Source organism: Sorex fumeus, unplaced genomic scaffold, assembly GCF_029834395.1.
Source record: "Sorex fumeus unplaced genomic scaffold, SorFum_2.1 ptg000070l, whole genome shotgun sequence".
In the NCBI taxonomy this organism is placed as follows: Eukaryota; Metazoa; Chordata; class Mammalia; order Eulipotyphla; family Soricidae; genus Sorex; species Sorex fumeus.
In genome coordinates this window covers 13458820-13530908 of record NW_026606127.1, presented here as the reverse complement: position 1 = coordinate 13530908, position 72089 = coordinate 13458820, and the positions used below count along the sequence as shown (strand labels likewise).

General features: G+C 41.4%; 1 protein-coding gene across 1 annotated transcript; it reads left to right on the top strand.

The window, feature by feature from the left end:
* The first annotated feature begins 16050 nt into the window (after nt 1-16050).
* On the top strand, nt 16051-55392 carry VBP1 (VHL binding protein 1). Its single transcript, XM_056128867.1, is given in 8 exon segments — nt 16051-16438; nt 26849-26886; nt 26889-27008; nt 28997-29121; nt 44604-44670; nt 45610-45708; nt 51741-51879; nt 54362-55392. Coding segments are annotated over 8 exon segments (1047 nt in total). The 3' UTR covers nt 54433-55392.
* The last annotated feature ends 16697 nt before the right edge of the window (nt 55393-72089 follow it).

The window sequence follows — 72089 nt, the reverse complement described above, 5'->3', positions numbered from 1 at the left end:
GAATGAGGATTGAACCTGGTTTGTCATGTGCAAGGCAAGCACCATACCCACTATACTATCCAGCCCCTAAAGTTTGTTTGGTTTTTCTAATTTTTGTTCTTTCAGTTCAGGGGTTACTTGGTAATGCTCCTGGCTCTATATGCAGGAATTAACTTCTGGCAGTGCTCAGGGGACCATATGGGATGCCACAGATTAAATCTGGGTCAGATGTGTGCAAGGTAAATACTGTGACTGCTGTATTATCTCTCCAGCCCCCATAGAGTTTATTTTTAAAGTTAATAATTTTTAAACCACAAAGAGTCCTACGCATTTATTTGTAAAATGAAATAAAACAAGCTCCTCTGATTAAACAGAAAAGAAAATGCTTTCACTTTTGGGGGTGGGAGGGAAACTAGGGGCATTGGTGATGGGAAATGTACACTAGTGAAGGGATTGGTGTTGTATTCCAGAAACTCAATCAGGAAAAACTTTGTGTATCTCATGCTGTTTCAATTAAAAATTAAAATAAAATAAAATAAAATAGGTTAAGAAGAAAAGAGAATGCAATCACAGTTCTTTAAATAAATAATTACAAAAATAAAAGAGAATGCAAATGTTACAATGTGAGGAATAACAGAACCAACTTAACCAGGGATGTAGGAAATATCAAAATAAGTACAAGTGAGTATTGTTTGTTAGAGACATGTCTTTGAAAATGGATGATTTTCAAACAAAATACAAATAACGAAATTTTCATCCAGGAAAAAGCAGAAACATAATGTGTCGACCAATCACCATAGAAGTTTTTGAAAAAAAAAAAACAAAACTCAAGATCTTCCAGTGCAATTATACATTTAAGGCTGAGTTTTATTTAACTTATAAAAATAGATTATTTCACTTCTAGGCTATAGGAAAAAAGCAAAGGCCTAAAATTTAGTGTATGAAATTATTTAACTTTAATATCACGGTCACAGTCACGGTCCTCCCATTGTTCATCGATTCGCCCGAGCGGGCCCAGTAACGTCTCCATCGTGAGACTTGTTGTTACTGTGTTTGGCATATTGAATACGTCACGGGTAGCTTGCCAGGCTCTGCCCTGCGGGCGAGATACATCTTGGTAGCTTGCCCGGCTCTCTGAGAGGGGCGGAGAAATCGAACTAGGGTCAGCCATGTTGGCTGCTTGTAAGGCAAACACCCTACCGCTGTGCTATCGCTCCAGCCCAACTTTAATATCATAGTCCAATAAAGATAGAATAAAGCAAACTGTTCACTCACATCACTTTTTCATTATAGGGACCAGAAGTCATTATAGGTGTCAGAATTCTAAATAAAATAATCACAAATAAGCAGAAACATATTTTGAAATTTTATTACCCTTACAGACTGTTTATTTCTCTTGGAGTGTGCATATAAAAATGTCCATTGGGATTATATTAGTGGAAGTGATGCCATGAAAATTTGGATGCACCTAACACGTGGATAGAGTGGAGAGCACTTGCTCTCCAAGTAATAAGAGGACAAGAGATCAAGAGATGACTAAATTTGTTGACTTCAGCTAATACATGGATGGTGGTGATGGAAATATTGTGATGGAAAGAATGAAAGAATTTTAGTAAGTAAGCTGAATCATGAGTCCTGTTTTGACAGGTTATGGTTGAGGTAAAGCATGAGATATCCATGAAGGCCTGGAGATAAAAAATTTGTGAATTATCAATATTTTGGTTAAAGTCCTAAGACTTGACTCATTTTGATAAAGAATAAAGAAATTATCAAATGAACCCATTTTGATAAAGAATAAAGAGAAAAAAGATACAGTTGGTCTAGAATTGAACCTTGACAACATCCTACTATTTAGAAGTTGAATAGAGAAGGTTTAAGTGTTAGAAAATGAAAAAAAGGAAAGCACAAACAATGTCAGGAATACTTGTGACATCGGCCCTTCCAAAGACGATCAGAAGTTAGAACACAACACTTTGAACCTGTTAAAAATTCCTAGTGCAGAGTAGGCTGCAGGACAACTAGGTTCTCACCCAGGTTCACTTGGCTGTGACTGGAGAGTTAAGGAAAGCTGGGGGGCAAGGGAACCATGAGCCTCAAGAGGTAACTGTGCAACACATAATAATAGTCTACAGAGCACCAGAGACCAGTAAGAGTTCAGCAGTGGACTTCAAGGGTTGACTTTCATTAGAACCAAAGAAACCAGCATGAAGCTGGGACAAAACATTGAGGTAACTAAAACTATTCTCCTAAAGGATAAGCATCTATAATTTAATTTAAAATTTACTAGTGCAGGGACCACTGTGCCGAAGATAGTTGGAAATGATCACTCTGGACAAGAACTGAGTGCGAAAAGTAGGTTAAGGGACAAACACGATAACCTGTGAGTATCTGTGTTGCAAACCATAATTCCCAAACAGGATATGTGTGTGTGTGTTTGTGGGAAAGAGATAATGAACAAGAGAGAACAAGGAAAAGAGAACGAGAGAGAGAGAGAAGAAAAGTACCTACCATAGAGGTAGGATGTGGGGAGGGGGCAGGAGAGAAATTGGGGACATTGGTTGTGGGAAATGTACAACTGTGAAGGGACAATGATGGAACACTGTATGACTAAAACCTAATCATGAACAACCCTGTAACTGTATCTCACAGTGATTCAATTAAAAAGCTTACTAATGCAGTTTGTTCCCAATTGAAAATTCTGTACTAGAAAAAGTTCTTGAGAAATAAGTAGATCTTTTCAGATACCTCATATCTGAAAAAAAAGTTTATCTACTGCGTATCTTTTCTCAGAGAGTTCCAATAATGTATGCTTTCTAAAGCATGGAATAAACTAAGAAAAAGCACACAAGATTCAGGGCAGCAGAGATGTGCAGTGAGTTCCTATTATTCAAATGTTAGTTCTAGGATGACATCCGTGCAGCAAGCCTAAAGGGTAGCTAGGATAGCTGGAACTTAAGGATGTACACTGCAGGAAGTACCTCATGAAAGAATTGTAGATGACAGTTATCAAGTTGTTGAAGTAGGATTTTTTTGGGGGGGGGTCTATAGTCTACATTCAGCATAGCATTTTCTTTTCTTTTTTTAATGTTTAGTAGTGAAACACCATGAGGTACAGTTGTAGATTTACAAATTTTTGTGCTTCGGTTTCAATTATACAATGATCAAACACCCATCCCTCCACCAGTGCTCATTTTTCACTGCCATGGGTCCCAGTATCCCTCCCACCACCCATCCCCCCATCCCACCCTGCCTCTGTGGCAGAGCATTCCCTTTTGTTCTCTCTCTCCTTTTGGGTGTTGTGGTTTGCAAAAGAGGCATTGAGTGACAATCATGTTTGGTCTACAGTCTACTTTCAGCATGCTTCTCCCATCCTGGGAGGATCCTCCCAACTGAAGTAAGTTTTGAATCCTGGCAGTCTGGCTCAAAAGTTGGGGCTGATACATTTCAAATATGAGAGGAGCTGGTGGGGTACAGTGGAAAAGTGATAAATCTTCAAAAGGAACTCAATATATGGTGTCTAAAATATGTAAGTGTGGACATAGCAGTATAAATAATTATTTAGAACCAAATAAATACCATAAGGAAAAGATTGGATGCCTTGGGGAACAGGAAGCCACAACTGGTGTATTTTTAGGTCTTTTAGTAGGATTTGGCTTTTAAACTTTATCACCTATACAAAAATTAAATTTAACTATTCATTTTAGGGGCAATGGGCCACATCTGGCTGTACTCAAGAGTTCTTCGTGACTCTGTGCTCAGGAATGACCCTTGGTGATGCTCCAGGGACCATATGCATCCCCCAGAACCATATGCAGTTCCAAGGAGTCAAACCAGGATTTATCAGTCATATGCAGGACAAGTACCTTACTTCCTGTACTATGTCTCTGGTCACCTGTTTTTTAAATGATTTTTAAATTTAATTAAAGAATTGTGATTCACAGATTTCTGGACAGTTGAATTTTAGGCATATAATATTTCAACACCAATCCCACAACCAATGTCAACTTCCCTCTACCAGTGTTCCCATAAATCCGTCCTCCTGGATCCACCCTCTGCCTGCTACCTTGACAGGCACATTACAAAGTTTGGTGCTTGCAGCTTAGGTCTCATGTTTTCAGTGTTGTTGTTTAGTCTATGCTTTGGATATAGACCTATACCACTCTCATACCACCTGTATAACTGAAGTACCAATCCCTGTTATCCCATTACATCCCTTTCCAATTTTCTTCCTTCCCCCTTGATTTTTTTTCCATATCTTCCTTCCCTAAGCTCTGGGGTCAAGTATTCCCCCTTTGGTACATCATATATCCTCATCTCGTATTCAATATACCACAGAAAGTAAGATTATCCTGCATTTGTCTTTCTTCTTCTGGCTTTCTTCAGTTCTTGCAGCTGCGTAGTATTCCATGGTGTGTATATATATATATATATATATATATATATATATATATATATATATATACCACGTCTTCATGATTCCTTTGTCTGTCGTTGGACACCTTGCTTGATTCCATATCTTAGCTATTGTACTAAGTCCAGCAATGAATAGTGGTGTGAATATGTCATTTTTAATTTTTGTTTTTATGTCCTGGGAGTAGAAGTTCAAAAGTGGAATTGCTGGGTCATTTGGCAGCTCAATTCTAAGTTTACTGAGGACTCTCCGCTCTGTTTTCCACAGTGGTTGACTCAGACAACATTCACACCAGCAGTTGCTGAGAGTTCCTTTTTCACCACATCCCTGTCAGATTGTTCCTACTATTTTTTTAAAATTTTTTATTAGAGAATCACTGTGAGGTATAGCTACAGGCTTATAAACTTTTATGCTTGCATTTCAGTCATACAATGCTTGAGTACCCATCCCTCCACCAGTTCCCATTTTCCACAACCAAAGGTCCCAGCATCCCTCCCACCACCCCCACCCATCCCCTCCACCCCACCCCGCCTCTGTGGCAGGGCATTCCCTTTTGCTCTTTCTCTCCTTTTGGGTGTTGTGGTTTGCAGTAGAGGTACTACGTGGCCATCATGTTCAGTCTATAGTCTACTTTCAGCCCGCATCTCCCAACCCAAGTGGGCCCTTCTAGCACTCTTTACTTGGTTGTCCCTTCTCTATATGAGCTGCCTTTCCCCCTAGCATGTGAGGCCAGCTTCTAAGCTATGGAGGAATCCTCCTGGTAGTTATTTCTACTATTCTTGGGTGTTAGTCTCCCATTCTGTTACTTTATATTCCACAAATGAGTGCAGTCCTTCTATGTCTGTCCCTTTCTTTTTTAATCGTTTCACTTAGCATGATACTCTTTATGTTGATCCACTTATATGCAAATTTCATGACTTCATTTTTTCTAACAGCTGCATAGTATTCCATTGTGTAGATGTACCACAGTTTCTTTAACCAGTCATCTGTTCTCAGGCACTCAGTTTTTTCCAGATTCTGGCTATTATAAAAAGTGCTGCAATGAACATGTAAGCGCAGATTTCGTTTCTACTATACTTTTTTGCATCTCCGGGATATATTCCCAGAAGTGGTATTGCTGGGTCAAATGGGAGCCCAATTTCCAATTTTTGAGAAGTGTCCAAACTTTTTTCCAAAAGGGCTGAACCAGTTGGCATTCCCACCAGTAGTGAAGGAGAGTCCCTTTCTCCCGACATCTGCGCCAACATGGATTGCGTTTTTTCTTTTGGATGTGGGCCAGTCTCTATGGTGTGAGATGATATCTCATTGTTTTGATTTGCATCTCCCTGATGATTAGTGATGAGGAGCACTTTTTCATGTGTCTTTTGACCATTCGGATTTCTTCTTTGAGAAAGTTTCTGTTCATTTCATTGCCCCATTTTCTGATGGGGTTGGACGTTTTCTTCTTGTGGATTTCAACCGGTGCTTTGTAAATCCTTGATATCAACACCTTATCAGATGGGTATTGGGTGAATATCCTTTCCCATTTGTAGACTGTCTTTGTATTCTGGTCACTGTATATTCTGAGGTGCAGAAACTTCTCAGTTAGGTATTCCCATTTGATTATCTCTGTTTCCACTTGCTTGGCCAATGGTGTGTCACCTTTAAAGATACCTTTAGCTTCAATGTTATAAAGGGTTTTGCTGACCTTGTCTTCAATGTACCTGATGGACTCTGGTCTGATGTTGAGGTCATTAAACTGCCTTTTCTGTATGGTGTTAGGTAGAGGTCTGCGCCCATTTTGTTTTGCATGTAGCTGTCCAGTTTTGCCAGCACCATTTGTTAAAGAGGCTTTCGTTGCTCTGCTTCACATTTATTGCTCCCTTATCAAGTATTAGATGATCATATATTTGAGAGTGTGTCAGGACATTCAACCCTGTTCTATTGGTCTTTGGCTCTGCCTTTGTTCCAGTACCATGCTGTTTTGATTATTACTGCTTGTAGTAGAGTTTGAGATTGGGGAAGGTGATGCTTCCCATCTTCTTTTCCCCAAGAATTACTTTAGCTATTTGTGGGGGCTTATTGTTCCATATGAATCAGGAGTGTTTGCTCCATTTCTATGAAGAATGTCATGGGTATCCTTATCGGCATCTACATAGGGATACTTAAAGGGCCTACATAGATAACTTGACTTCACAGCTCAAGATATTAGAAAAGTGCCAACAGAAGGAGCCCAAACCAGGCATAAGGAAATAAATAACAAAACTTAGAGCAGAAATTAACAACATGGAAATCAATAAAACAATCCGAAACAACAATGAAGCCAAGATCTGGTTCTTTGATAAAATAACCAAGAGTGATAAACCACTAGCAAGGCTCACAAAGAAAGAGAGAAAACCCTGATAAACTGGATCAGAAATGAAAAGGGGGACATCACAACAGAAACCAAAGAAATTCAAAAGATCATCAGAGACTACTTTGAAAGTCTGTATGCCACGAAACAAGAGAATCTAGAAGAAATGGATAAATTACAGGATTCCTATAATCTCCCAAAGTAGAACCAAGAAGATCTAGAATACCTGAATAGATCTATTAATATTAAAGAAATTGAAACTGTAATCAAAAGTCTTCCCAAAAACAAAAGCCCAGGTCCAGATGGATTCCCTAGCGAATTCTTTACCAAACATTTAAAGAGGACCTATTGCCAGTTCTTCTCAAGCTTTTCCAGGAAATTAAAGAAACGGAAACTCTCACAGTTTCTTTGAGGCATATGTCTCTCTAATACCAAAAGCAAACAAAGACACCACAAAAAAGAAAATTACAGGCCAATATCCCTTATGAACATAGATGCAAAGATCCTCGACAAAATATCAGCAAATAGAATCCAACAACTCATCAAAAAGATCATACACCACAACCAAGTGGGATTCATCCCGGGGATGCAAGGATGATTTAAAATTTGGAAATCAATCAACATAATCCATCAAATCAACAAAAGAAAGATAAAACCATATAATCATATCAATAGATGCAGAGAAAGCATTTGACAAGATCAAGGATGAAAACTCAGCCAAAATGCGTATAGAAGGGACTTTCCGCAATATAGTCAAAGCCATCTACCACAAGCCTATGGCAAGTATCATCCTCAATGGGGAAAAACTAAGAGCCTTCCCTCTAGGATCAGGGAGGAGACAAGGACTCCCACTCTCACCACTTCTGTTCAATATAGTACTAGAAATACTTGCAATAGCAGTTAGGCAAAATCACTTAATCACTTAACTTCCCGCTAGTCGTCGATTTGCTTGAGCAGGAGCCAGTAATGTCTCCATTTGTCCCTGTCGCGTGCTAGTGTAGCCCAATGGCATCTGTTCGCTCTGGGAACATGAAGAGCCTCAAACCGATCGTTCATGATCTTGATGAAGAAGTCTGACCATCTGGTAGGTGGGCGGCCACGCGGTCTTTTGACATCCCGTGGGATCCAGTCGGTAACAGCTCTAGTCCAGCGGTCGTCTTTAAATCTCATTACGTGACCAGCCCATCTGATTTTTGACACCTTGGCAAACGAGACAGCGTCCCGGATTCTTGATCGTCGATGGATGTCAGAACTCCGGATTCTTTCTCTCATTTGAGTGAAACGTGATATTCCAAGCATAGCTATAAGAAGTTAGGCAAAAAAAAAAAAAAGATATTAAGGGCATTCAGGTAGGAAAGGAAGAAATCAAGCTCTTACTATTCACAGATGATATGATACTATATTTAGAGAACCCTAAAACCTCTATCAAGAAACTCCTAGGAACAATAGACTTGTATAGTAAAGTTGCAGGCTATAAAATCAATACCCAAAAGTCCATGGCTTTCCTCTATGCAAATAACAAGAGAAAAGAAAGTGACATGAAGAAAGCAATCCCGTTCACAATTATGCCTCAAAAAATCAAGTACCTCAGAATCAGTTTACCTAAGGTAAGCTGTACAAAGAAAACTACAAAATGCTACTTCACGAAATAAAAGAGGACACAAGGAAATGGAAAGATAATCCCTGCTCATGGATTAGGAGAATTAACATTGTCAAAATGGCAATACTCCCCAAAGCATTATACAAATTCAATGTGATCCCTACTATTTTTAACATATGCCATTTTCGCTGGTGTGAGATAATATCTCTTTGTCATCTTGATTTAGATTTCTCTAATGATAAATGATGCTGACAGTTTTTCATGTGCTTGTTGTCTTCCTCTGAGATGTGCCTATTCATTTCTTCTCCTCATTTTTGTAGGGGTTTTTTTTTGTTGTTGAACTTTGTGAATACTATATATATCCTGGAGATCAACCCTTTGATCTGTTGTGTTGATGTGTTGAATGTGAATACTTTTCGCCATTAAGTAAGCTGTCTTCTAATTTTATCCTGTGATTCTTTTGCCATGCAGAAGCTCTTTAACTTTATCTACTCCCATTTGCTTAATTTTGATTGTGTTACCTTTGTCAGTGGTAGCAGATCACTGAAGGCAGCTTTGAAGTCCAACTCTTAAAGTGTTCCTCCTATATTTTCCTCAATGCACTTTATAGTTTCTATTCGGATCTTAAGGTCTTTCATTCACTTTGAATTGGCTTTTGTGTGAGGGGTAAGATATGGATCCAGCTTTAGTGTCTTACATGCAATTATCCAATTTTCCCAGCACCATTTGTTAAAGAGGCTATCTTTAATCCATTTCATGCCTCTCAACTCCTTTATTGAAAATTGACTGTCCAAAAATGGCTATGCTTGTTTGATTATTGACTAGTTTTGTCTCTAAATAATGTTATTTCTTTAGCATATTATGTATATTTGTTCACAATAAACATAATTTAAGATTTTTTAAAAAAGAAAATTTACTGTCCACATATATAGGGTTTTGTCCTTGAGTATTTGATTCTGAAGCATCAGTGAGAGCTATCTTTATTCCAGTACTGTGCAGCTTTGATCACTATAGCTTTATAATACAGTTCCAAATTAGATAATTAGATAACTACCAATTTCTTATTTTTTCAGTATGGTTGAAAAAATGGCTATCCATGGTCTTTTCTGATTCCATATAACCTTTATTATTGACATTTCTAGATCCTGGAAATGTTTGTGATAAAAAGGAAAAGCATAAGATTTTTTTTTTTGCTTTTTGGGTCACACCCAGCGATGCTCAGGTTACTCCTGGCTCTGCACTCAGGAATTACTCCTGACAGTGCTCCGGGGACTATATGGGATGCTGGGAATCGAACCTGGGTTGGCCACGTGCAAGGCAAACGCCCTACCCACTGTGCTATCAATCCAACCCCAAGATTTTACAAATGTTTGCTATGGAACATAGTTAGAACAGCTGTTCTGTAAGAGTTTCCTTTTCTATTTTATTTTGAATACAAAATGTTTTATGTATAGTTTTATTTATTACCCTAGTAACTCCAATTCTATGGATAAAATATCTAAGGCATCGTTTATCTTCATCTTACAAATTAAGAAGTTAAATTACTTAACCAAGTTTACATAAATAGAGAATAACTCACGGGACTCAAATTTCAAGACTTCTGTTCTTATCCCATTGCCTTTTCAACCCATTATCTTAGGAAAATACTAGTTTATTCTCTGATAAAATATTAAGATATTTCAAGCAGAAATACATTTACACCAGTCATTTTATTTATCTAAAACAGTTACTATTGGGGGCTGGAGCAATAGCACAGCGGGTAGGGCATTTGCCTTGCACATGGCCGACCCGAGTTTGATTCCCAGTATCCCATATGGTCCCCTGAGCACTGCCAGGGGTAATTCCTGAGCACAGAGCCAGGAGTTATCCCTGTGCATCGCCGGGTGTGACCCTCCCCCCCAAAAAAAGCAAATAAATAAATAAATAAATAAATAAAACAGGTACTATTGAATTCTATGAATTATCAAACTTATTTGTGAGTTTTTATTTTTTGTAGAATACCAAAAATAGCACAGCAGGTAGGGCGTTTGCCTTGCACGTGGCCGACCAAGGCGACCCGGGTTCGATTCCTTAGCCCCTCTCGGAGAGCCCAGCAAGCTACGGAAAGTAACTCACCCGCACTGTAAAGCCTGGCAAGCTCTCGGTGACATGTTCAATACGCCAAACACAGTAACAACAAGTCTCACAATGGAGATGTTACTGGGCCCGCTCAAGCAAATCAATGAACAACGGGAGAACAGTGCTACAGTGCTATGATTTGTTGCCTACTGTCTGAACCCCATCAAATATGGTGTGGTAATTATGAAAAATGGGTAGAAAGTGTCTCATGATGTGCCGTGGCCAAGCGGTTGAGGAATACGTTCACTCAATGGTGAGGCTTGGCCCGAATGTGTGGAAAGCAGCCTGGAGCGTGGCGACGGTTGGGTAGTGGAGGTAGGCTGCTGGGGCTGGGTCTCTTGGGGCAGGGAGAGCTCTCATCCACCCCCACTCTGGGGCACCCTGAGTGAAAACAATCTGGTGCGCAAGTATGTAATAAGAGAGTATTAATAATTCCTTGTATGTGTAGTGAAGCTCTCTCATTTTGCATTGATTCTCTAATTTTCCTTCAAGGAATACATATTACTAGTAAAATTAAAGTCTGTTTCTAGAAACCACCCTGCAACACTTAGCTAGCATTGTTCATTTAAAATACACTTTAATCTCATTCATTCTTTTTGCATTAGAAACATTATCATTCCGGGTGTCTGAAAGAAGTTGTCTTTTTGACATGGTTGCACAAAAAATGGCAGATGCCCATATCTGTGTCCCGATGCCTGAATCCGAGACACAAGAATGAGAGACCATAGTGAAGCATCAACCATGAGTGTCTCTTGATTACCTGCTAATGGGGGAGCATTGCTTTGCTGTATTGAGTGCTAATAACATGTTCAGGATCATATAAAGGCTTAGGGAAGAGCATCAGGCAGGTAAAGAAGAAAAAACTCAAAGATTGGTCTTCCAAACAATATGGGCATTCCTTAAAATGATCCAGCAATACTGTTTCTGGGAATCCACAACTCCTAGGAGCCCAAAAACACAATGCAGGAAAGTCATCTCTGCCCTATGTTCATTGCAGCACTACCCAAGAACAGAGGCCTGGGTAAAGAAACTACAGTACATGTATGCAGTGGAATACTAGGCAGTAGCCAGGAAAAATGAAATCATGAGATTTGCTTATAAATGATGGACATGAAGAGTATCATGCTATCATGCTGAATTAAATAAGTGAGAGAGAGGGACATAGAATTATGACACTCATTTGCAGGATATAAAAAAACATAGTATAAAAATAATGTCAAAGACAATAGAAATGAGGGCCACAAGGTCCATGGTAGAAAGCTTGCACAAGTGTGTATATTCAAAAAATAAAATTTACGAAGGGCCGCACTTCTTCCCCCACCCGGGGGAGGTTGATGGTGATGGGCAGGACAAAGGAGGAAAGGAGGGTCAGGCTGGTGGTGTCAGTTGCAGTTTATTCCAATCTCCTCTCCCTTCTCCTCTTACTCTCCTGCTTCTCTCTCCCTTCTGGATCCTTTGTAATTCTTATTATCTTGTCCTTGTTAATAAGCATATACATTGTCTCAAAGGCTATATCCTAAATAGATGTTTAAATGGTAGATTTGACATTCCCCACATGGACTGATTTACAAATCCTGTTGTAGATCTGAAATGAATTGCCAACCTTCTGTGATGAGTGACTGGAGGAATGAACTGGCAGTTGACTCACTGCACACCAACCATCTGGAACCCCACTCCTCCTCCTCTTTCCCTCACATGCTAACAAATTTGCATTACTATTATCTTCATTGTAGTTCAGGTAACATGTTTATAATAATAATAAAATCTATGGTTTTGATATATTGTTACCATACTAACATCAAGATGCCCATGACCAATGTCCTAATGTTTATATTGCATGTATTCTCTCTTCCTACACCTCTTTTTAGTTTTAAATATAAGGCCAAGGATTTCTTGTTCCATACTATCTATTCCTTTGGATTGTTTCCATATCCTGGCTACTGAGCTAAGCACTACAAAGAACATAGTGGTGCATATAATTTTTTTAAAAAAATTAATGCTTCTGTGTTTTGGAGGTAGATGTCAAGAAGTGGAATTGCTGGGTACTGTGGAATTGCTGGGTACTCTATTTCTACTCCCACCCAACCACCAAAGTCTTCATGCGATTTTCCATAGAGGTTGAATCAGAAGGCATTCCCACCAAAAGTAAATGAGGATATCTTTTCACCACATCCTCTCCAACAATGTATTTTTAAAAAATTTTTATTAGTGAAACACCAACCAACAATGTAGTTTTTATTTGCATTTCCCTGATATAAGTGATGCTGAACACCTTTTTTCATATACTTAATGGCAATACATATGCCCTCTTCATGAAAGTGTCTCTTCATCTCCTCTCCCCATTTCTATGTAGTTATTAACTTTTATTATTGTTGACTTTTTGAGTTCTTTTTATATCTTGGTAGTTTAATTTTTGGTGAACATTTTTTGTTTGTTGTTTTGGGCTATGCCTTGCAGTGCTCGGGGTGCACTTTTGGTTCTGTACTTCTCACAATGCTTGGACGACTCTGTGAGGTGTTGGGGCTCCAGCTTTGATCAGCCATGTACAAGGCACGCACCTACACAGTTTCGATATATACATATAACAAAGAAATCTGTACTGAGGAATTAGGTAGAACAAGAATTTCCAAGAAATTACTGATTGATTAATTTTTTCACACCTTCCTATGCTGTTTTTATTGTTGTGATGACTAAGCGTTGTGCACTTCATTGTGGTGCTTGCCAGGGATCATACAGTTTACTTGTGTTTCTTGCACATATTCAGTGTAATGTACCAAAGATCACAGACTTTGCTGTGGCATCCTGATCACAGTTGGTAATGTAACTGGAATCACCTAGACATGTGAGATGGCTCCGGATATCTAACTTGTGGACGCATTTGCAAGGCAGGCACTCTACCACTGAGATATCCCTTGCCCCATAAAGTTTCTCTTTGTAGTCAATTTTAGTGTATTGTGCTAATATTTGTTGTAAAGATATAAAACTAATTTCCAAAAAGTGAGAATTTGGATATTAAACTTGTAAAGGTCTGTAGTTCTCTTCACATTATGCAATCTACATTTCTACTCTTTTCTCCAAATTTATCCAGCACCTATATTAAATTTCAGACACTGTGTAAAGAAATAAAGATACAAGAGCTATCAAGGTGGACAGACATGTCATAGTCACTGAATATTAAAAATGCTAAAATGGAATATTTCAACTTTCTAGGGATTTTTTGTTTTGGGGTCACACCCAATGTTGCTCTTGGACTACTCCCAGCTCAATGCACAGGGGACAGGCCTCTTGCATTCAAAGAATGTGCTGTAGCCCCTTTGACTATCTCCTCTCTTCCTTTCCTTTGTTATTGTTTCTATAATGACTGGGAGTGGATCTTACATTCTTGGTCATAGTGCTATCACACTTGACTATGGTTCTTACCAGGGGTTACAAACTTGGTTGTAGTACTCATGCACTTTTAGTTGTGGTGCGTATTGGGGAGTCACACACTTTGTATGTGCATCTTTTGTTGCAGTGCTAGTCAGATACTTCACAGTTTCTTGCAGGATTAATTGGAGATCATTCACTTTTTGTGGCACTGGGGATCTCAATCATCAGAACCACTGGGATCACTCTTACAGATGTGGAGTGCTGCTGAGGACCAAACTTGAGGCCTCACCAGCCTCACACTTGCCAAGCAAGTGCCCTACCAACGAACTTTCTCCAAACTCCTAAAGTGTTCGGAACTGTGTTGCTTAATTTCCTAATGAAGCTGAGCTTAACATGAGGTGAAAGAAGATGAGATGAATTTAAAGTCAGTGGTTAGCCAATAGCTGTTTTAGGCAGAGGAATTTATGTAAGTAAATGCAGGAAACTATGGACTATTCACAGAACTATAAGTAGTTTAACATGGTTATTACATATTTTATGACAGGAGCAACAAAACAGAACTGAACTAGATCTTGCAGGAACTTGTATAGGGGGTTGGACCATATCTTATAAACAGTGGGGAGCTATGGCATGATAGCAATTACATTTTGAAAGATTACTCCAAGAGAAATACATGAGATGGATAGTAGAGGGGCTGGAGCGATAGCACAGCGGGTAGGGCATTTGCCTTGCACACGTCCAACCTGGGTTCGATTCCCAGCATCCCATATGGTCCCCTGAGCACCATCAGGAGTAATTCCTGAGTGCATGAGCCAGGAGTAACCCCTGTGCATCGCCGGGCGTGACCCTAAAAGCAAAAAAAAAAGATGGATAGTAGGGAAGTGAGGTGCAGATGACAAAGTTAATTAGAAGTGCCTCAAGTCATCCAGGAAAGAGATCTAGAGAGGATTGATAAAATGCTAAAATGGTTGAAGTAGTTTGAAAAAAGGAAGACTTAAGAGACATATCTGAAGAATGATATAATGGGAGCTGATAATATTTTAAAAGTTGAAATATGAGTCTTCAATAAATTATCTGTTGGGGCTGGACTGAACCATCAGGGTGAGCCCGTGTAGGAACCCATGAAAATGGGCGAGATTTCTCGTGTGACCTGACTGGTTTGGATGAAGCTGAACATTTTTCACCCTTCTAACTGCTTTCAGTAAAAAATTTCATAAATTTCAGTTATCGAAAGAGTCCATTTTTCCTTTTCTCACAGAAGCCCAGCCTGATCTTTGACATGTAGATGCCGGGCTCTGGCCCAGCCTAGTTTTGGGGATGCAAATTTCAAATGCTTGCCCAGTTTGTAGATTTCAGGTGCTGGCCCAGTTTGTCTTTGGGATGCAAGCCCAGGAAAGGTTTTGGTTTGGGTTGTGTATTTCTTTCCTTAGGCCAAAATGCACTGGCCTGCGGATACAAGGAAACAATACATGTTTTGCTGCCTCAATGTTCTTTCTGTAACTTCTTTTGATGCTTTTGATGGTGTCACTGTATTGGGCCCTTTAGAGGTACCATGATTAATAAAAAGAGATTTCGGGGCTCCACCTTTGTCACAGGTCTGAGAGAACCTGTACCCTCCATGACATAAATTTCTTTTGAGTTCCTTGTCTCAGCGCCTCCGACTGAATGAATATTCATGCAACAATTATCTACAATTTTAAAGTTAAAAACATCTGGAGACTGCTCCTCCAGTCCATGTGAGGCTCACTTCAGGCTGGTAGCACAGCCTGTTGGAGGCAGAGCTCCATCTGGAGGAAGAGCCCCTTCTCGCAGGGTGGGGCCCAGTAGCCTCCACACCTGACCCGCATCATATTAAGGGACTACAATGCAACTCCTGAAGCACACAGCCATTTAGGATTAACAAATCACATATGCTGCTCCCAGTTATTCTTCCCGTCATTCTGTGAAAGGCAGAGAAGACAGAGAGCAACCTCTAGCTAACCCCTTACCACTTTCCCAGGGTGGGTAATGATGAAAACTTATCCCCAGCACAAGAAGAACAATGGTTGAAACAGGTAGAAACGCACTAAGCTCAGTGAGTGAAAATAGTAACATTAAAGACATAAACAATACCAAAAATTCGTATGCAGTGTCTTTAATGACACTATGATGAGAATGTTCAATGAGTTCAAAGAAACGATAGCACAAGTAATCAGCAACACACAAGTATGAGTCAAAGTGAAAAAACTACTACGGTCAGAGATGAAGAACATGGTACCTGATATAAAAGAGTTAATAGTAACTCTGAAAAGCAGAATAACAGAAGCTGAGCAAAAGATCAAGGAGCTACAAGATGAGAAGGAACCCACTAAGAAACAGCAGAAAGTGCAAAATTGTCTGAAAAGAAATCAACAGCATACTAGAGAACTGTGGGATGAGTTCAAGAGGAACAATGTAAGAATCATTGGAGTTCCTGAAGAACTGGAAGGCAAATGTGAAGAAACAATAATTAAAGAAATGATCCATAAGAACTTTCCAGAGTTGAGAATTACAGTCACCGAGATCCAAGAGGCCCGACGATTCCCTGTGAAAATAGACCTAATTGGAAAAACCCCAAGAAACATTATACTTAAAATGACAAAATTTAAAAGTAGAAACAAAATATTGAAGGCATTCAGATCAAAAAAGGAACTTACATACAATGGAAAGTGCATAAGATGTACAGCAGATCTTCAAATGAGACTCTACAAACCAGAAGAATATGGAAATATGTAGTACAAAAACTCATTTAACTGAACACCTTACCAAGAATACTCTATCTAGCTAGATTATCATTCAGAATTGAAAGAACTATACAGAACTTCATAGATAGGCAACAGTTCAGGAAATACATAGACTTGAAACCAGTTACGCAAGAAGTGTTTGAAGAGCTCCTTTAAAGGGCAGGAGAAACTTCCCTTCATGTGGTATTGAATATGGTCTCACTAAGGTGTATATGAGTATTCTTTACTAGATTAAGAAAGGTTAAAAACATGTAGCAGTTAATCATCACAAATTGTCTTTTATTGATTTATTATTAATAATTCTATTGCCATTCTTTTAAGTTTTATTCGACCAAGAAACAGGAAATAAATTTGTTATGTGCCCACCAACGGGGGGAAAAGGAGCTCATTTATGACTTGAAGCATATGATGATTTCCACAGTAAGATTCAAGTACAAAATAAAATTTATGCAATATGTTTTGAATGCCAGAGTTGAAAACTTATTTATGCAAATGAGAATAGGCAGTATGCTATTTTGTTTTAAATGATTTAAATTCTCTTATTTACATAAAGTTAAATTATATGGCAGTTAATCATTACAAATTGATTTTTGTATATTTATCATCTGATAATTCCATTTGCCATTTTTTAAGTCTTGTTGGAGCAAGGAACATGAAATAAATTTGTTATATGCTTCCAAAAAGCTGGGGATGATGAGAACCCTTGGAACACTGGTGGTGGGATTGGTGTTGCAAATTGAAGGCCTGAAACAATTCTATTATGAACAACTTTGTAAAGTTTTCATTAAAAATAAATAATTTGTTTTTTTAAAAAAATCCTGGAGAACAAGGCTTTGTTTTTGGTGAGTTTGCAGGAGACGTATGAACTATAATGAAACTCTTGTCACCACTTTTTTAGTATAAATATTCAGAGATGATTACATTTTGATACAGAAAAATTAATATTTTTGGTTAAAGGGTACTTTTCCAGATTTTCTGAGTATTACTTTGTTTCCTAAACTAATCTTTATGAAATGTAGGTATTCTGAATTCCAAAACATTCCCTGATCTACAGATTTAAAATCACTTAATCACTTAACTTCCCGTTAGTCGGCGATTTGCTCCAGCGGGCGCCAGTAACGTCTCCATTTGTCCCTGTCGAGTGCTAGTGTAGCCCAATGGTGTCTGTTCGCTCCAGGAACATGAAGAGCCTGATCGTTCATGATCTTGACGAAGAAGTCTGACCATCTGGTAGGTGGGCGGCCACGCAGTCTTTTGACATCCCGTGGAATACAGTTGGTAACAGCTCTAGTCCAGCGGTCGTCTTTAAATCTCATTACGTGACCAGCCCATCTGATTTTCGACACTTTGGCAAATGAGACAGCATCCCTGATTCTTGATCTTCGACGGATGTCAGAACTCCGGATTTTTTCTCTCATTTGAGTGAAACGTGATATTCCAAGCATAGCTCTTTCAATTCTTCTTTGGGAGACCTGAATAGCGTTCTCATCCTGTTTGCCTAGGGCCCAGGTCTCTGAGGCATATGTTAATGCAGGAAGAACAGTGGAATCAAAGAGATGTGCCCGGAGCTGGAGGTACTTCGTCCTCTTAGCTATTTCTTCGACGTTCTTGAAGGCGTTCCAAGCCGCTCTCTTCCTCCTGCGCAGCAGCTCGGGTGCCAGGTCATTTGTCATGTTGACCTCTCGACCTAGGTACACATAGCTGTTGCATTCGGAGATGGTCGTTCTGTTGAGAGCGAATGGGGCGTCAGGAACGAGGCTGTTTCTCATAAACATTGTCTTCGTAAGATTCAGCTGTAGTCCTACCTTTCCACGCTCACGGTCAAAGTCGGCCAGCATTTGTGCCGCTTGGCTGATGTTTGGTGTTATTAAAACAATGTCATCAGCAAAGCGGAGGTGGTGTAGTTGCCGACCATCTATCTTCACTCCCATTCCTTCCCATTCCAGTCGTCGCATGATGTTCTCGAGGGTGGCACTGAAGAAGGGTGCCGCACCCCTCTCTTGACGTCAACGATCACTTCTTTGTAGAATGGTGAGATCCTGGTAGTGAATCTGCAATACAGCTCACGGAGGATCCTGATGTATTGGGCTTGAATGCCCTGATTGACTAGGGCTTCAAATCTTCATTGGTAATATAACAAACTGCATATTAACTAATGAGTACATAGTAGCTTTATTCCCCTGATCTGTAGCTGAGTGCATTCTAGAAACTATCATTTTGATAGTATTTTGGAAGTGGTAAGAAGTAATTTTCTGTATTACTCTCAATGTGGGCTGGAGCGATAGCACAGCTGGTAGGGCATTTGCCTTGCACGCAGCCGACCCGGGTTCAATTCCTCTGCCCCTCTCAGAAAGACTGGCAAGCTACCGAGAGTATCCCACCCGCACGGCAAAGCTACCCGTGATATATTTGATATGCCAAAAACAGTAACAATAAGCCTCACAATGGAGACATTACTGGTGCCCGCTTGAGCAAATCGATGAAAAATGGGAGGACAGTGCTACAGTGCTACTCTCAATGTATTGATTTCCATTTTGTTGTTTGAGGGTTTTTTTGGCTTATTTTTGGGGTTACACCTGGAGATGCACAGGGGTTACTCCTGGCTCTGCACTCAGGAATTACCCCTGGCGGTGCTCAGAGGATGATATGGGATGCTGGGAATCGAACCTGGGTCGGCCGCTTGCAAGGTAAACGCCCTACCCACTGTACTATCGCTCCAGCCCTGTATTGATTTCTTTATTTCTTGTTGTTCTTTATTGTTTTGTTTGAATTATGTTGAGTTTGCTCTTAATCGTCCAGTTTCCTGAAACTGAAGCCTTGGTTATTGTTTTTGTTGTGCTTGTGTGAATCGCGAGTGAACAGAGAGAGAGACAGCTCAGGATAGGATAGTAAGTTTATTAGAAGCTCAGCGCTGAGGACCCCAAGTCAAATCAGAAGAGAAAGGAACTTGGAGCCCTGTTTGCTCAGAGTGTCTCTCTTTTAGCCTCTAAGAGTGGGCTATAATCTACATACCTTCTTATCAGTAAGACAGGAGAGATACAGAGATAATTGGTAAAAAGTTAAACAACCAAAGCATCTTTTCCCTATGGTATGGCCTTCAGGCCCCAAAAGGAAAAGAGTCAGTGACAGTATATCCTGCCCATTTAACTCCACCCTTAGGTGTAGTCTCCTGGCATTCCCATAAATTCCTCAGGCTCACTACACTGCTGGAAATCTGGTGGCCTGGCAGGGGTCATAAAAGGAATGCTTCTTCCTCCCTTCTGTTGTTTAACATAAAGTTCAGTTTTCTGTTTCCCAGTCCCCATTACATTTTTTCAGTTCACATTACAATTTCATAATTCTTATTACATGCAGTTTCTTACTAATCATTACAGTTTTGGTACTTTTCTTTTTTTCTAATAGGTATTTGATACCATGAAATGTCCTGCTGTAGATGTAAGCCGAACATCCCCCCCCTTTTTTACTGAATAACCAAGAGATACACAAGTTGTTCATGATTGGGTTTCAGTCATACAATACTCCAACACCCGTCCCTTCACAGTGAACAGTACCATCACCAATGCCCCCAATTTCTCTACCATGCCCCACTCCCCAGCTTGCTTCTATGGCAGAAACTTCTCATTCTCTTTTTCCTTTTAGGCACTAAAGTTTGCAATACAGGTACTAAAAGGTTATTATGTTTATCCCTTTACCTCCTTTCAGCACTCAGTTCTTGTCCAGTAAGATCATTTCCAACTATTATTTTCATAATGGTCCCTTCTCTGTCCTAACTGTACTCCCCCAAACTGTGGCAAGCTTCCTACCTTGGAAGGGTCCTCCTGACCCTCATTTCTACTGTTTTTGTCTATTAGTCTCATACTGTTTTAAAAATATCCTACAAAAGAGTTCAATCATTCTATGCCTCTCCCTCTCCCTCCTGTGTGTTCAATAAATAATTGTGTGTGGATGCTCTCACCATGTGTGTTCAGTGGCCATAAGCAGCTTCCCCACCCAGGTCTGCAGTCTCCACCAACAGACACAGGAAGGAGGGAGCAGGGCCACCAAGCTGGTTGGTGATCAGTCTCCGTTTCTTCCAATCTCCATTCGGCCCTTTATTCCATTCTCCTCGCACACCTATTCCAACCTCACTGAGTGCCCCTCACTCCCATCTCCTGCTTTCCCCCACGCTAGTCTCCCCACACCCAGTCTCACAGCCTTAGTCCAGAGCCCAATCTCCCAGGTTCAGGGTAGTAAGTACACAGAGGTCAGGTAGCACAATCAACATATGAAAGCCCTTCCTTCTGGGGAAGCTCTTCTAAGACAAAGATCTCCTGCCAGGAGATCCAATCAAGCGTGAAATACCATCTAAGGGCATATTTCTCCTTTCCTAAGTCCATATACATTTAAATGGTCATCTTAAATTTACTTCTTAATAATATTAGTCATTTTGTATGAACACAATCACTGTCACTGTCACTGTTCGCCCGTTGTTCATCGATTTTTCTCGAGCAGGCCCAGAGCGGGCCCAGTAACGACTCCATCGTGAGACTTGTTACTGTGTTTGGCATATCAAATACGTCAGGCTCTCCGAGGGGGGCGGAGGAATCAAACTCGGGTCGGCCATGTTGGCTGCATGCAAGACAAACGCCCTACTGCTGTGCTATTGCTCCAGCCCATGGACACAGTAAGAAATACATTAAGCTTAAAGGGTGGCTCTCCTGGGGACATCTCCCTATAGATCCCAGACTACAGTCCTCAGGCCAGATTAGCCCTTCCTAACCCCAGCAGGGTCCTTATCCAGTTGTTTCTCTTTGGATCATGACAGAATTTGTCTATGACCATGCTCTTAACTTGCTGCAAGTTTTATGGCACCTGGTCTGTCCCGTTCCAATGCCAGGGTAGCTCACAGTTGCCCTGGGTCCATCCAGGTCCCTTCATCTGGACCCTGCTTTTGAGGTGCTTGGAACTAAGGGCCACTGAGTCTTAAGTCAAGTAAGATAGATGCCCAGGAGTAAGTATTATTCAGAGTCAATGAACTCCCAAGTTACAAAAGCATAGCATTAACAGTCCTCCTGTGTCTATACAAAAAGGACATTCCTCTAAAGTAAACTATGCAAAGGACATAAGAGAGAAAGAAAAGCAGTGTTTCACTTACAAATACAAAATCCAGAGTTCCTCAGAAGGATCTGGCCTTACAAGTCACAGGGTCTGAATTGGGTAATAGATGTTTAACAGATGGAGAAGCAGGGCACAGAGGAGAAGTTAAAGATGAACACAGAGGAATGGGAGTGCTTCTGGGTAACTGTGATGGGTGTAACCCAATAAACCTAAGCTCCTTGCGGGAAGGGAGAATGGAAAAACCGATGGTATCCCACACCTCTAACTCATTTTCACTCAGCATGCTACTCTTCATGTCCATCCATTTATAAGCAATTTCCTAATGACTGTGTAGTATTCCATTGCATAAGATATATAGGCCTTTGATTCTGTTGAGACGGAAGCGGTCATTGAAGCCCTAGCCAATCAGGGCATTCAAGCCCAATACATCAGGATCCTCCGTGAGCTGTATTGCAGATTCACTACCAGGATCTCACCATTCTACAAAGAAGTGATCGTTGACGTCAAGAGAGGGGTGCGGCAGGGTGATACCATTTCACCAAAACTCTGCAGTGCCACCCTCGAGAACATCATTCGAAGACTGGAATGGGAAGGAATGGGAGTGAAGATAGATGGTCGGCAACTACACCACCTCCGCTTTGCTGATGACATTGTTTTAATAACACCAAACATCAGCCAAGCGGCACAAATGCTGGCCGACTTTGACCGTGAGCGTGGAAAGGTAGGACTACAGCTGAATCTTACGAAGACAATGTTTATGAGAAACAGCCTCGTTCCTGACGCCCCATTCGCTCTCAACAGAACGACCATCTCCGAATGCAACAGCTATGTGTACCTAGGTCGAGAGGTCAACATGACAAATGACCTGGCACCCGAGCTGCTGCGCAGGAGGAAGAGAGCGGCTTGGAACGCCTTCAAGAACGTCGAAGAAATAGCTAAGAGGACGAAGTACCTCCGGCTCTGGGCACATCTCTTTGATTCCACTGTTCTTCCTGCATTAACATATGCCTCAGAGACCTGGGCCCTACACAAACAGGATGAGAACGCTATTTGGGTCTCCCAAAGAGGAATTGAAAGAGCTATGCTTGGAATATCACGTTTCACTCAAATGAGAGAACGAATCCGGAGTTCTGACATCCGTCGACGATCAAGGATCAGGGACGCTGTCTCATTTGCCAAGGTGTCGAAAATCAGATGGGCTGGTCACATAATGAGATTTAAAGACGACCGCTGGACTAGAGCTGTTACCGACTGGATCCCACGGGATGTCAAAAGACTGTGTGGCCGCCCACCTACCAGATGGTCAGACTTCTTCATCAAGATCATGAATGATCGGTTTGAGGCTCTTCATGTTCCCAGAGCGAACAGATGCCATTGGGCTACACTAGCACGCGGCAGGGACAAATGGAGACGTTACTGGCGCCCGCTGGAGCAAATCGACGACTAACGGGAAGTTAAGTGATTAAGTGATTATCATTGTTTTTTTAAATCCAGTTTTCTGTCCCCTGACACCCTGATTATTTCCAGATTTTGGCTGTTGTTAATAGTACTTCAATGAACATAGGCGTGCAAATGGATTCTTTGCTGTGTGTTTATGTGTCCCTAGAGTATAGGCCAGGACTAGTATTGCTGGATCTTATGGAAGCCCATTTCCTAGTTTTTTGAGGAATCCCCATATTGTTTTCCAGACAGTTTGTACCAGTTGGCATTCCCACCCCTTGCTGATGTTTTTGCTGCTCCTTTCGGCAACATGGGAATAAAACCTGGAAGTTGGGGCATGAGGAATTGAAAAAAAAAAAAAGAAAGAAATACTGGTGAACTTTTCTGACATTTCCTGAGCATCAGGAGTTTTCTTTATCAGCCACCTGCCAGAACTAGAGAACTAGTGGATTTCTCTTGTCTGCACAACAGTGCTTACTTCAAGCTTTCAGGTTGCTTTAGTGATAAATTCACTTCTTTTGGGGAGGGAGGCCACAGCCAGTGGAGCTCAGGACTTACTCTGGGCTCTGTTCTCAGTGATCACTCATGTGGGGCTCGTGGTGTGCTGCCAGGGATTAAATCTGGGTTGGCCATATACAAGGGAAACATTCTAGCTATTGCGTATCCAGCCTGATAACTTCTTAATGTGATAACAGGTGTATTTGTTTAGTTTTGTTTTTGCTTTTTGGGTCACACCTGGTGATGCACACGGTTACTCCTGGCTCTGCACTCAGGAACTACTCCTGGTGGTGCTCGGGGGACCATATATAGAGAATGCTGGGAATTGAACCCTGGTCGGCCATGTGCAAGGCAAACGCCCTAGCCACTGTGCTATCGCTTCAGCTCCAACAGATAGATTTGTATAATAGAGTTCCCTCTCATTTTAGTCTCCCCTTCACTTTTTGCTGTTTTTAGTCATGACTGAATTTTTTTTAATCTTCCCTTTACTTTATTGCTGTTATCTTCAGAGTTTTTGCTATTCTATTGATGATATTCTGAGGAATCCTGTGAAATTCCCAAGCTTGTCTGGCCTACCAGCCCTTTTCAGAAAAAAATCACATAATGCCCGCCCCCCCCCAAGTCTATCTCCTTTAAACTAACAGAAAGGTTTGCCAGTTGCACCCAAGGCTACTACTACCCCACTGGATGGTCCCAACCCTGCCCCCACCCCCAGAGGGTGATATCTCCCACTTTGTTTCCTAGAGACTTAAAATATGGATAGTTAAATTACAAAAACCTAAAGGTAAATCAAAATTTGATTATGAAACCACTTATATGCGTCAGAAGACTTTAACCCTGAACATGGTCCCTGCTGACATGGCTGCTTAACTTCACCCTGATCATGCACCCTGCTGACTTAATGAGTGTTTTAAACAATATTTTATTAAATGTTTAAAACCCTTTATTATGATAAAATATATAAAACTCCCTATACTAATAATGTATTATTATTTGCTAAACCCATCTGTGCTCAGTGGCTACTTCAGCTCATTTTTGGTGGGGGGGGCAGCGTCTGGGGCCACGTGTTGACAGGGATTGTATCTCCTACAACCCACTGACCTATCTCTCTGCTTCACCAATCATTTACGTGTGTAATTCAGTGTCATTAAATACATTAAAATCTGGGTCCAGAGAGATAATACAGCAGAAAGGGTGCTTGCCTTGCTCACAGCTGATACGGGTTTAATCCCCAGCATCCTGTATGGTCCTCTGAGCATCCCATATGATCCATATGGTTCAATACACAGAATCTCATATGGTCCAGGAATAATTCTTGAATGAAGAACCAGGAGTGTCCCCTGAGATCGATGGGCATGATCCCTAAGCCAAGACAAATAAATGCAGTGAACAGTGAATGCATCCACTCTAGTGAATTTTTAGAACTTTTACTTCATTGCGAGCAGAAACTTTAACAATTAAAAATAATTCTCTTTCCACTCACACCCATACCATCATAGAGTGTTTTATATCCTTGGGGTAGATGCCCAAAAGTGGAATTGCTGGGTCATATGGCAGTACAGTTCTAAGTTAGCTGAGAACTCTCCACATTGTTTTCCACAGGGGTTATACCAATCAACATTCCCACCAGCAATAAATAGATGAGAGTTCCTTTTTACCGCATTCTGTCATCACAGATTATTCCTACTATTTTGGATATGTGCCATTCTCACTGGTATGAGATGTCATCTCAATGTCATCTTGATTTGGATTTCTCTAAATATAAGTGATGCTGAGCATTTTTCATGTGCCTACTGGCCATCGACCTGAGAAGTGTCTATTTATTTATAGTGTCTCCCCATTTGTTGATAAGGTTTTTGAATTTTTGTTGATCGTTGGGAGTACTTTATATATCCTGGATGTCAAACCCTTTTTTCTGATGTGCTGAATGCAAATATTCTCACCATTCAGTTTGCTGACTTTTAGTTTTAGCCCATGAGTTTTTGTGGGTTTTTTTTTTGCCATGCAGAAACTCTTTAACTTTATGTAGTCTCATTTATTTATTTTTGACTTTATTGCCTTTGCCACTGGTGTCAGATCATTGAAGGCACCTTTGAGATCCAAATCCTGGAGTGTCCTGCTTATATTTTCCTCAAAGTACTTTATAGTTTCTCAGATTGTGTTAAAAAATAAAGTTTGGACAAGAAAAAGAAAGATGACTCGGCTGATGTTTTGGTTGAAATTATGTGCAGCTGTATGGTTTTATGCACAAGTCCATTCAAATCTTTAAAACTTGGACAGGCAGGGAGTTTTCACTGTCTTTGTCATAGAAACATCTAGAGGACTGTAGTAAACTAGGGTTAACAGCAGTTCCTCTTTCACTGGGCTGAGTGGATTAAATAAGACTCAGTGACTGAAAAATAGTTTCAAAATAACTTTATCACATTTATTGTTACGAATGTGTCCTCATTAAGTAGGCAACTGACATGCCTTTGTTTATAAAGGGCTGCCTGATTCACTGAGGCCCTATGAAGCCAGACTATTGTGGGAAGCACTACAAGGCAAGCAGAGTCAGGGCCTAATAATAGTGGTTTGATGTCAGAAAAAAGGAGCGAAAAATACTAACTTGGTCTGAATGAGGCATCTGCTGTCCAGATGTGTGGACGATGTTGTGGAGGACTAGAAGCCTTGGAAGTGGTTCTATATACCATGAAGTTTAGGGAGTGTTCACCCTGAGGGAACCAGATTTTAATCAAAGGTCACTTTTGGGAAAGGGTGGTGCGCTGGGCTGTGTTTTTATTAACCGGTGTCTCCACTTTGAAATAGATGCACAAAACAAGTTCCCTTCAAGGGCGAGGGACCTCGCTGGCATGATGAGCCCGGAAAGTCACTGAGGCCCTATTTCCCTTCTGGGCTCTTGGCCCTCAAGCTCCAGGTTAGCGTGTATCCTTAGGGGGACTGCGAGAGCCTTCCAAGGCTCTACTGGCGGGTACTGCTTGCTAGTGCACGGTGTTGTGCTCCAGCTCGGCTCCGGTTTGCCGGCACAGGCCTGCCCACCTATCAAATCCCGGAAATCCCTTTTCCCGTCCCGCCCCAGGTGGCCGCAAGCAAAGATTTCACTCCAGAATCAACTACGAAGCCCTCCTACGGCTGTCTGTCACCTGAGTGCAGCCAATCAGCACCCAAAAGTTCGAGACACGCCTGAGAAAAGAGGCGGCCAATCACCGCGCAGACTCGCCACGGAGGGGCGGGCCCGCTGTGAGCCAGCCAATCTCGAGCCCCTGGGGGCGGCCGCTCCGGAGGGGGCAGTCCCGCGCTCGCTCCCCCAACATGGCGGTCGCGAAGGATGGTGGCGGTTTTGGCGGAGGAGCGGCAGGGAACGGGCGGCGGCTCCACCTAGGGATTCCGGAGGCCGTGTTCGTGGTAAGTTGCTCGCAGGCATCCGGCTTACTGGGCCGAAGCCGCGGACCGCCCCTTCCCGGGCCTCAGTTGTTCGGGAAAGCCGGTGGGGCCGCGACATGGGCCGTTGGCGCGCTGGACGCGCCCGGAGGCCACGCGGTCGGAGCAGGTCTCCGCACGGAAGGGGCGCGGGCTGCCTCGCGACGGGGAGCCAGGGAACCGCTCGACCGGGCCTGAACAGGCCGCCACAGCCACGGTGGCCGAGGCCCACGTCGTGCGGGACGCCCGGTCGGCTGAGGGCTGAGGGCTGCGGGCGGCAGGGGCCGAGCTGCTCTCCTGGCGGAGGCGAGTCGAGGCGCGCGGTGCCACGGAAGGGAGCGAAGGCTGCGGGGCCTCTTCGGACGGGGTTTCCGGCAGGGAGCGCGGGCCCGGGGGCACGCGTGGGATCTGGAGGGTTCCGAGAATGGGAACGCTCCAAACAAAGGGGCGCGACTAGACGCTTTCGCTTATTCTACAACTAGTACTCGAATCCTCGGAATACTGAGCCAGCCCTGTCCGACCCACCCATCGGGCCGGTGCCTTCAGCGGTTCTCTCTCTTCTTGAACTTTCTGGACTTTCTGGGTTCCGGCTGTCTTTATCTTTGTGGGAATCAACCTTTCTTACATCCTTCAAAAGACCCGGGTATCTAGACTATATAGATAGTCTATAGATAGTGTATAAAGCCCCTACACACTTGATGTGCCGTATTTGCATATATTGATTCTGCTTTGTAGTCGTATTTTTTTCCTGGTTATATTCTTTATTTTGGGCTGGAGGGATTGCACAGCGGTAGGGCATTTGGCCTGCGCACAGCCGGTCCGGCCGAGCCGGGTTCGATTCCTCCGCCCCTCTCGAAGAGCCGGCAAGCTCCCCGTGACGTAGTCAATATGCCAAACACAGTAAACAGCAAGTCTCACGGTGGAGAACGTTACTGGGCCCGCTCGAGCAAATCGATGAACAACGGGAGGACAGTGACAGCGATACTCTGTATTATGTATTTTCTCCCTTACACCTGCTATTTATTTCTCTCCCGACTCAGCGTAACAACATAAAATCTGTTGGGTACAGGAGACCCTTTCCTAATAATGCTTTTTACAACATTATTTTCTTCCCGTTAGAAGGTTCCTTATATTTACATCTAGTTTCTGGCCTTTATTTACCTCGTTAGTTACCTTTTCTTCTTTTTTTATTAGTTAGCTTTTCTTCAAGGACCACTTTGTAGTATATGTGAAAAAATCCTATTTGGTTTTACTGTGCCTTTTGCTTGATTTTTCCTCTCTTTCTTTTTTGCTTTTTGGGTCACACCTGTCCGTGCACAGGGGTTGTTCCTGGCTCTGCACTCAGGACTTACTCCTGGCGGTGCTCAGGGGACCATATAGGATGCTGGGAATGGAACAGGGGTCGGCCTCGTGCAAGGCAAACGCCATACCTGCTGTGCTATCACTCCAGCCCCATTAATTTTTCCTCTTGCAAAGACAATTCTCTTTGCCTTTTAGCTTTACTTTAGTTCAGCCATTTGATACTTAAAGAAGGTTTTTGTGGTTTGCCTTGGGGAGCTAATAACATTCAGCATGATCTCTGTGGCCATACTTGTTTAGCTAAAATTTTAAGTAATAAAATTTATATGGTTGGCATACAAACTCTTGGATTCTTTTGTGACTACAGCATTGGACCAGGCAATGAATTTAATTGCTGGAATTTCTATATTTACTATTAAGCCACATGGGGAATACATAAAGCAGGCAAGGTCATATTCTTTCTCCTATGAAGATAAAAAGAAGGTAAATGAAGAATAAAATAGGTGCATAGTATATATGTGCCATCTGACTTGGTTGGTTTTTAAACTTTCATAATTTTTTAGTTAAGAGGAACCTTTGGAGAATAAAACAAAACTGTGCTTTAAATATAAAGCTAATAGGTAAAAACATGAGATTAGAGGTACACTGAAATATGTATTATTTTTTATATAAAGGAGGATGTAGATAATTTCATGAAGCAACCTGGAAATGAGACTGCAGATGTCGTACTAAAGAAACTGGATGAACAATACCAGAAGTATAAGTTTATGGAACTCAATCTTGCCCAAAAGAAAAGGAGGTAGGTGTAGAAATTTTTGAAGTTTTTCTTTACTTGATCCTTTGTGGTGTGAACTTAAATAAACGGACATAATTTATATACAGTTCAATATCTAGCTGTTGAATATTCAATTTGATCAATTTTGCCTAATTACATTCGGTTCTGTAATTGTTGTGCAGACAAATATACAGATCATTCCTTTAACTGAGGAAATTCCTGCCTTCCCCTTTCCAGCAAACCCTGCCCTCTCTCAGAGCTATTAACTCTTATAAATTCAACCATAGTATAGTTCTGTCTGTTCTGTCTTTTTGGATATCATCTGTTTGGATATCATATAGTAACTACTACAATAACTACATAGTAGTTACTATGTCCAGTAGTAGCATATAGTAATTTAGAGCAGACCGAAGTGACAAATGATCGTTTGAGCATAAGATACCACTTATGCAAACTTACAAAAGCTTATTTTTTATGTAGGAGTACTGCTATTTATTCAGCCACTGATTAGCTGATTGAATTGGGCATGAACTCCACCTTACTTTTTTTTTCATAATTTTATTTATTTTTCTTCTTCACAATCACAGTCACGATCCTCCCATTGTTCATCGATTTGCTCGAGTGGGCCCAGTAACGTCTCCATCGTGAGACTTGTTGTTACTGTGTTTGGCATATCGAATATGTCACGGGGAGCTTGCCAGGCTCTGCCGTGCGGGCAAGATACTCTCGGCAGCTTGCCGGGCTCTCCGAGAGGGGCGGAGGAATCGAACTCGGGTCGGCCATGTTGGCCGCTTGTAAGGCAAACGCCCTACTGCTGTGCTATCGCTCCTTTATTTATTGTATCACTGTGGGAAAAGTTACCAAGCTTTCAGGTTTAAGTCTTGGTCATACAATGATCAAATACCTTTCCCTTCACCAGTACTCATTTTTCGCCACCAAGAACTCCAATATACCCTCCTCCCACCCCTCCCAATGCCTGTGAGGCAGATGATTTCCACTTAACTCTTCTCTACATTGATTACATTCATTATTTCGACAAAAGATGCACCATTATTGTTTAGAATTCCCCGCCTCCAACAATAAGAATTGCTGAAAAGGCATTGTGAAATACTTTGTTTTCTATTGCTGGTTATGAGAATCATATAATCTTGCATGGCCGCAATAGCGGCCTTTCGATTTTGGATTTCTGCAAAGAGCCAGATAATTACGAGGTTGGTTTCTGTGCTTCTGGTGTTATGGCTGTGCCAGAGAGCCGCTCGTGGGGGGCAACTCGTGACCTCGGTAGGGCGAGAAGGACAAGCCGGTACCGCCCCCCTTCCCATGAGACTGCAGTTGCCCCATCAATGCTGGCTCATACCTGGCTTTCCAAGAAGCTCTGAGGCAGCAGCCACCTTGTATGCGGTCCAGAGGCATTTCTGCAAAAAGCCGCTGGGTTTTGAGATTTGTTTCTGAGTCTCTTGAATCATGGCCGTTAATTAGCTTGATCAGGAGCCAGAGAGGCTGTTTGTAGGTGGCGACTCGGGGTCTCGCTGCGATGGGGAGGAAAGGGCTAGTTCTACTCCCATCTGGTGAGGCCCTGCATGTCTCATCCCTGCAGGCCAAAACCTGTACAGAAGCTTCTGGAGGATAGTGGTCACCAGGCCGCCAAGGGGAACAGGACAAGGCACGAAACTTATCCCCACCTGGATTGGCCCAGCGCCAGTAACCTACTGTAGGAACAGGACGCATTTCTGCCAAAAGCCTTTGGGTTCCAAGATTCGTTTCTGAGTCTCTGGGATCATGGCCATTAAGTAGTTTGGTCTGGAACCAGAGAGGCCATGCATCCAATTATATAGCTGAGCCAGAGGTGGTTTGTGGGTGTGTCTTCCATATACCTAACTTTTAGCCGTTTACTTTCTTGGTAAACTTTGCCCCAAGTTTTTGGGGTCTGACCAAAGGCACAGCAGCATTTTTGGGGTATCTGAAAGCATGACGGTGCCATCAGGCTGCTGATGCACTTGCCTCACAGATACAAATCGACCTGCTGGCGACATCATACCCCCACATAAGCTTATTTTTAAAGGTTTCTCATTTGATTTGGGAAATTTGAATATGGAATCTTAGATGAGATAGAACATAATTGACATGGATAATTGGAAAGCATTAGTGGAAACAGCTGGAGGAGATACAATAAGCGTGTGTTGGAAAGAGCATATGTACATAGAAATATCTAGAAAAATTTATGCTAATAACACCGTTAATAGTGCTAATCTCTGGGTGCTGGAAATGTGGCATTTCTCTTTGCTTGTCTAGATCCTTATTTTTTCCTCAATATGCTTGTACTTATTTTGTAATAAAAGTTTTTTGGTTTTTGTTTTGGGGCTACATCTGGCAGCGCTCAGGGATTACTTCTGGGTCTATGCTCAGATTTCATTCCTGGAGGGCATGGGGAATTATATGGGATACCAGGGATTGAACCCAGGTCAGCTGTGTGCAAGGCAAGTGTTCTGCCCACTGAACTATTGCTTGGCTCCTATTTTTATATTTATTTATTTATTTGCTTTTTGAGTCACACCTGGTGATGCACCGGGGTTACTCCTGGCTCTGCACTCAGGAATCACCTGGTGGTGCTCGGGGGACCATATGGGACGCGAAAATCGAACTGGGTCGGCCGTTTGCAAGGCAAATGTCCTACCTGCTGTGCTTTTGCTCCAGCCCCCTATTTTCATTTTTAAAAGAAGAATAAAGCCTGTGGGAAGTATTAATTGTAGAAGAAAATGCGCCTCAGTATCAAGCTCTGGTAGAGACGGTGGAATTTGTGTGTCAAAGTTATATTGTCAACTCTTGTACTGTGGTATAGTAGAATACCCTCCCAGGTTTACATATGCAGAACTGCCATGCATGTACAACCCACAGTAAACCACCACTAGAAGAGAAGGGAAATTAAAATGATAAATAAAAGATATATATTTTTTAAATGTTGAAACCAGGGAAATGGATGTCCTTTATCACATGAGAAAGTGTGTGTAGGTGAAGAGAATATGAAAGGGGCCAGGGATAAATTCAAAGAAACAGCTCAAGCCTTGTATATGAGAGATTCCATATTTGAACCTTGGCACTGCATTGCTCCCCAGCATCAGTGTCAGGGACCTTGGTGGTCCTTGAGCACTATGGTATATGGCCCTAGTGACTCCAGTACTGCTGATTTGACCAGCATTGCATTATCTGGTCCAGTTTCAAGACTTTTTGTCCTGCACAACTGGACACAGTACCTTTGGGAGTGGCCCCAGTTTCCCACAGGACTGCTGGGAGGCCCTGTCCCATTCTGCCTCCTGATCCCCCCTCCCCTCCCCCCCAAATACTAGTAAAGCTCTGGATATTAGAACAGAAGAAGTTTGAAATGGGATAATGGGCAAAAAGCTAAAGGGAAAGTTGCCAGTGATAATAGTTAGGGAAAACTAGGAGATTGTGAAGCTCTGAAATTCAATCTAAGAAAAGGCGTTCTTGGGACTGAAGATACAGTATAGTGGATAGGGTGCTAACCTTGCAGCCAGCCTGGGTTCAGTCCCCAGCACCCCATATGATTCTCCCATGCCCTCCAGGAGTGATCCCTGAATACAGAGCCAGGAGTAAGCCTTGAACAATTCTGGGTGTAGAACAAAATCAAGAACAAAAAAATAAGTAAAAGTTCAGTTTTTAGGAAAGGTATGGAGAAGAGACTCATTAATTATTGTCAAATGCTGCTGATGACTCAAGATGGAGAATGGATGTGGACTTAAATAAATGCAACTCATTGGAGTCAGCGTATATGGAAAACTTCTTTTAGTTGTTTTATTTATTTATTCCTTTTTGGGTCACACCCAGCCGATGCTCAGGGGTTACTCCTGGTTCTGCACTCAGGAATCACTCCTGGCGGTGTTTGGGGGACCATATGGGATGCTGGGAATTGAACCTGGGTCGGCTGTGTGCAAGGCAAACGCCCTACCCGCTGTGCTATTGCTCCAGCCCGTTTTATTTTTTGAACAGTTTTATTTAGGTATTGAAATTTGTAATATTTTTAGTCACACTTTTCATGCATACATCGTTCCAACAACACGTCTACTACCAGAGAGCCCACTTCCTTCACCAGTAACCCAAGAATTGCCCCCATCTAAGCTCAGAAGAATCTTCAGTTCTGATGACTTTGACAAGTTGTTGTTTTCTTACTGTGTTTCTTTGCCCCAACATATGGGAGAGATAGCTTTTTTGTGGAAGTGGTGACACCCTACATACATACAGATAAATTGAGCTAATCTCCTGAAATACCACAAAATTGTAAATTGAAAATTATTTTTTCAAGAAATACACCCTTTATGAGGTATATAAATTAAAGAATAATATTATGGGTAATACAGTGCTACTGCATCTTAGAGTTTCCATGAAATTGGTAAATCCTACATGTAAACTTTAATAAGGGTGAAAAGAATTAAGAAAATTCAAAGGGGAAAGTATGACTAAACTAATAAAAGTAGTGTGTTTTGCCTAAAACTTTAGTGTTTTTTTCCTAAAAAAGTGAATTTTGGCTGTATATTAGAAAATACTGTATTATTGATACTAAAGTGTCTGCATTAATAAGTAAAATATTATAACAAAAATCTGGACGTTTAAAGACCCTAGTCAGCAGAACATTCAGTATAAATGAGATCTAATTTCATTGTTGGAAATGCATAAAATCCCTTTGCAAGCTAGGAGTGAATCTACCTTTCTTAATCTAATAGAGGGCAATCATAAGTACTGTGAATTTGTTCCATACTCAATGCCACATGCTGGCAAGTTTGTCCTGTCCTCCAGGGACGCTCCTTTAACACTTAACATCTCTGCTTTCAGTATTATGCCCTCTGATTTTTATCATCCTAGGTACTGTATGTCTTGGAGTTTTCTTAGTTGAATCTGTTTCGCTGGGATTGTTTGGGCCTCTTGTATTTGGTTGCTTATATTCCTCAACTCTGACAAGTTCTTAACTATGATTTCTGTTTTAGTTCTTCATCAGATTTGCCTTCCTGGTCCTCAGGGACTCAAGTAATTCCTACATTGTTCCTCTTGAGTTTATCCCATGGTTCTCTGGTATACTATTCATTTTTTTGCAGTTTCTTTTTTTCTATCTTCTGTTGTTTTCTAGAAGTTTTCTCCATCTCATTTTGAAGCTTCTTGACTTCCTCAGCTGCTGTTACTCTGTTGCTCAGAGTTTCTAATGAGTTTTATTTTAGGGGTGCACACCTAGCTGTGTAGTCTCACTTGATAGATCTGTTGTGCAGTTTATGGGCTCTCCTTTGTATATAAGTTCCTTTATTTGATCTTACTGCAGTCAATATTGTGTCTCTATCTTTGGATTTTATATATTGAGTATAATTTTTCTTAGAGTTTTTCTAATTTGTCTTCTTTTTCACTGGAAGCCTTTGGACCGCTTGGATTTTGGTACCTATAATCCTCAGCTCTGGGAAGTTCTTATGGATGATTTCTTTACTTATTGTTTCTTCATCCTATTTGCCTTCCTGTTCTTCAAGGACTCTGGTGATTATTATATTGTTCCTCTTAAACTTGTTCTGGCATGCTTTTCATTTCTTTTCAGACTGTTTTGAACCTTCTGCCTTTTCCTAGAGGTTTCCTCCTCTGTTGGAGTTCTCCCCGGCAGCAGCCCACTTCCCAGAGAAGTCGTGACCCAGGGTACTCCCTACAGACTCCTGTGTAATGTTGTAGTTATCTCGTAAGTTCACTCCTCATCTTGGAGCTCCTTGATCTCTTGCTCAGCTTCTGTTATCTTGCTGTTCAGAGCTTCTATTGACCTCTTAATATGACCTACCATATTCTTCATTCCTGTCATTTCGGACTATAATTTTTTCATTTTGACTCATACTTTTTCTTGTGCTTTGCTGACCACTGTGCTATCATTTCTTTGAACTCATCATAGTGTCACTAAAGAATTGAGGATTTGCTGGTGTTGGTTTTGATGAAACTGTTTTTGCTCTTTGAGCTTGGTGGGCTTCTATGTGTTTTTTTCCATTGGTTTTCTAGTGTTCCCATACTGGGGTGAATCTTTGTAGTTTCTCACCCTGGAAGATATGGAGAGATTAAGCTAGAGGTTGTTCTCTCTCCTCTGCCCGTCTTCAAAGAATGACAGGAAGATTGATTGTGAGCAGCATGTAATTTGTTGAGTAAGTTGCTTAAGTGGCTGAGCACTTCAGGAGCTGCGGTGTAGGCACTTACTTTGTTGAAGGCTGGTATAGAGGCTGCTTCGTCCCACCCAGTATGGGGGAGACCTTTCCAAAACAGGTCCAGTGATACCAGCCGGAGGCAAGCCTCACCTGGGATGGTGGAGCAGTGCACAAGAAGGTTCTAATAAATTTTTCATATTTTACCATATTCATTTGTTATTTCTGCTTGTTTCAGCACTCCTGCTTTCTTGTGCTTTGCTAACTGCCTATGCCATTGTTTCTTTGAGCTCAGTAAACTTCTTCATTATGGTGTCACTCAAGTAATTTTTTGGGGGGCCACTCCCAGCTATTCTCATAGCTTACTCCTGGCTCTGAACTTAGGGATCATACCTAGTTGGACTTGAGGGACCATATGGGGTCCCAGGAATCAAAGGTGGGTCAGCAGCATACAAGGAAAAGTATCCTAGCTGCTCTACTATCTCCTGACCTCGAGTCAGTTTCTGAGGGTTTACAGGGCTAATTGGTATTGATAATGTCTTTGATGTTACTGTTCCATTCATTGAACTTGGTGGGCTTTTGCCTGTCTTCCCCGTTTGTTTTCTAGTGTCCCTGCTGTGCTGAGACTGTTTGTAATTTGATCCCCTGGGAGGCTGAAAAATTAGAACTGTGAGCACTGTGGAATTGCCTGGGCTGTTAACATTGGGGAAGTCAGGTTTAGAGTCTGTTAGAACCTAGCTAGAAGGAAAGGGGTCTGCCTCCCATTTCTTTTTTCTTTTCCGGAGGATGGGGGAGACACATGTACTGGTGCTCAGGAGAATATTGGGTGCTGGGAATCAAACCTGGGGATCCCTCATGCAAAGCATTTCCTCCAACCCAGATTTTCTTCCATCTCTCCTGAGCCTGAAATTTTTTAGAGTTTTACCCATTCTGTAAATGTGTTGGTTGTCCTTTGGTGGGGGTGAGTACCGCCAGTAGTGCTCTGGGACTATACTTGGCTTGGTGTTTGAGGTCACTCCTGAGGGAACTTGTGGGACAAAACAAGCTCTTCAGCCATTTGAGCCATCTCTGGCCTGGTTGTCTCTTATTTCCAAGTGTTCTTTGTATATTGAGTATGGGTTATATGCATGAGAAACTTTCTTGTTTGTGATTTGTTTCTAATGTCTAGTTACAATTTACTTCTAGGTGCCAGGAATATGGCTTGAATGGTAGAGCACATTCAAAGCACAGCCATGGATTCAATCACCAAGGCCTCCTAAGCAACGCTGGGAGTGATCCTCGCCCCTCGAGCTTTGCTGGGTGTGACCCCCTTAATAACGAATTCCCCTTAATAGTTTATACTCTTATGTTGTTTATGAAAGCCTAGCTTGTATTTCATGTTCAAGAAGACGGACTCCTATATTTTCTTTTTTGCCCACTTTATTTAAACACCGTGGTTTACAGAGTTGTTCGTGATGATTTGTTAAAGGCATTCAATGTACCATCACTAGTCCCATCACCACTGTCACCTCCATTTTCACTACTACCCTAAAGCATGCTCCCAAAGCAGGCCTACAATAATTTATTTTATATTCCTTGCTGGGCTGGAGCGATAGCACAGCGGGTAGGGCATTTTCCTTGTACGCAGCTAGCCCAGCTGAGCCTGGTTCGATTCCTCTGCCCCTCTTGGAGAGCCCGGCAAGCTACCGAGAGTATCTTGCCCACACGACAAAGCCTGGCAAGCTCCCCGTGATGTATTCGATATGCCAAACACAGTAACAAGTCTCAAAATGGAGACGTTACTGGGCCCGCTCGAGCAACTCGATGAACAACGGGAGGACAGTGTTTGTGTTTGACAGTCAATTCCTTGCTACCACTAAGTGACTAACAGAATGATCAGAAATGTTTTGTAGAAGAAAATTTGTGAAAACTCTTGTGTATCTCACCATGAGGATATTAGGCTCTAGCCTGAGGGTTTACTAAGCTGTTGCTTAGTTAACCTTCCATCCTAGTGTTTTTGTTAGTTGAGACTGGTTGGTTTCCATGTTACATCCCATCGTTCTACTACTGGGAAGTCAGTGTTGTAGGTATTGGAGATATTGCTCCAGAAAATCCAGAATTCTTTTTTTTTAAATTTTTATTAGTGAAGCACCATGAGGTACAGTTGTAGACTTAGAAATTTTTGTGCTTGGGTCAGTTATACAACGATCGAGTACCCATCCCTCCACCCGTGCCCATTCACCACCAATGATCCCAGTATCCCTCCTACCCCCCCCCCCCTCCATCCCACCTGCCTCTGTGGCAGGGCATTCCCTTTTGTTCTCTCTCTCCTTTTGGTTGCTGTGGTTTGCAACAGAGGCATTGTGTGGCAATCATGTTTGGTCTATAGTCTACTTTCAGTATGCATCTCCCATCCTGGGAGGATCTTCCCAACACCATTTATTTGGTGCTCCCTTCCCTATTGAGCTGCCTTTCCCCCTACCATGTGCGGCTGGCCTCCAAGCTATGGCGTAAACCTCCTGGTACTTATCTCGGCTATTCTTGGGTGTTAGTCTCCTATTTTGTTACATTATATTCCCCAGATGAATGCAATCTTTCTGTGTCTATCCCTCTCTTTCTGACTCATTTCACTTATCATGATACTTTTCATGTAGTACCAATTGTATATAAATGTCATGACTTCATCTTTTCTAACAGCTACATAGTACTCTATTGTGTAGATGTACCAGAATTCTTAACTGAGCAGTCCAGCTGTAGTTAAATTTTTAACTGGGTGGCAACTTTGGGGTGTGGGAGCAGCTGCCAGGGCTTTGTTTTGGTGGAAACCTGGCCCCCCCCACCTTCAAGAGCACCCTGATGTTCTCACCTGGGATGTGTATCTGAGAAATTTTTGTGGATAGGTGATGTCTTTTGAGATATATTTACGTGTCTCCAGAACAAGGATGGTAGGTGAGCTTACATGATGGTGACGATGGGACATGGGCCACCTATATTTTCTTATAAAGGTTTTTAAAATTTTGTTTCACATTTAACTTTTTAACTTGTGTCATTAATTTTTTTCTATGTGCTATGTGGGAGGATTCCCATTTCTTTTTATATGGTGTAGTTAAAATAATCCCTTTTTAAAGGATATACTGTGGAGATACAACTTCACTTGGAGTCATTTAATTTTTATGTACTCTAATTTATGTGTAGAGCTCTTTGTATCTGGTGTAGTAATCTGTGTGATTATCCCAAGTTCACAAAGATACCCTTATTTATTGTATCACCATGAGATACAGTTACACAGCTTTCATATTTGAGTTTTAGTTATACAGTGATCTAAGATCTATCCTCCATTCCTCCACCAGTGAATATTTTCCACCACCGATGTCCCCAGAATCCCCTCCCCATCTCACCTCTCCCCTTGCCTCTATGGCAGACAGTTTCCCCCATATTGTGTCTCTACTTTTGGGCATTATGGTTTGCAGTATAGAAACTGAGAGGCTATCTTTTTTGGTCCTTTATCTACTTTCAACACACAAAAGATAACCTTCTAATTCTTTACTCTCAATGCTTGTTTTACTTTTCACATTAAGATTGATTATCTAAGGGTTAATCAATCCTTCGGGGCTGGCGCGATAGCACAGCGGTAGGGCGTTTGCCTTGCACGCAGCCAACATGGCCGACCCGAGTTTGATTCCTCTGCCCCTCTCGGAGAGCCCGGCAAGCTCCCCGTGACGTATTCGATATGCCAGACACAGTAACAACAAAGTCTCCAATGGAGACGTTACTGGGCCCGCTCGAGCAAATCGATGATTAACGGGAGGGCCTTTACCTTTACCTTTTATCTAAGGGTTATTCAGGACTGTTTGCTGAATTCTTGTGTAATTTTAAAACTTGTTTCTTTTACCCCTCTGTAAATTAATTGTTGTAGCTGTGGTCTTGATCAAGGTTGATTTTTGGGGGGTCGAGAGGGATCACTGCTTTATAGTTTTGTACTATTCTTGCATTAAGAAGTCAATACTAGGGGCCGGAGCAATAAAAGAGTGGGTAGGGCGTTTGCCTGGCACGTGGCCGACCCAGCTTCAATCCCCAGCATCCCATATGGTCCCCCAGCACCGCCAGGAGAAATTCCTGAGTGCAGAGCCAGGAGTAACCACTGAACATCACTGAGTGTGACTCAGAAACAAAGAAAAAAGAAGTTAATACTATCTAGCTCACATGATATGAGTATCATATCATCTCTTTATGATACTCAATGTATAGCTCCTTTAGTTATGAGTTATAAAATGAGTTAATTTAGTCATTTCTTAATAATAACCTGGCATATTTTTCTAAAGAGAAAGGAGCTTTCTAGTGTTGTTTGGAAAAAGCAGCTGCAGGAAATCAGCTCACTTTTCTGTATCATCCCTTGCTGGACTTTTAGCCTGTGGTTCTAAACACTTGTTATGTCTATGCTACTCTCTAACAAAGGAAGTGTGCTCTGGCCATTTGAAGGATTAGAATGAACCAGCTTTCCTGCCGTATTTTAATTTTGACTGGAGGGAAGCGTCACACTCTGCAGGGCTCAGAGCTTAACTCCTCGCTCTGTGCTCAGGGATCACTTTTGGCTGGGCTCCAGGGACCATATGGAGTGCTGGGCGTTGCATCCAGATTGGCCTCATGTGAGGCAAGACCCTCATCAACTGTACCATCTCTCCAGCCTCTCTGCTGCCATCTTAACTGGAAATTTCTGTCCTTTATTAAAAATAACAAAACCTTTTTAATTTTCTTATTTCACTATAATTTGTCTAAGTGTGGATGTCTTATCTAACTTTATTCCAGCTTCCTATGACTGTGGCTATGGACAAGTTTGCCTTTCTCGGTAGAGGATTTTGCTTTGACTGTTTTCTTTACTAGCCTCCTCCCACTTAAGCCTCCTCCCTACTGAACTCAGAGTCAGGTCTCAACTTGGGCCTTAGGTCTAAGTGGGGCTGGACATCTGCTTCTCGACACCTCCTTTTCTATAGACCTCACTACTCAGCTCGAAGCCTCTTCTGTTTTATTGCCTTTAGTTTTAATTTTTCCTGCAATTTTCCTCACTGCTTTGATAATAACAATGAAACAAAATGACTCTTCATGATGTATCGATGTTTTAGCAGAGGGATTTATTTAATTTGGATGCTAAAATTATTGATATTTTATATAGTCTTTGTGTATTGTATAAATCTTGCTGCCCATCATTTATCTTTAACACACGAATCTTAAGCTTTTTCCCCTGTAACTGGAAATTTTGATTTTATTTTTTGCTTTGTTTTTCTATCTGGTAGTTTCCCCCCTCATTGGAAATTCAGGTTTCTGTGGATATTGACACTTCTGATTTTGCCACCCATTTTTTTTGGGGGGGGGGGCACATTGGGCAGTGCCGAGGGCTTATCCTGGCTCTGCTCAGGGGTCACTCCTGGCGGACTCAGGGATCCAAATGGGATGCTGGGAATAGAACCTGTATCTGCTACTTGCAAGACCAGTGTAATACCCACTCTACTGTTACTCTGGCCCCTTATTTCTCTTTATTATTCCCCCTCTTCTTTTGACTTTGGTCATTTGTCTTTTGGCAAATAAACATTAGTTCTTTATTTCAACAGTAGTATTGGTTGTCATATAGCCACTTCTCTTTTTTTTTTTTTTGGCTTTGTGGGTCATACCCAGCAATGCTCAGGGGTTCCTCCTGGCTCTGAATTCAGGATAACTCCTGACGGTGCTCAGGATGCCATATGGGATGCTGGGGATTGAACCACATGCAAGGCAAATGCTTTACCCACTGTGCTATTGCTATTGTTATTGCTCCAGCCCCATACTTATTTTTCATATTTCTGTAGGGTACAATTGTTTTTTCTGTTCTCCCTTGCCGCAGGGAGCTTAGGTTTATTGGGTTACACCCATCACAGTTACCCAGAGGCACTCCCATTCCTCTGTGTTCATCTTTAACTTCTCCTCTGTGCCCTGCTTCTCCATCTGTTAAACATCTATTACCCAATTCAGACCCTGTGACTTGTAAGGCCAGATCCTTCTGAGGAACTCTGGATTTTGTATTTGTAAGTGAAATACTGCTTTTCTCTCTCTTATGTTCTTTGCATAGTTTACTTTAGAGGAATGTCCTTTTTGTATAGACACAGGAGGACTGTTAATGCTATGCTTTTGTAACTTGGGAGTTCATTGACTCTGAATAACACTTACTTCTGGGCATCTATCTTACTTATTCGACCTAAGCCTCAGTGGCCCTTAGTTCCTAGCACCCCATAACATTAAACATTTTACTTTTAAGCCATGAAACCAGCAAAGATAATAGTTAAGGGTGTAAGCACTCAGGTTAGAACTGCCTGTTCTTTCAGGATGTAGCAGGGTGAGGAGAGTTGGTTATGTTACTTGGGTATATGTGTGACCTTGGTGGCTTAGGCTGCTGGGTCTATCAGTATACAACATGTCTTACAATAGTAAATGTGTTAATTGAACATACGAAACTGTGTTGCAGTATTGGCCTGGAAGATAGCTCAGAGGGTTGGAACTTATATGCCAGAGTTTGGTCTCCTGCACTGCATGACACCTTCTTATGGAGGATCACCATGCCTCATCAAGCACCTGACTGTCAGACCTGGATATGCCAGGCCAACTCTTTCCTGGAATGGGCACTGGGCCCCCAAGTACTGCTGTAGGCATTCCCAAAATGTGACATAGAAATAATTTACAGGGCCAAAAACCTTGATATGGACACGTTTCTTAATTTGTATGTGTATTTGACATTTCACAGAAGGACACATCTTTTGGTCATTTGATTAGATGAGTATCTATAAAAATGACCAAAATTGAGAGTTCTAAAATACTCATATTTAATTCCAAAGAGTTCACAGAATATTAGGATTTAAATTGATGAAATTTAATAATTTAGCAATTAAATTTAATTCTTTTTTTTTTTTTTGCTTTTTGGGTCACACCCAGTGATGCTCAGGGGTTACTCCTGGCTTTGCACTCAGGAATTGCTCGTGGTGGCATTTGGGGGATCATATGGGATATGCTATACTATGGCTCCGGCCCCTAAATTTAATTCTTAATTAAATTTTAATTAGATTTCATCTGTGTGTTCCTGGAGTACCACATAGTGATGGGTTTTGGGTTTTTTTTTTTTTTTGGTGAAGCAAGATAGTTTTTATTAAGACATTTAGAAAGATGTGAGGGGAGAGAAAGAATGTGGAAACTAGCAGGCAAAGGAACACAGAGATTAGCAACTTAGATATGTGTTCAAGTGAGAACATGGGCTTGAGCAAGATCGTGATAGGTTTCTTAAAATTTCTTTTATTGAATAACTGGGAGATTCAGTTATAAAGTTGTTTATGATTGGGTATGTCATACAGTGTTCCAACAAGTTTTTTTGTTTTGTTTTTGGGCCACACCTGGCAGTGCTCAGGCTTACTCCTGGCTTTGCACTTAGGGATCACTCCTGATGGGCTCATGGGGACCCTATGTGATATTGGAAATCAAACCTGGGTCAGCTGCATACAAGACAAACACCATACCTGCTCATCTCTCTGACCTGCTGTTTTGTATATTTTTCCATGCAAAATAAATGAAGGCCGTGGGAAGTTTCTCATTGTCATTAAGAAAGAGCTAAACTGGGGCTGGAGCACAGTGGGTAGGGCGTTTGCCCTGCACGCAGCCAACCAGGGTTCGATTCCCAGCATCCCATATGGTTCCCTGAGCACCGCCAGGAGTAATTCCTGAGTGCATGAGCCAGGAGTAACCCTTGTGCATTGCCAGGTGTGACCTCCCCCCCCCAAAAGAGCTACACCTTAGTGACAGAACAGTTTCTTTTTTTTTAAGTGACTTTTGAGCCAAAAAAGAATTTGTCTCATGCTCTTTTTAGGCTGATTTCATTTGGGAATCAATTGCTAGTAATTTTACTTTATTTTTATTTTACTTTTTATGTTTTGGTGGCCCAGCCAGTTGTGCTTGGGGACTCCTACCAGCTCTGTGCTTGGGAGTGGATCCTGACAGTTTTGGGGATTGAGTTGGTCATCCTGCATGCAAGATAATTCACTAGCCTAGCTTTTCATTTTTTGTGGCTTTATTTTTATCGTACCTGTAGGGTCATAGACAAATAGAGTAGAAGGTACAGAGATTTTTCCATGCTTAGCTACCTCTGTTACCAATATCCTTCACCAGATTGCTGTATTTGTTATAGTTGATCAGCCAATATCTTGGTAAATTATTGTCAGTGAAATTCCATGGCTTAGACTTTGTTTTGTTGTACTTGTCATAAGTTTTGACAGATGCATGTGCTATCTACTTTTATAATACTATACAGTGTAGTTTCACTGTTCTAAGAAAACAGTGCTGGGGTAGTACAGTGGGCAGGGTGCTCACATGTGGCAAACCGGGTTTTATCCCTGGTACCCCATATTGTTTCCTGTGCCCCACCAGGAGTGATCCCTGATTTCAGAGCCAGGAGTAATCCCTTAGTACTGTTGGGTCTGGCCCCCAAACCAAAAAGAAGAAATTCTATGTGCTCCATCTATTCATCCCTCCGTGCTAATCATTTTTGCTTTCTTCATTCCTGTTTGTAATATTGTATAGTTAGAATTGTACTATTATGAAAGGCCTGGGACAGGGTTGCAGAAGGAAAGAAATAGTCCAAGAGGAGAATTTGACTGAAATGGAGTTTATTCGAAAGAGAGTGCTCACAAGCCTAAGGAGGATGTCACCTGCCAGTGTAAAACACTGGACGGGTTTTTACTGAAGTAAAGGAGGCCTGGCTCTGGGGTTGGTTAGTTAGCACCAGGGTTAGGCAGGTAGTCTTTTGTTATGGGTTCCGGAACTGCATATGCAGGCTTCTAAATGTCCATGAACTGTTATACTCTATTGTAATCTGGTATATTAGGCATGCAGAATATTGAACATGCTTTTTCCAAATGCAGGAAGCTGTCATTGCTTTGCTCATGTTTAGGTAACTGTGATGCATATGTCTATGTGGTGAAGGCATTCACCAGGACTATGCAGGCTTCATAGATCTGGCTTGAGAACTGGTGGTTTCCAGTGGTTCCAAATTCAGAACAAAAATATTTGAATATCTGTTACTTTAAAATGACTCTGTTAAGGATAATTGTGTACTTCTGATAACCTCTGAAATGTGGTTTGCAAATAGAAATGTGAAATAATCATAATGGTGTGTTTGTATGCTATCTACATTTTCATTATACTTCTTAATACTTTTATAAATAGAACTTGTTAATATCTCAAATATATCTTAACTTATATTTGTAAATAATTCTCGATTGTATTAATAGAACGCAAATGACCTGATAGTCTTGCCTCAAAATACTAAGTTAACCTTTTTCTTGTTTACAGGCTTAAAAATCAGATTCCTGAAATTAAGCAGACTTTAGAAATTCTAAAATACATGCAGAAGAAAAAAGTAAGTGTATTTTTCTTATAAATAGGACAGTATCTTCTTTTATTCCTTGGGTACTGATCTCTGTGGTCCAATCTACCTTCTTGAGAACAGGTAATTACATTACAGATGAAGCGCTTCTGTGGTTAATGTGACTCCCCTCCCCCTCGCCAAATCTGGTATAATTCTAGGACCTCAGTTCTTAGATTAATTGTATGCATTGCTTGAAAATTTTAAGATGTAATTTGAACAATTTGTACAAAATTATTAATACTTAATTGAAATTACTAGTACAAAAAGAAAATGTCCCATTTTGAGGTAGGAACATCTAAGGTATTTTCTTGTTATGATTGGTCTCTAAACATTGGAAAGAATACTAGAAATTATGTGTTCCAGTTTTCATTTCGAAGTAGAAGCAACAGTTAGAGACATGCTACAGTTGATCAGTGTCATGTTGCTTCTCTGTGGCAGAACTAGATTTGAGAATCTGGAATTTGATCTGGTTTAATCCACTCATTGAAAGCAGGCTATAATGATTAAATTTTATAAACATAATATATTTTAAAGATTGTATGAAGTTTCTACAGAACTGTAGAAAACTGGCTGGTTGGCAATTAGTAATATGAGTAATAGCTAACTCTTATATAGCAGAATCATTACTTTGTGTCAGACACTTGGTATGTGTGTAGAGAGACAGAGAAAATGAGAGAGACAGGTATTATTCTTAACCTCATGTTACAGATGAGGAAACAGTCAGAGGTAAAAGAAGTAAAGTTATGTATCAAACTTACATAGCTAGTCATCCATGGTCTTTGTGCCCAGCCGTCTGACTCCAGCATTCATTTCTTTTACCGTTATACTTAATTTGTATGTTGGCAGTGTTTTGAAGAACTTAAGTTCAGCTTTCAGTTCTGTTATCTCGGTATTAAACTAGCATGTTTATAGCATTTTCATTCTTTTAAGGAGTCCACCAATTCAATGGAGACTAGATTCTTACTGGCAGATAACTTGTACTGCAAAGCTTCAGTGCCTCCCACTGATAAAGTGTGTCTTTGGTTGGGGGTAAGTAAATATAATAATCCTGTTTCCTTGGCTGGCATTTGTAACATGTTTTTGTTGGCACAACAGAATTGTTTGAGCTGTGTATAGTGTTCATCTGAAGGGGTGAATTTCAAGTGGACCCTATTAGGAACTGACTTGAATTAGGTGTGATAAAGTTAGTTGCACGAGTATTTCCTGGTCAAAACAAAATTTTTCAAAACTTTGCTTACCCTCCACTTAATCTCTGTCTTTTAAAGCTCTGGAGAGATAGTGCAGTGGGTAGGGTGCTTGCCTTGCCTGCAGCCATCCTGGGTTTGATCCCTGGCATCCCGTATGGTCCATTGAGCACTGCCAGGAGTGATTCCTGAGTTTATAGCTAAGAGTGACCTCTTGAGCATTGCCAGGTGTGCCCTCCAAATCAACAACAACAAAAATATAATAGAAGGAAGAGCCATATAAGTAAGATCATAGATATTGAGGAACTTCAGAGGAATGTTTCTTTCTCATAAGCTTATTAGTTCCGAAAAGATCCCTATAAATTTGAGGAAAAAGATGTTAGAGGTTACCTCTTTTTGTTTTGAAGCCACACCTGATGGTGCTTAGAATTGCTTCTGGCAATACTCAGGAAGTCATTTGGTGCTGGGGCTCAAACTCCAGCCTCCGTCCTACAAAGCAAGTGTACTGGACCATTGAGTCATTTCTCTGTCCCTAGGATTTATTCTGAACCCATATATTTTTAATTTAGAGAATTTTATAGGATCCATTTTTTAATTCTATCTTGTGCTTTTTGGCTCTCTTAACTATCTGCCCATTTCTTTTAACCTCAGGCATAGGAGAATTTTTCCTATAGAGTCATAGAAAAGAAAGAACTCTATGACTATGAAAAATGGTTAGGTAGATTAGTACATAGAAAATCACCTCTCTGTCCCATAGTTGTCATAATTTCACAATTGTGCTTATTAATTTTATAGCCTTAATTCCCATACTTAGGTTTTGTTCTGTAAAGGGAAAAGTTATCTATCTGGTGGCTCAAGTCTTGGAGGTCATCTTTCTTGACTTCTCTTTCTGTTGACCTGCATGCTATCAGCAGGTGGAAAGATGGTTCAACCAATTAGACTAGGACCACAGGAAGCTCTCTAGCAAAAACTATGGTAGAATCCTGCCTTACAATTAACAATTCAGTGAATTCCAATTGGACTACATAGTTGCATGCAATAATGACACCATCATCAAAGTTCAGTTCAAGTCATAGATTGTTTCGTAAGGCTGGAATAAGGAATTTTTTTTTGTTTTGGGGCCATACCCAGCAGTGCACAGGATTTATTCCAGTTCTGAGCTCAGGGATCACTCCAGGCATTGCTCAGGAGACCATATATGATGTTGGGGATCAAATCCAGGTTGGCTGCATGTAAGGCAAGCACCCTACCTGCTGTACTATTGCTCTGACCTCAAGGACTTCTTCAGGCTTTGGAGGTCAGGAGTAAATTCAAAAGACAGTGAACATGAAAAATATTTGTAACTTATGTCACGGACAAAGGGCTGAACATTTGCAGGATAACTTGGGAGTTGTTTGGGATATGTCAAACTTGAAATACCTGTTAGACCACTAAGTGCAGAGGTTCAGAATATGTGGAAGAGTGACTTAACTAAGGATAAATATTCCTTAATACTCCTTAATGTTTCTTAAATGAGGTGTTTTGATATTATGGAATTGTAATTTACAAAATTACTGATAATTGAGTCTTAGGCATGTAATATTTCAACACCAACCCACCACCAGTGTCAATTTTCCTCCACTAGTGTTCCTATATTCCCTACCCACCCCAATCCCCACCCATCAGTTTGACAGGCACATTACAAAGTTTCATTGGTTGCAGCTTATATCACATCTTCAGTTTTGTTGAGTTTGTATTTTAGATATATTGCTATACCACTCACCCCTACCGCTGGTATAACTGAAGCTCTGATGACTGTTCATTTATTACTTGCCATGTTCTTCTTCCCCCTTTGATTTCTTTCCTTCATCGTCCTCTCCCTAAACGCTGGGTCACGGGTGGTCTATAATACATTTCCTCATCAAGTATTCCATATACCAGAGATAAATGAGATCATCTTGTGTTTGTCTTTCTTCTGGCTTTCTTTACTCAACATGGTATCTCTCAGTTTCAGCCATGTTGCAGCAAATTGCATAATTTCATAGTTTTTTGCAGCTGCAAAGTATTCAGTTATGTATAAATACCATTTCTTCATAATCCATCCGTCATTGGGCACCTAGGTTGATTCCATATCTTAGCTATTGTATCTGAGTGCAGCAGTGAATAATGGTGTGCATGTTGTCACTGTCACTGTCCTCCCATTGTTCATTGATTTGCTCGAGTGGGCCCAGTAACATTGTGAGACTTGTTACTGTATTTGGCATATCGAATACATCACGGGTAGCTGTGCGGGCAAGATACTCTCAGTAGCTTGCCGGGTTTTCCGAGAGGGGCAGAGGAATCGAACTCGGGTTGACCATGTCGGCCACGTGCAAGGCAAACACCCTACCCACTGTGCTATTGCTCCAGCCCATGCATATGTTGAATGGACTATTTTTAAATTGTATTCTGTTTTATCTCTTTTTTTTTTTGCTTTTTTGGGTCACACTTGGCAATGCATAGGGGCTACTCGTGGCTCTGCACTCAGGAATTACCCCTGGCGGTGCTCAGGGGGACCATATGGGATGCTGGGAATCGAACCTGGTTGGCCATGTGCAAGGCAAATGCTTTACCAGCTGTGCTATCGCTCCAGCCCTCTATTTTATCTTTTTTAATATAGGAGTACTGCTATTTATTCAGCCACTGATTAGCTGATTGAATTGGGCATGAACTCTATCTTTCTTTTTTTTTCATTTTTCATAATTTTATTTATTGAATCACTGTGAGAGCAGTTACAAAGCTTTCGGGTTTAAGTCTCAGTCATACAATGAAACACCCATACCTTCACCAGTGCCCATTCCTCACCACCAAAAAAACCCCAGTATACCCCTATCCCACACCCTTCCCCTACCTGTGGGGCATATGATTTCCATATTACTCTCTACTTTGGTCACATTCAATATTTTGACACCAGACCCACTATTATTATTATTTGGGATTTTACCCCAGCACTCAGATCTGCTGAAAAGGCAACAGTAGACAATTTGTTTTCTATTGCTGGTTAAGAATAACATATGATGTCACGTGGCTGCAGTAGTGGCCGCATGATTTTGAAATTCTGCAATTTTAACACTTAAGTCTAAAGGGATTTCTGCCAAACCTGCTGGGTTCCGAGATTTGTTCCTGAGTCTCTGGGATCATGGCCGTTAGGCAGCTTGAACATGATCCAGAAAGGCTGTTCATGGGTGGTGACTCAGGGTCTCGTTGGGATGGGGAGGAAAGGGCCAGCTCCACTCCCATGAGGCCCTGCATGTCTCGTCACTGAGGGCCCAAAGCTGACTGTCCTGTGGCCTCTGGAGGATGGCGGCCACCAAGCCGCCTAGGGGGAGCAGGCAGAGGGACAACACCCTTTTCCCCCCTGGGGTGGCCCGGCGACAGTTACCTACTGCGGGGTCCAGACACATTTCTGCCAAAAGCCACTGGGATCCGAGATTTGTTTCTGAGTCTCTTGCATCATGGCTGTTAAGCAGCTTGATCAGGAGCCAGAGAGGCCGTTCGTGGGTGACAACTTGGGGTCTCGTTGGGGTGGGGAGGAAAGTCCCGTGAGGCCCCCGTGTGTCTCGTGACCGAGGGCCCAAACCTGACTGTCCAATAGCCTCTGGAGGATGGCAGCCACCGAGTCAACTAGGGGAAGCAGGCGGAGGGAGAGCACCCTTTCCCCCCTGGGGTGGCCTGGCGACAGTAGCCTACTGCAGGCCTGGACGCATTTCTGCCAAAAGCCACTGTGTTCCGGGATTTGTTTCTGAGTTTCTGGGATCATGGCCATTAAGCAGCTTGATCAGGAGCCAGAGAGGCTGTTCGTGGGTGACGACTTGGGGTCTCGTTGGGGTGGGGAGGAAAGGACCGGCTCCACCCCCATCCCATGAGGCCCTGCGTGTCTCGTCACTGTGGACCCAAACCTGACTGTCCAGTGGCCTCTGGAGGATGGCAGTCACCGGGCCGCCAGGGGGAACAGGCCAAGGGACAAAACCGATTCCCACCTGGGTTGACTCAGTACCGGTAATCTACTGCAGGGACCGGATGCATTTCTGCCAAAAGCCGTTGGGTTTCGAGATTTGTTTCTGAGTCTCTGGGATCAAGATCGTTAAGCAGTTTGATCAGGAACCAGAGAGGCCATGCCTCCAATTATATAGCTGAGCCGGAGATGGTCTGTGGGTGTGTCTCCCACATACCTAACTTTTGGCCATTTACTTTCTTGGTAAACTTTGCCCCAAGTTTTTGGGGTCTGGCCAACGGCACAGCAGCAGTTTGGGGTATCTGGAAGTCTGAAGGTGCCATCAGGCTGCTGATACACTAGCCTCACAGGTACAGTTTGACCTGCTGGCGGCACCATACCCCCTATTTTATCTTTTAAAGGTAACCAAAATATAGGAGATGTTTTGAATTAAAAAAATAAACAGCACTATCAGGAATGAGTTGGAAGTCTGAGTTTGGAGAGACAGTTTTTTAATAATCAAGGATTGGATTTTTTAGACAGTAAATATGTAGCACTTACTTTGTGATTAACACTTTCATTTTGTCTCATTTATTCATTACCAAACTCCTTTGAATAATTTTAAGTGCCACTTGTCAGATGAGAAAAGGAAATGACTGGTCTGGTTATCAGGGGAACATCAGAGCTAAGAAATGGATGGTACCCCATGTCTAGGGGTACCATCCCAAATGCCTTTAAACACTCTATTTTAGTATATCTAAACAGACCAGTCACCTTGCTTTTTGGCTTGTATTATATTTGAGATGTTTTGGAGGTTAAAAGGAAACAATAGCAGAAATTCAAAACCGCGTGGCCACTATCGCGGCCGCGCGACATCATTTTATTCTTAAACCAAGTTGTAGAAAGCAAATCATTTCACAACGCTGTTTCAGCATGTCTGATTGTGGGGGGTGGGTCGTAAACTCTAAACAATAATTGTGCATCTTCTATCGAAATAATCTATCTAGTCAAAGTAGATAGAGTATTAACTAGAACTCATCTGCCTCACAAGAACTGGGAGGGGTGGGAGGTGGGGGTCTATTGGGGTTCGGGGTTAAAAATGAGTATTGGTAAAGGGAAATGTGTTTGGTATCTACATGACTGAGACCTAAACCCGAAAGCTCTGTAACTTTTCCCACAGTGATTCAATAAATAAATAAATTATAAAAAAAAAAGGAAACAGTGAAAGTTTTCTTTCGTACAGACCAAATGTCTTTGAAAGACTGACATTGTTTTATCTTAAACTCAAAGATTGCTATTGAAATTGATTCAGATGTCATACTACTTAATGCTTTGATGGAGGGATTAGGAAAATAGGATTTGATATCTAAACATATTGGTTCCTATTCCAATTCTCCTGTTTGTGTTCTAGCAATCTATTTAAACTTAACTGTCTCACCTTTCTGAACCTCTATTTTTTCTGACTATAACGAAGTTCATTTGTATTACTACCAGCATCTGATTATAAATATATTCTCTAAACCAGGTTATAATTACTAGTATATATGTATAACTTATACATCTCTAAACTCTATGAAAGGCCAATGAGTAGATTATTTTTGCTTTTGCTCACCATATGATCTCTGTCACAGCTACTTCACTCACTCTAACACTGTGGCATGAAAGTGTACGTGAAGATATTTGGGTTCCAATGAAATTTAGGACAACAGACAGCTGACTAGATTTGCCTGGAGAGGTGTTGGTTTGTGAATTCCTGCTCTAACCTCTTACAAGGTCCTTGTAACTGTTTAGTAATCATCATGACTTCTCTCTTAAGGCTAGGTAATGCTTGAATATGTTGATGCTCAGGCATTGTTGGAAAAGAATTTATCAAGTGCCAAAAAGTATCTTGATTCTCTTGACTCATCATGATTTTCTCTCTTCAGGCTAATGTAATGCTTGAATATGATATTGATGAAGCCCAGGCACTGTTGGAAAAGAATTTATCAACTGCCACAAAGAATCTTGATTCTCTTGAGGAAGACCTTGATTTTCTTCGAGATCAATTTACTACCACAGAAGTCAGTATCCTTTCTTTAAAAAAGAGGAGGGAAAGGAGAAATGCACTTACTATTCAAACTAGTTTTAGATGAGAAGATATCCTTATACTTAGGCTAATCTAAAGGTCCATATTTTATTAGAATAATAAATAACATTATTACTTAAATACTTGATAGGTACCTAATAGTTAAGTTTGTATATTAATCTAAATTTGAAGTCTGAAGGCATGTGCAAGCTCAAATTGGTAACTGAGCATTCTCCATTCAGTTATTTTCTCATGACACCTTCATAGTTGGTTTAATTCCACAAGCATCTATTATGTTCTCTTGTGATATTATTACTGTGCTAAGCTATTTGTGCTAAGTTGGTTTTGGAATGATATGGTAAGAAAACCAGTAATAAAAGAAGGTTTAATTATTTCATAGCAAAATATAAGTTAATGTATGCAAGACCAAGGCAGTATAGAGAAAGAGGTGATCTGGAATTGTTTCTAAGAAGGGTTAGGAGCAGTTTGGTTTAGTCTGTGATCACAACTAGTGATGCTCGAGATCACTGTCAATATGTGTGGGGGACTATGTAGTGCCTGGAAATCAGCTCCATCCTCCCGCATGCAAAGCATGTACTCATCCCACATAATGGCAGTTTTTAAAGGTCTTGCAGGATTTAGATCAATGGAGAGAAGATGTGGGGAATAGGTTTTCTGGTCAAGAGGAGATAAGGTATATTTAACTCTGCGTTTCTTCTCTGATCTGTCTTTTTGCGGTAGTCATTGTCCTCACAGTGCATGTTTTAGATGAAGTACCCAAACAGTTCTGAGTATATCTGATTCTTTCAGGATGTTTCATTGTTCCTCTGTGTTACTTAGCACATATATAAAATAAGATATACACACATGTGTGTGTATTCTTTTCTTTTCTTTTTTTGCTTTTTGGGTCACACCTGGTGATGTTCAGGAGTTACTCCTGGCTTTCCACTCAGGAATTACTCCTGGTGGTGCTCGAAGGACCACATAGGATGCTGGGAATCGAATCCGGGTTGGCCGTGTTCAAGGCAAACGCCCTACCCACTGTACTATCACTCCAGCCCTGTGTATTATTTTCACTGGCAACTGTTACTTGCTTCCACAGCCTCTTTTCCATAGCATGTTGCATGAAGCAGGCGTAGAGGGCTTTGGGAGGAAAGGCAGGCCTATTTGAAGTCATGTGCAGGAGTTGGCATGTGACTGAGAATGTGAAGACTTCGTCTAGATGGGTAAAAACTATAAAACTTCGAGAAGATAACATTGGAGAGGACTTAGATGATCTTGTGTTATGGCATTTAGTTTCAACAACAAAGGCTTGGACCGTGAAAGAAAGAATTGACAAGCAAGGTCTTGTGCAGGGTGATTCTTTTTTTATATATATAGGAGTACTGCTATTTATTTAGCCACTGATTAGGCTGATTTAATTGTGCATGAATTCCACCTTTCTTTCGGGTTTAAGTCTCGGTCATACAATGAAACACCCGTACCTTCACCAGTGCCCATTCTCCACCCCCTAAAGCTCCAGAATATCCCCATCCCACACCCTCCCCCTACCTGTGGGGCAGATGATTTCCACATTACTCTCCCTCAGAGAACAAAAGGGAATGCCCTGCCACAGAGGCAGGGTGGGATGGGGGGTGGGAGGGATACTGGGGCCTGTGGTGGTGGAAAATGTGCAGTGGTGGAGGAATGGGTACTTAATCATTGTTTAATTGAAACCCAAGCACAAAAATTTGTAAATCTACAATTGTACCTCATGGTGTTTCACTAATAAAAATTTAAAAAATTAAAAAGCAACAACAAATTACTCTCTCTCTACTTTGATTACATTCAATATTTTGACACCACACCCACCATTATTATTTGGGATTTTACCCCAACACTCAGATCTGCCGAAAAGGCAACAGTAGACAATTTGTTTTCTATTGCTGGTTAAGAATAACATATGATGTCGCATGGCTGCAGTAGTGGCTGTGTGTTATTGAAATTCCAAAATTTTAACAATTAAATCTGGAGGGATTTCTTGCCCGAACCATGCAGGGTGATTCTTATCACAGGGAAAGATGTTAAACTTGGGATGAGAGTGAATTACTTTATTTTAAAATACTTATTTATAAATTTAAAAACAAGTTATACTAATTGGAATATTTCATGTCAGAATATGACTTGAATGAATTTATATAATGACAAGGCAGAGAGGCTCTCTAAAGTTGTTGAGAATGCCAAGTGTATATTTTTCGATATAGTTGACTCTGTACATAGTATGTAATTGACTAGAGATGCTAAATAATTGTTGGTTTGATTTCTTGATTTAATTTTGGTGGAATTCTACTATTAGCAAATGAGTGGCAAGAAGACTTGGCTCGTCATCAGACGAGTGTGTTTCTGTGTGACTTCTGTCTATTTGATTCAGTGTGTGACTGCTTAGTCATTACATATTTTGTTTAGAGCCACTTTTGTATTTTCTTTGACAATTGTTTGCAGATATGGCCAGAGTTTATAATTGGGATGTGAAAAGAAGAAACAAAGATGATCCTACCAAGAACAAAGCATAATGTTGGCAATTTAAATGTGGTTCAGTTTTCCAAACAAGTTTTAAATACCCCTAAGTTTACCCTTAAAAGTTGACATATGTCTGAGTGATTTTTTAACAGCAAGAATGATAATTAAAATTTAAAAAAATGATAAAAATCATTTTATTTATTTATAAAAACAAAATTAGTTCACATATTTTTTAAAATTAGCAGTATTATTTTTTTTCACATTTTCAGCAAAATAAATGCTGCTTTTGTTAATTTTTTTGTCATAAGAAAAGTCTTAGCCGAAATGGCCAAAAACTGTGAGATAGACTATGGAAGTTGAATTTTGAACACTTAGCACAGTTTGCTTTTCTTTATTGGCTGATGTTACTCTCACCTGACGTGGTTAAACCAGTTTAGAGGTGAGAAGACCAGTTTTGGATACTTGCAAACTTGTTTTCTTTACTACATGATGTGGGACTTTCTAGTCCTCTGTTGTCATTATGTCTTGTGTAAATAGTTTCACGAATAACTGTTTAGCCAATAATTATTTATTACAATATTCTGTACTTTTTCAGGAAATGCTAATTTGGCTTCCTAAGCAGTAAGGAGGCTTTTGAGACATTTTTTCTTACTCCATATAAATGCATGTTGTCTTTGCAATGCCAACATAAGGAAGATCTCAGCCAACATGAAATATCAAAGTTACTCTTAGCTAAAGTATTTCTTCACAGTTCTCCAAAGCAGCTAAACAGGAATAATAAGATAAATATAGATCTGCCGTGGTTAAAAATTGTGAGCTTTCTTATTCATGATACAACCTCATAGGAATAGAAAAAAAAATCCCTGTGGAAAATATTTGGTATAATGGCTAATACTGGGTAATACATATTCTGCTAAGAACACAAATGTATTATTCCATCTTCGTGTAGTAAAAATTATACTTGTACAATGTTTTGTACTTGTATTTCATGATATTAAAACAATGAAATTAAAACTGGCATGGCACATTTTTTCATGTTATTCTTTATTAATACCATTTTTTTCACGTGCTTTTAAAGTTTGTTTATATAACTGGCATTATTTTTGTAGAAACAACATAAGTTCTCTTTGCGAGGAATATAGGTAAACAATGGAGAAGAAAATATGAAAGCTATCTAAGTTCTTCAGTAAGTTTTTCTTTAACAATTAAAATTTATTTTCTTATTTTAGAATTTGAGGATTATAATCTTTGAGATTTTATGAGCACTACTTTTCCTTAGATCATGGCAGTATGTAGAAATAGCCATTTTTTTTGCTTTTTGAGTTACACCCGGCAATGCACAGGGGTTACTCCTGGCTTTTGCACTCAGGAACTACTCCCGGCGGTGCTCAGGGGACCATATGGGATGCTGGGAATTGAACCGGGGTCGGCCGCATGCAAGACAAATGCCCTACCTGCTGTGCTATTGCTCCAGCCCCAGAAATAGCTCTTTAAAGAGATGAATTAAAGAACAAATTTAAGCCAATCGTTTAAAAATGGATATTAGTACTTAATTTGTGCCAAAATCAGAATGCCGCTTCCCTCCACCAAAGTCCCAAAGATTCCTCTTGTCCCACACCCCTGTGTTATACTCAGCTCTGTGGACTATGAAGTTCTATTGCTTTTGGCCATTTTTTGCTCTGTGTATCTTTAAATTCTACATATGAGAGAGATTTTTCTCTGTCTGTCATTTTCCTTTTGACTTCATTCCGCACGATGCCATCTACTTTCTGTTTGGGGGGGTAGATGTCAAGTAATGGTAAGAAATGGTATCACTGGGTGTTTTTGCTTTTTTTTTTGCTTTTTGGGTCACACTGAGCGATGCACACGAGTTACTCCTGGTTCATGTGCTCAGAAATTACTTCTGGTGGTGCTCGAAGGACCATATGGGATGCTGGGAATCAAACCTAGGTCAGCTGCGTGCAAGGCAAATGCCCTACCCGCTGTGCTATTGCTCCAGCCCCTTTTTGAGAAATCTTAAGAGGGTTTTCCAGAGAGTTTGAACCAGACAACATTCCCTTCAACAATGATAAAAAGTTCTTCCCACTTTCCTGCCATCATTGGCTATTTCCAAACTTTTTGATATGGACCATTCTTGAATATCTCATTGTTTTGATTTGCATTTCCCTAATCAGAGTGATGATGAGCATAAGCACATTTTTTTCTTCTTTCTTTTGGTTTGTGGGCCACACCCAGTGATGCTTAGGGCTTACTCATGGCTCTGCACTCAGGATTCACTCCTGGCAGGCTCAGGAGACAATATAAGATGTCAGAGATTAAACCCAGTTTGGTTGTGTATAAGGCAAGCACCTTAATACTGTACTATTGCTGTAGCCTCTGAGATTAAACCCATTTAGGCTGTGTACAAGGCAAGCACCTTAATGCTACACAGAGGTTACTCCTGGCTCATGCACTCAGGAATTACTCCTGGCGGTGCTCAGGGGACCATATGGGATGCTGGGAATCAAACCCGTGTCAGCCGCGTGCAAGGCAAATGCCCTACCCGCTGTGCTATCGCTCCAGCCCCCTCATACTGGTGTTCTAAGTACCACATGTAAGTGATGTTATCCTGTATTTATCCCTTTTCTTCTGGCTTATTTCATTAAACTTGATGTCTTAAAGTACCATCCAGGGGGCCTTGCACACAGCCGACCCGGTTCAGTTCCTGGCATCCTAGATGGTCCCCCGAGCACTGCCAGGAGAAGTTCCTATGTGCATGAGCCAGGAGTAACCCCTGTGCATCGTCAGGTGTGACCTAAAAGCCAAAAAAAGTTCCATCCATGTTGCAGCAAATTGCATGATTCCATTATTTCTTACAGCCTTGCAGTATTCCATTGTATTTATATACCACATCTTCATGATCCACTTCTGTTGTTGGACATCCAGGTTGGTTCCAAGTCTTAGCTATTGTACTGAGGGCTACAATGAATAGCACTGTAGCACTGTCCTCCCGTTGTTCATCGATTTGCTCAAGCGGGCCCAGTAACGTCTCCATTTTGAGATTTGTTGTTACTGTGTTTGGCATATTGAATACGTCACAGGTAGCTTGCCAAGCTTTGCCGTGCGGGCGAGATACTCTTGGTAGCTTGCCGGGCTCTCTGAGAGGGGCAGAGGAATCGAACCCGGCTCAGCTGGGTTGGCTGCACACAAGGCAATCACCCTACCCGCTGTGCTATTGCTCCAGCCCTACAATGAATAATGATGTACATACAGTTTTTTGAATAAATGTTTTTTTCTCTCCTGGGGATACCCAAAAGTGAAATTGCTGGTTCATATGGGAATTCAGTTCTGAGTTTACTGAGTGGCCTCCATACTCTTCTTCATAGGGATCGGACCAGAGAGCATTCCCACCAGTACTGGATGAAGGCTCCTTTTTCACTACTTCCCACCAACAGAGATTGTTCCCCATATTTCTGATATGTACAATTCTCACTGACTTAAGATAAAATCTCATTGTCTTTATTGTGATTTCCCTAATAGTAAGAAATGACGAGCATTTTTTCATGTGCCTGTTGGTCATCCATTGGTCTTCTTCAGAATTGTCTGCTAATTTCCTCCTAGTTTTTTTCTATGGGGTTTTTAGGGTAGTTATGCTTGATTTATTTACTGTTTACTTTTCATTCAATCACCATGAGATACAGAGTTACAAAGCTGTTTATAGTAGGGTTTCAGTCTGATAGGATTCTCAGTATGATTTTGATGTTTGTGAATTTATGTAAGTTAGACTTATGTTTTAAATGTGATGCCCTACAGAATGTTCCATGCGCTCTACAGAAGAACATATATTAGGCTTTTTTAAAAGATACTTTTATGGAATCACCGTGATAGACCCTTACAAAGCTGTTCATGATTAGATTTAAGTCATACAATGTTTTAACACCTATTCCTCCACCAGTGTACATTTCCCAGCACCAGCATTCCCAGTTTCCCTCCCATGACACCCCCCCAGCCTACCTCTATGGCATGTACTTTTCTTATCTGTATTGCAAACCATAATACCCAAGAAGGAAACTGACATAGAAGAAGGGGGAGAGGTGGGAAGGGGGTGGAGAGGGATACTTGGGGTGGTGGTGCAAAATGTACACTTGTGGAGGGATGGGTGTTCGATCATTGTATGACTGAAGCTCAAACATGAAAGTTTGGTAACTAGCTCATGGTGATTCAATAAAAAGATAGTTGGAATCAACCACAAGTGTGTGTGAGACGGAGGGAAGGTAATATTTAAAAAAAGGACCACTATGACAATAATAGCTGGAAATAATCACGCTGTGACAAGAAAAAATAATGCAGATAATGAGAGATTCCAACTGTCTACCAGTCCTGGGCCCTGTTTTCCCTGGCCGTGGATATGTCATATATATATGTACGTAGCACTGTAGCACTGTCCTCCCGTTGTTCATTGATTTGCTCTAGTGGGCCCAGTAACATCTCCATTGTGAGACGTGTTACTGTGTTTGGCATAATACGTCACGGGTAGCTTGCCAGGCTATGCCATCTGGGCGAGATACTATCGGTAGCTTGCCGGGCTGTCCGAGAGGGGTGGAGGAATCGAAGCTGGTTTAGCCGGGCATGCAAGGCAAATGCCCTACTGCTGTGCTGCCGCTCTAGCCATATGTGTGTGTGTATATATTATATATATATATATGTTCAACAAATGAATACAATCATACTATATCTGTGCCTCTCCTTCTGACTCATTTTTCTCTCCATGTCTATCCATTTATAGGCAAATTTCATTACTTCATTTCCCCTAACAGCCACAAAGTATTCCATTGTGTAGATGTGCCATAGTATCTAAGTATCTAAGTACTTGATTTTCTGGGGCACAATTGTGAACGGGATTGTTTTCTTCATGTCACTTTCTTCTCTTTCACTATTTGTGTATAGGAAAGCCATGGACTTTTGGGTATTGATTTTATAGCCTGCAACTTTACTGTACAAGTCTGTTGTTTCTAGGAATTTCTTGGTAGAGGTTTTAGGGTTCTCTAAGAATAGTATCATATCATCTGTGAATAGTGAGAGCTTGATTTCTTCCTTTCCTACCTGGATGCCCTTAATGTCTTTTTCTTTCCTAATTGCTATTGCAAGTACTTCCAGTACTATATTGAGCAGTAGTGGAGAGAGTGGGCATCCTTGTTTAGTCCCTGATCTTAGGGGGAAGGCTCTCAGTTTTTCCCCATTGAGGATGATGCTTGCTGTAGGCTTATGGTAGATGTCTTTACCTATATTTTGGAAAGTTCCCTCTATCCCCATTTTGGCAAGGGTTTTCATCATAAACAGGTGCTGGATCTTGTCAAATGCTTTCTCTGCATCTATTGATATGATCATATGATTTTTATCTTTTGTTGATATGATGGAATATGTTGATTGATTTCCAAATGTTAAACCATCCTTGCATCCCCAGGATGAATCCCACTTGGTCATGGTGTATGATCTTTTTGATGAGTTGTTGAATTCTATTTGCTAGTATTTTGTTGAGAATCTTTGCATCTGTGTTCATCAGGGATATGGGCCTGTAGTTTTCTTGTGGTGTCTTTGTTTCCTTTTGGTATTAGAGATATATGGGCTTCATAGAAACTGTTTAGGAGAGTTTCTGTTTATTCAATTTCCTGGAATAGCTTGAGAAGAACTGGCAATAGGTCCTATTTAAGTGCTTGGGAAAATTCGCTAGTGAATCCATCTGGACCTGGGCTTTTGTTTTTGGGAAGACTTTTTTTTTTTTTGCTTTTTGGGTCACACCCAGCGATACACAGGGTTTACTCCTGGCTCTGCACTCAGGAGTTACTCCTGGGGGTGCTCAGGGGACCATATGGGATGCTGGGAATCGAACCCGGGTCTGCTGCGTGCAAGGCAAATGCCCTCCCCACTGTGCTATCTCTCCAGCCCCTTGGGAAGACTTTTGATTGCAGTTTCAATTTCCTTTATGTTAATAGGTCTATTAAGGTACTTTATATCTTCTTGATTCAGCTTTGAGAGATCATAGGAGTCCAGGAATTTAATCATTTCTTCTAGGTTCTTTTGTTTTGTGGCATACAGACTTTCAAAGTAGTCTCAGATGATCTTTTGAATTTCTTTGGTTTCTGTTGTAATATCCCCCTTCTCATTTCTGATTAGGTTTATTAGGGTTCTCTCTCTCTTTCTTTGTGAGTGTTGCTAGTGATTTATCTATCTTATTTATTTTCTCGAAGAACCAGCTCTTGGTTTCATTGATCTTTTGGATTGTTTCTTTGGTTTCTATGTCGTTGATTTCTGCTCTAAGTTTTATGATTCCTTTCCTTCTCCCTTATTTGGGCTCCTTCTGTTGATCCTTTTCTAAGATCTTGAGCTGTGAAGTCGAGTTGTTTATGTGGGCCCTTTCTTCCGTCCTGAGAAATGCTTGCAGAGCTATAAATTTTCCCCTTAACACAGGTTTAGCTGTATCCCATAGGTTCTTGTAGCTCGTGTCTTCATTCGCATTTCTTTCCAGGTATCTTTTGATTTCCTCTTTGACTTCCTTCCTGACCCACTTGTTGCTCAGCATTGAGTTGTTTAATTTCCAGGTGTTCGATTTGGTTCTCCATGTCTGTGTGTGATTCACTTCTATTCTCAGTGCATTGTGGTCTGAAAAGATTGTTGATACTATTTCTATCTTCTGATTCTATTGAGGTATGTTTTATGTCCTAGCACATGGTCTGTTTTGGAAAATGTTCCCTGCACACTGCAGAAGAACGTGCATTCTTTCTTTTTGGGGTATAAAGCCCTGTATAGGTCTATAAGCCCTTTCTCTTCTATTTCTCCTTTCAAAGCCAATGTTTCCTTGCTGAGTTTTGTTCTTGTTGATCTATCCAGTGGTAATAATGCTATGTTGAAGTCTCCAGCTACTATTGTGTTGCTAGCAATGTCTTCCTTAAAATCCGTTAGCACTTGTTTTAAATATTTAGCTGTTCCTTCATTAGGTGCATATACATTTAAGAGTGTGAGTTCATCCTGTTGTACGTATCCCTTGATGAAGAGAAAATAGCCTTGGCTTTCCTTTCTAATCTTTTTCAGCCGGAAATTAATGTTGTCGGATACTAGTATGGCTACCTCAGCTTTTTTGAGGGAGCCGTTTGCTTGCTGGATTGTTTTCTGTCTTTTAACTTTGAGCCTGTGTTTGCTCTGACTGTTTATATGATTTTTTTTTGTAGGCAGCAGAATGTTGGGTTCTGTCTCTGAATCCATTTTAACACTCTGTGTCTCTTAATTGGTGAATTTAGACCATTGACGTTGAGAGAGATTACTGTTAAGGGGTTTTGTGTCATCTTTCTATAAGTGTCTGTTGTGCTTGTAGGGTTTGTCTTGTCTTATAGTAGCACCTTTAGCCCTTCTTTTAGGTTTGGTTTTGAGTCTATGAAGTTCCTGAGCTGCTGTTTATCTAAAAATAGTGTACCGTTCCTTCGAGTTTGAGTGAGAGTTTAGCCGGATAGAGTATTCTTGGTGAAACATTCATTTCAGTGAGTTTTTTTCACTATTATCCCACCATTGCCTTCGGGCTTGGAGGGTTTCCTGTGGTATGTCTGCTGTGAATCTAAGGGATTCTCCTTTGTATGTGATTTCCTTCTTTGACCTTGCTGCTTGCAGTATTGTATCTATCGGCAGCATCGATCATTCTAATGATTCTATCGATCATGTCTTGGAGTGTTTTTGTTAGGGTCTCTTTTAGCTGGCACCCTTCGGGCTCCTTGAAACTGAAAGGCTGCATTGTCGAGTTCTGGGAATTTTTCAGCAATGATTTGTTTAACCGTGGCATTTTCATTGGGATTGTTTCCCTGAGCATCTGGTACTCCAGTGATTCTAATGTTGTTCCTGTTGGAATCATCTCCTAGAACTCTGATTCGTTCTAGAGCTATTTTGAGGTCTCTTGCCTTTGTTTATTGTTGCCTGTAGGCTTCTTTTTTGCAGCTGATCTTCCAGCTCACTGATTCTGTCTTCAGCTGTGGTCATTCTACTGTTGAGGGCACAGACTGAGTTTTTTATTTTATCTACAGAATCTTTAATTCATGACATTTCTGTGCGTAGCTTTCCAATTTCTGCTCTCATTTCTTCCTGAATTTTCTTGATTGTCTGATCCATTGTTTCTTTCATGTCCTCCTTCAATTTACTGGATATCTGCATGACAGTTTCATTGAGTTCATTGAACATCTTCATGATTTCATATCTGAATTCTTTGTCAGAGAGGTCCCTTAAGTGAGTAGCACCTACTGAGGCTTCTGGACTCTTTTCATCGGCCTCCCCTCGTGGTGGTGATTTGCGTTGTTTCTTCATGTTGGTGTGTAGGTATGGGGACTGTGATGTCACACTAGATTTCTTGGTATGACTAAACTACTTGCGGCCGGGTGAGTGTTGGCCCGCCTAAAATTAGACCATGCCCACTTCTATTGAAGCCTCGCCCACTTCTGAAGAGGCCACGTCCCCACGGGAACTTGGTGTATGTGTGTGTGTGGGGGGGTAAAGGCTGGGTGGGGAAGAAGACGGGCACAGCGTTGGGGACACAGAGGAAGTGTCAGAGGCTCAGGGCTGCTTTTGTCCCATTTTTCGAGAGGACACCTGGGGCACTTGCACAGCAAAAGCCAAGTCCCGGGTTCGAATGCTGGCGCATAAACTGATCTGGGTGGGGAAGAAGATCAGCACAGCGTTGGGGACGAAGAGGCAGAGGCACAGGGCTGCTTTTGTCCCAGGGTCTGAGAGGACGCTTGGGGCGCTTGCACGGAGAAGAGCCATCTTTTATTCTAAGCCTATGTCTGTCCTGTGACTTTTAGATGGTATTTCTTATTAGCAGCAAGTGGATTTTTTTTCCTAATCCATCCTGCCACTCTGTGCCCTCTGATGGGATAGTTTATCCATTGACATTCAGGGATATTGCTATAAAGGGCTGTGCTGCCATTTTACTTTGTAGAGTTGTTGTTTCTACAATTGACTGTTTTATACTGGTGGCATTTCTGTAGTTCATTGAGGGCCAATTTTGTCATCACAAGTGTCGCCAACCCTTGTTAATTTTAGGATCTTTTCAGCCCTCCCATCTAAATTAGAGTTTTGCAGGGTAGTGGACTGTAAGTTGAAAGTTTCAGTAATTTGAGTATGTCCTTCTGCTCTTTGTTACCAGTACCATTTCATATTAGTGGACTGTTATGATTCTTATGTATTTCCTTTTGGCCTCTTGAATCTATGCATCTGTTTCCCTGCAGAGAGTGGGGGAGCTCTCAGCTATTATCTCTCCCACAACTCTTTCTTCCCCTTTTCCCTTTTCCTCACCTTCTGGTATTTCTATAATTCAGAGATTATTCTTGTCTTTGTTCACTAAGTTACTTACATTTTCTTCCATTCTTTTGATTCTGTATTTTATCTTCAGGTTCATCTATATTGATATCCCCTGTGGGATTCTGTTAATTTGGCTTGCTAGTGTGTTCTTTAAAGGTAAAGGCCCCTCCCGTTGATCGTCGATTTGCTCGAGCGGGCCCAGTAACGTCTCCATTGGAGACTTTGTTGTTACTGTGTCTGGCATATCGAATACTCTCGGTAGCTTGCCGGGCTCTCCGAGAGGGGCGGAGGAATCGAACTTGGGTCGGCCATGTTGGCCGCTTGTAAGGCGAACGCCCTACCCGCTGTGCTATTAGCTCCTTCAATTTCATTTGTATAGAATCTCATCTGAAAAAGTTCTTTGAGTTGAATTTCTCATCTACTGACTGCTTAATTTCCCTGGCAAGTGCTTGCTTAATTTCTTCTACCAGTGCAGTGAGTGTTCATTTTAGGTCTTCAGACCAGTGTCCAGAGTTTGATGGGCTTTGGGGCTTGCCTGAGTCTTTGTCCATATCTGCCACTGCAGCTGAGTTCATTAGTTTCCCCATTGGGTTATTGAGGGAGATTTAGATTCCCAGTTACTTGATAGCTCATCTGTTAAGTCATTTATATCAGATGGCTATTAATACTATACCTGCTGTGCAGGTTATTTTTCTCACTATGCAATATTGTTTGAATATGCCTAGAAAATTGACAGATAATTACTAAGTTGAGTTAAATAAGGTTTAAAGCTTTATACTACTTGGGGGAAAAATCCCACCTGCCCCCAATATAAGAGATATATGGAATAATTAATGTCTTTGTAGTTTTGGGTTTAGAGGATAGATTGACCTGCAATCCCTGGCCTAGAGGCACAATATGGCCAAGGAACAGGACAGAAGAATGGGGTTTCCAGGCTTGCGGGTATGTGGTGGTATAGGGTTTCAGGCTGGGGAGGGAGATAGATATTGTTGGAGGATTGTTCCCTTGATCATTATATAGTATCTATCATTGTCTCTACTGAAAGCTTTTTTTTACTGAAAGTGTTTTAATAGATGTGAAGAGTGTCTTTCTCTATGTTACTGCCTTGAAATACCTTTTTCCAGCCTTCAAGTTCCAGTCTGTATTTATCCTTAAATCTGATGTGGGTCTCTTGTATATGTAATATAGATATGGCATACTTTGTTTCTTATCAATATGCCCATTCTCTCTTGATTCGTGAGTTCAGATTATTCACATTTAGAGTGAGTATTGAAATGAGTTTGAAATGAGTCTTACTTATTGCATTGTATCTTTCATTTTGGTAATTTTATGTTCCTGCTGATTTTTTTTCGAGTTTCAGTCTGCCTTTTCAGTTTAGTTGGTATTCATTGGTGATTCTCCAAATTGATTTTTCATGTCTCCTTTGGAAATTTTGTTTTATGGTTGTCATGAGGACTATATTAGTCTATCTGTATTTGTCTGTACAGGTCTTTAGTTTGTTTTGTATAGTATTAGCTCCTTGTCATAAGACTCAACAGCTTCAGGCATTGTTTGGGAGCTCTCAAGTGCTCAGGGACCAAATGATCAGATCAAACACAGGCTTTTGCATTCAGAGCATGCTCTCAGTTCTTTGAGCCACGTTCTTGACATAATTACTGTTCTCTTAATTTTTCTTCTTAGCACAGTGGTAAGGCATTTGCCTTGCGTGCAGCCAGCCCAGCCGAGCCGGGTTCGATTCCTCTGCCCCTCTCAGAGAGCCCGGCAAGCTACCGAGAGTATCTCGCTCACACGGCAAAGCCTGGCAAGCTCCCCGTGATATATTCAATATGCCAAACACAGTAACAACAAGTCTCAAAATGGAGACATTACTGGACAAGCTCGAGCAAATAGGTGAACAATGGGAGGACAGTGACAGTGACAGTGACTTTCATATATCTTCTTCAAGACCCTATATATTGATGAGAAACATTACCATTTATGAGAGATGAAACATTGAACATGGTTCTGATGAATAGCCTCATGTCAAAGATACATATATGTGTGTATGCAATATACATGTATATATGGGAAATACGGTACAAAAACTCGCGCAAGTTGTTTTTTTTTTTTTGCTTTTTTTCTTGCTTTTTGGGTCATACCCAGCAATGCACAGGGGTTTCTCCTGGCTCTGCACTCAAGAAATATTCCTGGCGGTGCTCAGGGGACGATATGGAATGCTGGGAATTGAACCTGGGTTGGCTGCATGCAAGGCAAATGCCCTACCTGCTGTACTATCACTCCAGCCCTTTGTGGAAGTCTTTATACAGGCATTGCTCTTAATTGCACACCACCCACTTGGTTATACTTTGCAGATACTGCGTTTTTCACAAATTCAAAGTGTGCCATGGTCCTGCATCAAGCCAGTCGGCATCATTTTTCAACAGCACGTGCTCACTTCATGTCTCTGTCACATTGATGCATGTATAGACATTTTTGGGTATATATCCATTGTGTGCTTAATGAACTGCAGTGTAGTGTAAATATAACTTTATGTAGTAGAAAACTGTTTTTTTTGTGGTGGCCTTGAACCAAACTTAGAGGTGTAACTGTCATCATTGTCATCCCGTTGTTCATCAGTTTGCTTGAGTGGGTGCTAGTAACGTCTCCATTCGTCTCAGCCCTGAGATTTTAGCAGCCTCTCCTTACTCGTCCTTCCCAATGGTGCCATATTGGTGGCTCTTTCAGGGTCAGGGGAATGAGACCCGTTATTGTTATTGTTTTTGGCATATTGAATATGCCACGGGGAGCTTGCCAGGCTCTGCCTTGGGTGGGGATACCCTCGGTAGCTTACTGGGCTCTCCACCGGTGTAACTGTACTCCAAAATTTCCAGACATGTCATCTGAGCCACACTTTCTGATTATAATTCAGATGAGTGGAAGTGAGCTTAAATGTTTATGATTTAAACACTGGTGAGTAATTTTTAGGCCCAAAATGATTGAACCTAAATTATAAATTAGTTAGAATTTAATGCAATGAAAGGACTAATAACCTTAAGGACACAGTGAACTAAGGATATGTGATTTTCTTAATTAGATGTTTGAGCCACACCTGGCTTTTCCTAGGTTTACCTCCTGGCTTTGTGCTTGGGGATAACTCCTGACCATGCTTAGGGGACCATGTGCAGTGCCAGGAATCAAACTAGGGTGAGCCATGTGCAGGCCAAGAATCTTAACTAACCCTACGGTATCTCTAAGGAAGGCCTAAATAAGAAATTTTAATGCTAGACTCACAAGAATCAAAACTAACACAGTTCTTTGCTGCTTCTATCAATTAATTTGCTGCTTCCTCCAGTAAGCTAAGGATGATATGTCTATGTCTCTCCTGGACCACCTCACCTCCAATTATCTTATGTTTCTCACTAGCCCTTACACACTTAGTCTGACATTCACGTATCTATCATCATGACCCTTTCCTAATCCCAGTGTCTGTCTGATCTTTACTGGTCTAGCTAAGCTACTGTCTTGTTCAGTGTGACACTTGGTCCTCAGGATATGAATGTGACAACCCACCACTTTAAAGTCACATAAAAAAGTCATATCAGCACATCAAATGGGTAGTGATGCTTCGCAGTCATTCATTCACTACTCTGTCCACTTTTGCTCTCAACTGATTACCCTGCTTCATAGTTGGCCGAGAGTTGAAAGTAACCAAAGAAATCAATACATGATTTACCCCACATCTGTTTATCTGCTCAACTTTTTTTTAAAATGTAGGAGTATTGCTATTTATTCAGCCACTGATTAAACTGCCTGAAGCGGGCATGAACTCCACATTTCTTATATGAATTTTTTTTGATAGCACAGCGAGTAGGGCATTCGCCTTACAAGCGGCCAACATGGCCGACCCGAGTTCGATTCCTCCGCCCCTCTTGGAGAGCCCGGCAAGCTACCGAGAGTATTCGATATGCCAAACACAGTAACAACAAAGTCTCCAGTGGAGACGTTACTGGGCCCGCTCGAGCAAATCGACGATCAACGGGGAGGGCCTTTACCTTTTACCTTATGAATTTTTAATTGAATATCCGTGAGATAGAACATTACAAAGCTGTTCATAATTGAGTTTCAGTCATGCAGTGATCCACACCCATCCGTCCACCAGTGTACATTTCCCATTTCCCACCACGAATGTCCTGTTTCCCTCCCACCATCCTCCAGCACCCTACCCCCAGCCCCAGCCTCCATCTATGAGAGGCACTTTCCTTCTTGTTCTCTCCTTTTCCTTTTGTGAATTATGGTTTGCAATACAAGTACTAAGAAGTCATTGTGTTTAAGGCATTCAGTATTTTTACTGGAATGGTAAGACTAGAGTAGCTTTTTAACTGGGTGGCAGCTTTGGGGTGTGGATGTGATTGCCGAGGTTTCTGGAAGTACAAGGAGTTGAGGGGAGGTAGCCCATTCCAACCGAGAAACCCTGGCGATTTCAGTCACAAAACCCGCATACCAGAATTTTCAGCATATTATGTCCCAGTGAGGTTTGTCCTGAGACAATGGAGTCAGGACAGGCGCATGGCAACGAATTTGGATTGTGGAAGCAAGCAGCTGCTGGGGACTCAGCTCGGGTGGGCACCATGCTGGTCTGCTCAGCCATGCATGGGTCCAGGATTAAACTGAAGCTTTTAATCTCTTTTGGAATTTTATTTATGGGTCTCTGAAGCAAGGCCAGTAGTAGAGCTTACATGATACATGCCCAACTTTAGAGCCTTTTGCTCTTGTTTGGTAAAAAGGAGACGACATCAATATAGCAATCTGTTTGATTCACGTGTTTTTCTAGTCAAGGAAGTCCACTAGCAGAAGAAATATAACTAATGCCTTTGGTCAACTTCTTTGCTTGCAGCAGGAAGGAGCCCATTGGGCTGTATTTTAAGAAAACTAAAAGGGCTGAACAGTACAGGTAGTACAGCCGGTAGGGTGCTTTCCTTGCATATAGCCAATCTTGGTATTATCCTTGATGATCCATATATTCCCCCTGAACCCATCAGGAGAGATCCCTGAGTGCAGAACCAGGAGTATGCCTTGAGCACCACTGGTGTGGTCCAAAAATCAAAAAAGAAACTTCAACAGCAAATAGGGCCACAGTGGCTTAGAGCACCTGCCTTGCAAGTGTATTGTCATGAGCTTCCACCTGGTTTCCCCAGTGTCCCACTGGCACTAAGTGCCATCCTGGCAGCTCTGCTATCTGTGATCACTGTTGCACCATAACCAAAAAAGGATGTGATCTCCAGTGAGCACAACCAGAAAGAGGTTTGAGTGCTGCATGCCATTAGTATTGCCTCTGGTGACCATGCGTGAGCATCTTAGCAACCCGCATTGGGCATTGCAACCATGGTTGTGAACCTCAGCTCAGTGCAATCCCTGGGGAGCACATCTGCCAACACCACAGCTAAAGGCATGCAGGCTTTCTCAGGCACTGCACAGCCTGATTGGGCAGAGGGGAGGGACACCGGACAACAGTACCTGGACATAACAAAAGTCCACCATATAGAATAAAAGAAGCATTTCTATGAAACCCTGTTCTGGGTGCACACCCCAGTTGTGGCTTTCCCTACTGGCAGGTCATCCTAACTATATGTACCTCTGCAGCGCCCCCCCCCCCCCCCCCCCGCCGGTCTGGGTTCCAGCTCCAGCTGCCCTTTCATCAAAATGTTAGAAGCATTTTCTGGATTGTATGTTGTGTTTTGAACATTTCAGGGCAGCCTTGTCAGCTGAGTTGTGGTCTGGTCTCTGTTATCTTCCAGTCACCAATGCCAGCAAAACAGTTTTCCCCTTCGACGTTATTGCAATAGAGTACCATACCACTAAGTGTATTTTACAACAGAAATGTGCAGAAACCTGAAACCAGGTACTCGTAGTGATGTGCTTGCATTAGAGGTACTAGCTAGAGAGGGACATGATCCCAGACTCTCTTCTGATGATTCCTTGGCTTGTGTCAGCATTGCCTGAGTCTGCAAAGGGCCTTCAACGTGGGTGTGTGGCTGTTTCTATGTTCTTCCATGTCAGTCTGACCTCATCTTAAATTACATCCGCCAATGACAGTTTCCAAGTAAGGTCACATGCACAGATAGTAAGACCTCGCCTTATGTTTTTGGAGCAATACAATTCAACCCATGATGGTGTGAAATATTTCAGATGGTTCAGTATTGTTTGAGTGCATGCACGGCATTGTCGTGTGGAGCAGAGCACCCTGTGCTCTACTTCCCTTCCTCCCATAATATGCATAAGCTGTCTGCTGTCATTCAAGATTCTCCTGCACAACTCATTCCTGTTTCTGTTCTCTTTTTTATATTGAGGGGCTGGAGAGATAGCACAGCGGGTAGGGCATTTGCCTTGCACGCGGCTGACCCGGGTTCGATTCCCAGCATCCCATATGGTCCCCTGAGCACCGCCAGGAGTAACTCCTGAGTGCAGAGCCAGAAGAAACCCCTGTGCATCACCAGGTGTGACGCCAAAAAAGAAAAAAAAAGTCTATTGAAAAATTACTGTATGATACAGTTACGAAGTTGTTTGTGATTGAGTTTCAGTTATACAATGGTTGAGCACCCATCCTTTCACCAGTATTTATTTCCCTCCACCAATGTCCCCAGTTTCCCTCCTGTCCCCCAGTCTGCCTTTGTGGCAGAGTATTATGCTCATCACTTTACCTTCTTTTAGCACCAATTCTTGTCCAGAGTAATCGCTTCCCACTATTAATATTATAGTGGTCCTTTCTCTGACCTAATTGCCCTGGGAGGAGAATTATACCAAAGATAATAAAAATACAAAGATAATAATAATACCAATATAATAATAATAATAATACAATGCCATGTAGTGCAAGCTTTCTTCTAAGAACCAGTCCTGGCTTTTGTTTTTATTATCTTTGGTATTTTTCTCCTACTTTGTTTCTTTATATATCACAAATGAACATGATCATTTTGTCTGTCCTCACTCTGACTCATTTCACTCAGCATGATACTCTCCATGTGCATCCATGTATCAGCAAATTTTATGACTTCATTTTTTCTAATAGCTGCATAAAATTCCATTGTACCATAGCTTCTTTATCTACTTGCCTGTTCTTGGGTATTTAGATTGTTTCAAGATTTTGGGTGTTGTGAATAGTACTGCAATGAACATAGGAGTGTAGATGCCTTTCTGCATTGCATTTTGGGGCTGTTGGGGAGTGGAATTGCTGGTTCATGCAGAAACTCAATTTCTAGTTTTTTGACAAATGTCCACATTGTTTTCCAAAAAGACTTGACCATTGATTGCTGGGACCATGAGCAGGGAGTGATGAACCTTTTTTCCCCCACATCCACTTCAATGCTGATTGTTTTGTTCTTTGTGATGAGTGCCAGTCTCTTTCGTGTTAGGTGCTATTTTCATTGTTGTTTTGATTTGCATTTCCCTGATTAGTGCATTTCCCTGCTGATTAGTGATAGAGCATTTTTATGTGCCTTTTGGCCAGTTTGAGGAAGTTTCTCTTTATCTCTTATCCCCATTTTTGATGGGTTTGGATTTTTTTCTTGTAAAGTTCTACCATTATGTATTATACATATTCACTGTCTCTGTCTTTCTGTTGTTTATCGATTTGCTCGAGTGGGCCCATAACGTCTCCATAGTGACAACTTGTTACTGTGTTTGGCATATCGAATACGTCACGAATAGCTTGCCAGGCATTGCCTTGCGGGCGGGATACTCTCAGTAGCTTGCTGGGCTCTCCGAGAGGGGTGGAGGAATCAAACCTGGGTCAGCCGGGTCGGCCGCGTGCAAGGCAAACACCCTGCCTGCTGTGCTATCACTCCAGCCCATTATACATATTAATATATATTATATATTAACCCTTTAGCATGAGTGGTTGGCAAAAAAATTCTAATCTGTGGGCTTTGTATTCTGGTCTTCCTTTGCTTCTCCACATTATCAATTCTTATTGATCTTTATGGACAACACCAGCCTATGCTCTGGCAATTAGGACCATATTCGGCAATACTGGGGGGGTGTGGCATGTACAGTGGTTGGAAGTAAAGACTTAAGTCATGCTAGACATGTTTTCAACCACTTAAGCTATCTCCTGGTCCCTTTGATGATAGTTCTTCAAAAATCTCTTGGCCTAACTTATGTTCATCCCCATTTCTTTTAGCAGAAAATCGCTCAAGAGTGTTGGCTGTACTCGGAATCTCTCAATTTTTCCTCATGTTCTCTCCAAAGCTGGCTTTCTATGTCATCCTCTGCAGGAACTGCTGTTGTCAAGATGATGGCTTGCTCAGGCCAGTCTCAACCTTCCTTCCATCTCTCTGCAGCTTTTGACACAGTTGATCACTTCCTTTAAAAACTCCTAGTTTCTGGAATGCTTGCCTGATATTCCTCTTACCTGCTGGCC